This window comes from Podarcis gaigeae (genome assembly GCF_964106915.1).
Source record: "Podarcis gaigeae genome assembly, chromosome: 9".
Lineage (NCBI taxonomy): Eukaryota > Metazoa > Chordata > Lepidosauria > Squamata > Lacertidae > Podarcis > Podarcis gaigeae.
Window position 1 is genome coordinate 60287629 of NC_139685.1, and position 72089 is coordinate 60359717.

At 42.6% G+C, this 72089-nt stretch overlaps 1 long non-coding RNA gene across 1 annotated transcript; it reads right to left on the reverse strand.

Annotated features, from left to right (window-relative positions):
- Positions 1–20704: 20704 nt before the first annotated feature.
- On the reverse strand, positions 20705–26509 carry LOC310852956. The gene is made up of 3 exons (XR_014568481.1): positions 26314–26509; positions 22391–22592; positions 20705–20883 (listed from the first exon to the last, which is right to left on the reverse strand). It is a non-coding gene; the product is annotated as an uncharacterized lncRNA (long non-coding RNA).
- Positions 26510–72089: the final 45580 nt, after the last annotated feature.

A 72089-nucleotide genomic window follows, 5' to 3' on the forward strand; every position in this document is an offset into this window, starting at 1 on the left:
TACATACTATGAGTTTCTGTTCTGCCTACAATGTTATTTCTGTTTAACTTCTTATACATTCCATGAGCTACACCTGACTAGATTGAGAACTGTACACGTATATTTTTCCAAGTTCACATCTTAGGAGGTAATATTGTTCTCAAAAGGTTGCCTTCACCAAGTGTGTGAGAGTGTATGACAAGTCTTTGAATCTGTCTTGGCTAAAGTTGATTTGCTAGGCAGGAGAATATAGTCCCCAAGGCCCTGTTGGGAAGTAGATTGGTACCCCAGAATTTGACAGTGGATATATCTTTGTAGATCCAGGTTTGATATGTCAAGAAGCAGAGAAGAGTAATTGCCTGAGAAATAACATCCTCATCCCCATCTTCTATCCCTTGATAAAACAGGTGAAAGTGTTGTAAACACAAGAAAATCTGTGCTTAATGAAAAAGCTGCGTATTTGCAATTTACAAAATGTCGCAGGTCTTTTATTTTAAATCAGTGCTTATGACATATTTTCATTTAATTTTGTTCTGTATTGCTAAGGGACCAAGATGAGGTAAAGTTCTGCAGCTTTCATAGGTACAAGTTTCACCTGACAAAAGACGCAGTCCTAATTTATTTTAATTTGTAAACTTTTGGTAGCGAGGTATCACTATGTCTGGTAGGCAGGTGTACATACATTTTGTCCTTTTGAACTATTAATTTTCCAGGAATCCCTCCCCCATAAAGTTATCATACTGGAGCCCTTGGGACACTCAAGGTGTGAGGTCATATATTTATTTCTCCCTTGTCTGAATTGGAGCCAACGTCAGTTCAGGTGTAGGGAGCAGTGGGAGGGGTGTTCTAGGAGTCTGAGGCTGGCAAGGGACCATAGCCCAGCTCCCTCGCTGGCCTGGCGGGCCTTGCTAGCTCTGGGAGAAGGTGTGTGATTCCTGAGCTGGAGGAGCCTTGGAACAGGTGAAGGTCACATGCCTTGCCAAGCCCAGATGCTGCAATCAACATGCAAAGTATAAAAGGGAAGCAGAGCTGAGGTGCTGTGTCAATCTCCAGGGCCCCCCAACATAAAGAAAACTAAGATCATGGTCACTGGTCCCATCACCTCCTGACAAATAGAAGGGGAAGAAATGGAGGCAGTGAGAGATTTTACTTTCTTGGGCTCCATGAGCACTGCAGATGGTGACAGCAGTCACGAAATTAAAAGACACCTGCTTCTTGAGAGAAAAGTGATGACAAATGCAGACAGCACCTTAAAAAGCAGAGACAACACCTTGCCGACAAAAGTCCGTATGGTTAAAGCTATGGTCTTCCCAGTAGTGATGTATGGAAGTGAGAGCTGGACCATAAAGAAAGCTGATCATTGAAGAATTGATGCTTTTGAATTATGGTACTGGAGGAGACTCTTGAGAGTTCCATGGACCGCAAGAAAATCAAACCGATCCATTCTGAAGGAAATCAGCCCTGAGTGCTCACTGGAAGGACAGATACTGAAGCTGAGGCTCCAATACTTTGGCCACCTCATGAGAAGAGAAGACTCCCTTGAAAAGACCCTGATGTTGGGAAAGATGGAGGGCACAAGGAGAAGGGGATGACAGAGGACAAGATGATTGGATAGTGTTCTCGAAGCTACCAGCATGAGTTTGACCAAACTGCGGGAGGCAGTGGAAGACAGAAGTGCCTGGTGTGCTCTGGTTCATGGGGTCATGAAGAGTTGGACACGACTAAACGACTAAACAACAACTGGTGCAGATGTCGCCAGAGTTGCTCTGATGTGAGTGTGAGGGAGGAACTCGGACTTATGGAGGGAAGTCCCATCACACTTATTATGATGCAGAGGAGGAATTGAATGCTATTTTCCATACTTTCCCTCCCTATTTTCCCTACTGCCCTGGAATGTGTTCAGGACAAGCATTAGCTCGGTTTGGGAATCCAGTTAAATATATATGAAATATGTTGTCAAAGCACCCAAGACCAGATTTTAGTCTCCAAAGTATGTGCCTGTATATGTGCATAATATCTAAGTTCTTGGAACTTTCAGCTTTCCGTTTCACCACAAATTAACAATAGCAGCAGTAACTGCCTGGCATCATATTCTACAGCCAGCTTCTATCTCCAGAAAATGATTTATTAACCAGAGTTCAGCTGCTTTGTGCTTTTGTTGCGCTTGACAAAAGGCATGTTTAAGCATGTTAAATTGGCTTAATGCGGTAGACAGAAATGATGGCCAAGAGGGGCAGAACTTGCTGCCAACACAGACTACTTCTTTGTGCTGTGTGTAAGGAATAGTTAATCTGACCTAAAAGAAAAGAAACATATGCTCCAGAAGATAAGGTGCTCCAGATGAATGAATCTGTCTGCTGTGTAGTATTTGTTGGGGTGAGAAGGAAGGAAGAAAGAAAGAAAGAGGGGTGTTTTGTTTTTACAAAAAGTACTAGAATGGGGCTGCGTAGAAGAAAAACTTACAACCCATGTGGTTCCCAAAGGAAAAGAGAAGCAGACTTCAGAAACTGCACAATGAGAAACAAGTGAATGGGAGAATGATGGGCGGGGTGGGGTGGGGTGGGAAGTGGAAGGGAGGAAGGGAAGCCATCACTTGACATTTTCTCCAAAATAGCATTTGTCATTTGCTCTTTAGGGCAATGCTGACACCAGGAGATGTCATTTCAAAAGTGCCAATGCACTGGACTGAAAAATTAGCAAGCCCAGACTTTTATACTGGGGTGGGTCACCTGTGGTGCTGCAGGGGTTCTTGGGCTCCAGCCTCCATCAGTCCCAGCCTGCTTGGCCAATAGTCAAGAATGATGGGAGTTGAAATTCAGCAGTATCTAGAAGTCTAAAGGCTGAATTGAGTGGGCAGGGACTAGTGCTGCCAAACTGACAGACGGTCTTTGCAAGTTTAGTGAACACATGTGTGTGTGTGGGGGGGGAGTTAATGTGTGCAGCATCAGAACACCTGTATATGTTAGAACTTCTATAGAGTTAGAACTTCTTTAAAAACTCTTATTTCACAATCCAGAAACAGGACCCAAGTGCATGTTTCACAATCCAGAAACAGGACCTAAGTGCATGAAAAGCATCCTCCATATATATGGGAACTCCCTAGAGATGTTCTATGGCAGTTAGGGATGTATGAGTCTGTCAGTTTCAGTTACACTCTGTTTCTCATTTTTCCATTCTTACATTCAGTGCCCCACATTTACCTGCAATAGTTGCAATAATAATAACAAAGTCCTCATGTAAATTTCTCAGCATTTTAGTGGGCATTTCTCTGGACAGGCACATTTTTGCTAGCGACCTTTCCCAATATAGTGCATTTTGGTATGTTATTTTCAATAATATAGGCATTTTAATGCATCTTTCACTCAATTTACACATTTTGTGCACTGATGGGAGAACTGCATTTCAAAATTCAAAGAGGTGCAAACTATGATGGATTTTGCTGTCTTTTGGTTTGCATCCTGTTTTGGGAAGAGCGAATTAGGTAGTTCATGCATTAACCAAAATAATTTTCTCCTCCATTCCCAATGAAAATCCTATGCAGGCTTACTTAGAAGTAAATCCCACTGTGTTCAAGTGATGCTTATTGCCAGGTACAGTGGTACCTCGGGTTAAGAACTTAATTCGTTCTGGAGGTCTGTTCTTAACCTGAAACTGTTCTTAACCTAGGTACCACTTTAGCTAATGGAGCCTCCCGCTGCTGCTGCTGCACCACCGCCGCACAATTTCTGTTCTCATCCTGAAGCAAAGTTGTTAATCCGAGGTACTATTTCTGGGTTAGTGGAGTCTGTAACCTGAAGCGTCTGTAACCTGAGGTACCATTGTAAATATGCACAGAACTGCAGTCTCAGTTCTCTAGCAACTTACAACTTTGATCTTCCAATTTTAAAAAGCACTGCTCACAACTTTCCAGAGCTTTCAGAGCTCTTGCGCTAAGCATGTAAATACTCCTGTGCACATCCACCCACATCTGATATACGTGCTTAATTTAAAACACACAAAAACTAAACAGAATAAGACCCTAAAATTATTGTTTAAATAAACAAATTTATTTTTAAAAATCTATATTGTTTAGAACGAGAGCTGGCTATAGGGGATTGCTAAGAAGAGCCGAGCCCTGATTTTTCAAAATCCTGCTGTAAATCCATTAGACAAGGCATTTGTGAATGCAGACAACAAAATGTGTATTGTCAAAAACTATTTGTATTTTGGTTCTCCATACCCCTCCCACCCCATGGCTACAGGTCACCAACAATTTACAGACTGATGTTAATGGGAACGACAACATCCATCAAAACAAAAAGAGAGCAGCCAGCCTCCCTCTACCCTGTGATCAACAGAATGAAATCTGTTGATATCAGCACCGAACCATCAGCTTGCCTCCATCCCTGAGCAGAAGGTAGCCCAAGGCAAAGTTAGCATGTAACAATAATTTGGATTTTTAAATTTGGATTTTCCCCCATTCATTTATGCTCTGTGGGAAATTCCACCTTGGCACAAACTTGGCAGCTGCAAAACAAAATAGCATATTGATTTTTTTATATATATAGGGAAAAAACATGCCTTGGAGATAGACACATGTGGATAGATACACTGACAGGCAGATGTCACCCAAAACACCTCTCATTTGCAGCCTGGCATCACCAGCTAAAATTGCCCAGAGCCAATTGAAAAGTGGAAGGCTGGAGGAGAATTCCTGCTTATCAGTACAAAGCTGTACAGTATGGGTAGTTCAGGGCTGACTGTTCAGGAATAGAAGCGTTTACTGCATCATATTATTAACTCCCTGTACTAGCATAAATAAAGTATAGCAAGGGGAAGTCAGCTGGTGACTTGCAACAGTGGCAAGGCAAAAAGAAAAAGAAATGAATATCCTGGCATTTATGTTATGGAATAAGAGTCTGCAAGCTACTAAATCATGAATTCCTATATATTAGCAGGATTAAAGGAAACCAAACCAAGAGTATATTATTTCTGGATATTCTTATCTTCTGTACGGGGCGCTCTCATTCTGCATTTGTAGCTGCTTCCAGTTGCATGACTAATCTTGATTTAGTAACCACTTGGGACTTGGTTTTAAGCTGCTTTTGTCTCATAGAAGTCAATACTGTGCTGTTGCAACGCTGCTGCCCTTTATCATTTTTATAGCGTGCAAAGCTTTGCGTAGGACTAAGAATGTTTGCTAAATGGAAAGCTTGCAACCCAAAGCCTCATATACAAGAGCTAGCGGTTGTAATGCTGATAAAAATAATACCATTCATGTTGCGCATTCTACTTGAGGTGCTCCATGGTTACTTGGGCACAGACTGAAGGGGCTGCAGGGGGGATGACTTGCGTCTACCTGCAGGAGTCGGAGATGGGATGGGTAAGGATATGAGCCAATGATGCCAGAATGGTGCAGAATCAGGAGCTGCCAGCTGTGTGCTAAGGGAAGCAGTGGGTGAGCGTGATTGCAACAGGATCACTGCACAAAGTGATCCTTCCCCCTTGCATGTGGTGAGCTTTTGGTCTGATACGTTTCTGGCCTGTGACATTAGTGGAATGCCACAGGCCACATTAACACAATACATTTAAAGATCTGTGTTACCACTTTGAACACTCATGTATTTCCCCAAAGAATTACGAGAGCTGTCTTTTTATAAAGGTGTTGAGAGTTATTAGGAGACCCCGATATTCCCCTTGCAGAGCTACTTTCCCCAGAGTTCCCTGTGAATAGGGATTGCTTGTTAAACCACACTGTGAATTGTAGCTCTAGGATTTTCCTAACAACTTTCAGCACCTGAAACAAACTACAGCTCCCAGAATTCTTTGGGAGGAAGCCATGACCATTGAAAGTGGTATCATAGAACTTTAAATGTAAGGTCTGAATGTGGTCACAAGATATGTCCAGCCTCACACCATCTCAAGTGTCAATAATTTGATACCTGAGTGCATAATTTACCCAGAACAGGGAAAGAAAAAGGGTTTTTCCAAGGCCTGTTGACACCCACGGTTTTCATTTCATGAGTGGGAGAGTAGGAACTGGCCCATTGGTCTCAACTGCTCTGTTGCATCACCATGCCCAATTCCACAGCCTTTTGCTTGTTTCCAGGTAGATTTCTGCAGCAGGAAGCCTTCTCTTCCAGTAGATTTAGAACCCTGATTATGGATAGCCAAGCTAGGCAGCAACTGACCTAGCTGTTGAACATTCAGAAGGTGGTGAAAGGTCACTTGGGCCTCCAGTGGCAAAGATGAATCTATTTAGATGGATCCTTTAGAGGCAATGCAAGCATATGCAGAATATGTACCAGGCTTTATCTCCCAGATATGGGGACCACTCACCCACAGAGCCAGAATTCAAGTTTAGCTGTCTATTCCAAGCTACCAGTGGCTGAGCAAATGCACTGTCTATATGCTTCCTCCTGTTGAATGACTTTTCAGCCAAGCCTGCAAAATTAAACCACTCTATCAGATGTATGTCTGGTGTTTCCTAAGCAGAATTAGCTTTTAAATGAAGCATCATTAACTGAAGTGTATTTAATTTAGGAAGCCTACACAGAAACATACATAGAGGTGCAGTGGTGGGCCCCATCCAAAGACACAGTGGAGCATGTTTCTTCAATGGGAACGGGCATACTTCAGGATGCCCAGAAGCCATTTCTGCAGGAGAAAAGGGTCCAGAGCATCATTTTCCTCCCACAGAGCCTTGGACTTGTAGCCTCAGTCCCTTTTATGAAAATATCCCAGACCCAGAGAACCCATGTTTCCTCTGCCTCCAATGTCCTCTGAGCCAGCTTGGTGTAGTGGTTAAGAGCGGTGGACTCGTAATCTGGTGAACCGCGTTCGCATCTCCGCTCCTTCACATGCAGCTGCTGGGTGACCTTGGGCTAGTCACACTTCTCTGAAGTCTCTCAGCCTCACTCACCTCACAGAGTATTTGTTGTGGGGAAGGAAGGGAAAGGAGATTGTTACCCGCTTTGAGACTCCTTCGGGTAGTGATGGTTGGGATTTTTGACTACGTGCTATTTGATACAGCTTCCCATAGAAGCAATCAAGGAGTTGGCTGAAGGCCAAGAAGACTGAGCAGAGGGAGTTATTCTGCCTAGAGATATGGGACCTTGGGATACAACTCTGCTATGGTCGAGGTCACCACATAGGCACGATGACTCATGACCTTCCTGGTTGGTTGGTTGGTTGGTTGGTTGGTTGGTTAGTTGGTTGTCTGAGAGTTTGGTTGGAGTTTGTTCTGTGAGAGAGTTAAGATCCGTGTCCATATCCTGTATATAGTAACTTGTGATTCTGCTGTAAATAATAAACCTATAAGTAAACAAGTTACTGGTAGCAGCGTCTTGTTCCTGCTTCATCCTGCCTGCAACTGACTCCTTCTGGACAGTCTGCGTATGCTGTGCTATATTCAACAGGTTCTGGCTAAAATCCTTCGACAGTGATAAAGTGGAATATCAAATCCAAACTCCTCCTCCTCCTCCTCCTCCTCCTCCTCCTCCTCTTCTCTGCTCTGCTCTGCTCCAAGGCAGGTTTCTGGGTGCTGAGCAGAGAAGGGTGCCCAGTAAGCACTTGCCAGGCTACGGGAAGGAGATATAAGGGCTATGACAAGGTTCTAGTCCTCCCTTCTCCTTCCCAAAGCCTAGTTAGCTCTTGCCCAGTATTGGGAAGGAGGTTGGAGGGTTCTAGGACCCTTCTGGAACCCTTGCACCTCCTACCCAGCACTACACTAGGGCTGGTGAGGGAAGCCAAATTCTGGCCTAGTTAAGGGTGCCATAGTAACAAAGTTTCTGGGCTTAGGTCAGGGGTGGGGAGCATCAGGTGCAGTGCCCAGTTGTGGCCCTCTGGGCATCCCTATCTGGTACTTGGGAAGAGGGATGTCAGAGAATTCTAATAAAACTGAAAAAGGGGAATGAAAATGCCCATATTCATGTATTTGTCCCCTGTCCAGAGCAGAAATCAATCCAGCAAATATGATTGGAATTGTTTAATGCTCTGTACAGTTTTGTTTTTATTTATGCCACTTAGAAATGCTGATGATTAACCTCAATAGAAATGCCTCAAACCAAAATAATATATAAATGTTTGCAGACTGAGCTGCTGTTAAAAACAGAAGAGCGGCGTCTGCTGAAAAAGTTGGCAATCTCCATTGCAACCCTTCCAAGGATCTCCATCTGTCTCTTTGCTCCCCCTGGGAACAAAGATACTTCTTGGGTAGGGGGGAGCAGGCCCTGGGAAAATAGTGATGTCACATTCTGTTGTGTCCTGACACTTACTGTAAATCTAAAAATGTTAATCAGAACTGGGGTCTTGGTAATCCTATAAGAGGAACATATGGTTATCTGAACGTCTTCATTAATCCTATACCCTTTCAATAAATGATCTTGTGGTGTTATTTAGATTTCCAGAGGCTTGAAAGGGAAAAGGTACTGGCTGCTTTTATTTTGGAAAGGACTGGCGCGGGCTTAAGGGGTCAATGCTTTGGTGTTCCTCCCTTTGTCTTGACACAGAAGAGTCCGCACGAATTGCCAATAACACAGAAGACCGCATATTTGCTCTTTGTCCAGAGCTTTTGTGCATCTCTCTCTCTCTGTGTTGTTGTTTTGGCCCTTTCCTTGCTTGCTTGTTTACATTTGTGAACAGCAGAGGGGTCTTTTTCTTGGCGGGTGGGGGTGGGGAAAGGAGTGGGCACAAGAATAAACATTTTCCCTCATCAAAACTGCCCTTTTCTTTGGCTTGTCCCCCCCCCCCCAGCTTCCCAGCTGGCGCGCCTGGCACTGTGACATGCTATGTCACATTGCATCAGTCACATTGTTCTACATGACATCACAGATCAGGAGGGGATGTGACTGATGAAAGGTGATCATGTCACCTCACAATACAAGGCCTCAGCTGGGGAATTCGGAACAAATTCTCAGAGCCATTGCTAAAGAGGACACAGATTGGGGCAGGGAGGGGGGAGGGGGCGCTCTCTGCCCCCCCTCTGCCCATGAGCCTTCCTCCCTTGTTTTTACATTTTTCAGAGTTTTGTCAGCTCTTCCTGCCCAGATTAGATCTGGTTCAAATGTTTTCAATCTTCTGCCGAAGGATTGGATAACTTGTAAGCGCTGCCCTCCACCACGGCATGGATTTTGTCCTGTGGGCAAATGGAGTCATTCTGATCTGATGCGCCTCAGCGTTGTGTTTCCAGCTCTGTCCTGGCTCATTATAGCTACTGGATCGTGTACTTTCCCCTCATATAGCCGGGCAAAAAAGTGAAACAAAGCAAGCTGGTACCCAACAATTACCTGGAGCCCAGCGAGACCTTCCACTGCTGCTGAAGTATCAACACGATTGCATGAATTCCAGAAATAAAATTGTTCATTGTAGCACAGCCCTGCCCTACTGCAGCCTGTCACTTTAAGATTTACCCAGTTTCTCTGGTCCTCCATCATGCATAAGCAGCTGGAGGAGGACAGAGGCAGAGAGGAAAGAACTGAGTGGAGGGTTGCCCTGTTTGCCATCCTTTGGATCCTATGGAAAGCTCACCAAACCAAACTTGCTGTAGCTTGGAACTGTGTGTGTGTGTGTGTGTGTGTGTGTGTGTAGGAGAGCAGCTGAGTAGGACATAGCAGCGGGCAGCTCCATCCTGCCCATAAAATTAAGCCTAGAAGAAGAGACTGGGGTGCTGTTAGCAAGTTCTAGGAATCCTTTGAGGTGATATTTTGAGGGTCGATCTGTGTGTTTGTTTCGGCACAGGGTGAGAGCCATGGTTGGTGGATGGAGCCCTGGGTGGTGCTTCTGGTCCTTTTCATCCCCATCACAGCCCCATGCAGTAGGTTAGGCAGCAGGTTCAAGGTTGGAGAGGATCTGAGCCCATGCCTCCTTGGGCCAAGTTCGAACTCTAGCCCATTATATTACATGGGCTTTCAGTGTTGCTGTAGAGCGGTTGTTCTGAAACTCCCCACCCGCTCTACCACTTGAAAATTGCTGAGTGATTTGGTGGACTGTAGAATAATAGAATCACAGACTTGAAGAGTTGGAAGGAAGACTCAGAGAGCCAGTGTGGTGTAGTGGTTAAGAGCAGTGGACTCATAATCTGGTGAACTGGGTTCACGTCTCCGCTCCTCCACATGCAGCTGCTGGGTGACCTTGGGCCAGTCACACTTTTTTGAAGTTTCTTAGCCCCACTCACCCCACAGAGTGTTTGTTGTGGGGGAGGAAGGGAAAGAAAGCTGCTTTGAGACTACTTAGGGTAGTGATAAAGCGGGATATCAAATCCAAATCCAATCCAAAGTCAAGGGTCATCTTGTCCAATCCCCTGCAATGGCAGGGCCACTTCATGATTTTTCTGCTGGTTGCTTAGCAATTGTGAAGTGCCATGCTGTTTGAAAAGGAAAAGGAAAGAAGAAATCAAGTTCTTAATACAATAAAACACAGTAAGAAAGAAAAAGAAACAACAAAATGCAATTAAAATCAATATGAACATTTTAATATGAGGGATATGCCGGTTGTGTTTGATGCTTGGTGTAATATTTGTCAGCAGGAGTCTTAGGTCAGATTAAGCATTCATCTTGCTTCTACATTTTGATTGTGTATCAAGCAGAATCAAGGACAACTCCCACTTTGAGCAACTCTCTTTGTTTTGTATATATTCCTTCTTAGCTTGTCAGCTTCCTCTAGCTCGCAACCTTCCTCCATCTTGCCACCAGCTTCAGCTTTGTTCCTCTTAGGAAGGCAGAGTGTCCTCCCCCTTGTCATTTCATGTCGGTCCAACTCATCTTCTGGGTGGACTGTCCAGTTCTATGAATGACTGAGCAACCATTGTGCCTGCTGTTCCTCACACATGCAGAAACACGCTGTTACACAGCCACCCACCCTGATGCTGCTCTGCAGTTGCTGCTGTGGACCACCTGAATGGAGCTCACAGACCATTGGTGGGCTACAGACCACACTTGGGAACCCCTGCCATAAATCAGAGGTAGCCAATACGGTGCCATCCAGATGTTCTGGATGCCAATTCCTCTCACCTCTGACCACATTGGCTCTCCCTGCCCTACTTATAGATAAACAGAACTCAGATAAAAGTCCTGCTGCCAAAGTTCTGGCATAGCATTCAGCATAGTTGCTTAACAGTCTTTTACAGCGCACAAGGAAAACCCCTTAGAACGTGTTTCCCGGTCACATCATTTCCGATCCATTATCTGCTTCCCTCTGTTGCGATGTCAGACTCTGCCTCTCAGCTGTACGCTTGCCAGGAATCTGCTAAACGCTTTTCCTTTTACCAAATCCCGGACTTAATGGAATGAGCCAGCAAACCATCTCTTTCCATCCTTTGCATTTCCTCCCGCCTCTGCCCTGCTGCTGTAATGATGTTTTATTATCACCGTGCCTGAGCCTGTGTGATGGAGAGTGACAATCTATGATCACTTTCTCCTTGCAGCATCTTCCGCCGAGGATTCCCCGGAGAGCTGTAGCAAAAGCTGGGATTGCACTCCCGTCCTGCGCTTTCACTCCACTTGCGATTTGCTAAGGGTCAGCCGACATGTCAGGGAAGATTCTTTAACCCCTTCCGATGTCCTTCCTGTGGACTGGAGGGCGAGAACGTGGGCGGGTTTCGAGGCTTTGCCCTCCAGCTTCCCTCCCCTCCATCTCTTTCCTCCGCGGCTTCTGTTTTTCTGCTCGACTGCCTTTGCCGCCTTCCTACTGCCCCTGGGGGAATTGCCCTCTTATTACCACAATTACAATCTGTACACATTTCATTAAACTAATATTGCTTCGCACAGGCTTTCTCTGCTGAAGCACACAGCTGGAGGCCCATTCCTTTTCCTCAGCTTAAACACTTTGACAGGTTAAGAAAGCTATTATGGCTGAATAACAGGTGTTGCAAAACAATGTGCATTTGATGTTTAAATGAGAGAGCTTCTTTATTGACTGCCTTTATTGCAGCTAAGACTCTCCTTTTTCAAGATGACTGGATTTTTATTGGTTTTACTGCTTTTTAAAGTGTATTCTGTTGTTTCAGAATGGGTCCGGAGTGACTCTCCACTGTTATTTGTTATTCTGATGGCTCTTCTTTATTTTTTATTTTTTGCTGTGCTAGCCAGGTGAGGTTTACCAGCATAGAGAGGAGGTTTTAGTTAGCCTCGGACTCGTGTTGGCTCAAAGCACTACCTGTTCAAGCACTGTTCCCCAATGGGTAATGAACGATGCCGGCCCCATTAGTTTTCTGCTGCTTATTATTTTTAACCAGATCTGATTCACTTCCAACCTCCCTAGAGTGACTTATGTCTATATATGTAGATTTATAGGCATGCCGTGCTAAAGATGTCGTGGGGCACGTGATCTACGCCACCACAGAGCAAGGAGGAGGCTGATGACTCGGAAAGATCCAGGGGATAGCTATGCCACTGATAAATAGATGGCGTAGCAAAGAAGTAAGTTTAGAAAGGGTGGTTTCTTTCTGTGAAAAGAAGACGGAGGTGGAATATGTTGAGTATTTTTTTAAATATTCAGCTGCAATATTCAATTCAGGATTTGAGCAGCATAGATAAAGAAGAACACTGGGGAAAATGTTGATTTTCTTTTAAGTATGGTAATATTGCTAATGAAAGACCTACCATCATTACAGTGGAACAACATGTTTTCTGTTGCACCAGCATGGTACAGTATTGGTAATTTTTCCTTCTTTGTCAATATTGGCATATCATCAGTCATAACCAAGGGCAGAACTACCTTTCCTGTTTGGCAAAAAACCACCCATACTTATGCCAAGATTTTCTCATTCAGAGTTGAAGTGAACTTAAGGGAGGTGAATTTGTGGTGGATAAGGCTGACAATGGGTATGTTCTATCTCCATTGGTATGTTGACCCTTGTGCTCCCAACTCTACATTTCTATGATTCTACCAGTTGTTGGGAATTGCAGATTATGCTTATAGGCTTCCTGTGGGCGTCTGGTTGGCCACTGTGAGTGTTCAGCTAGGTGGGCCCTTGGCCTGATCCAGAAGGGCTCTTCTTATATTCATAGTGAAGGAATAGATGGAACATGTGTGCTTTGCATGCTGAGATATTACCCACATTTGGCTGAGCAGTTCCTTTTGGCGAACGTATTTATTAAGTTTCAACTGCTCTTCATCTGAGGCTCACTGGGTGGTTTACAATATACAAACACAAAAATACATAACATAGTAACAAACAAAAACAATAACCCACCAACTCACTCAATTTAAAAGACCACAGATTGTGGTCTGGGAGGAGGCCTGGGAGAAGAGGAATGTATTTGCCTGGCACTTAAAGATATGGAATGAAGGTGCCAGGCAAACTTCCCTGGGGCAAGTATTCTACAAATGGGGAGCCACCACAGAAAATGCCCGTTCTTGTGTTGCCACCCTCCAGACCTCTTGCAAAGGAAGAACACAAAGAAGGACCTCAGGTGATGATCGCAGGGTCTTGGGCAGTTCATATGGGCAGAGGCAGTCTTTGTGTTACAGCAGTCCTGAGCCATTTAAGGCTTTATAGGTCAAAACCAGCACTTTGAAATGGGTCTGGAAACTAACTGGCAGGCAGTGTAGTCAGGCCAGGATCGGTGTAATATGCTCAAAACATCTTGCCTTGGTGAGCAAACTGGCCACTGAATTCTGCACCAGCTGAAGTTTCTGAACCATCTTCAGGGGCAACCCCATGTAACCCCATGCATTGCAGTAATCTAACCCAGAGGTTAACTGAACACAGACCACAGAAGTTGGGCTATCCCTGCCCAGATAGGAGTGTAGCTGGGCCACCAGCCAAAACTGATGGAAGGCACTCTGTGCCACTGAGGCCACCTGAGCCTCGAGCAGCAGCAAAGGGAGCCACATGTGGAGGCCACATGCCTGTGGTGGGTGGGGCCAGAGGGGAAAGCAGGCAGGGCAATGAATGTGGATTTTACCTTTGTATAGCAGGATAGCTTCTACACACTCACAAACTCTTCTGGGGGAAGGGTGTGAGGACGTGTAGCCTGGAGAGTGTGCTGAGGGTCAGACAGAAAGACCAGGAGGGAAATATTCAGCCTCTGAGCTTGAGATCCCTGACCTAGGGTGAGGGTGTGGTCTAGGAAGCACATTGATAGATGGGCCTGGTGAGTTGGATTTGAATCACCGTCTGGAGGTTCCCCATCCCCAGAGTAGACAAAACCAGACAATACAGCCAAATATTCTGACCCAGGAAAATGCACTTTGTGTGCTGTTTCTGTCTCTCCCCCCCCCACCCTTGCTATTTGAAAATTCAATTTCTTTTTCTTTTCTCAATGGGCTTTTCCTTCTGTCACCTTTCCCTCAGTCACTGTCTTCCTTGAGATCTGGAAATCTATCTTCTTGAAGGCACTCATGCTTTGCAGTGTAGCAAGGCCTGGTAATGGTGGTCATTACCGCTTCTTCGTTTACTTTTTTCCATCCATTTTCTGCCTGTCATTTCCTTTCTTGGCTCCTTGCCCCCCTCCTGCCACCGTGGCACATCTCATCAGAACCTGTCACACCCTAGCAGGAGGTCTTCTTCACTAAGATGATGGATAGGGCATAAGGCGAATGATACATTTCTCTATGCTTGCTGCCTTTGTGGGCTTTTGTTTCCAGGAAGTCAGAAGAAGTAGTCGTGGATGACCCTAATATAATTCCTTGGTCAGGAGGGATGACTTCTATAATGTCACTTGCAGAAGAAAATCAAGCAGCGATCTTTGCATGGGAGGATTTGTAGTGGAGGGAAGAGGGATTGTCTAAATTGTGCCATTTCAGCAAAGTGGATGCCATAAATTGGAAGAAGCAAGCTGGTTTCCCAGATGGTGAATGCCCATAAAGTGGTCAGGGTATGAGGGCTGAATTCATTGTGTCCAAGACAACAGAAAGGATGGCAATCTAGAAAAGCCTGAGGTCAGTATTCCATATTATTGTATATTCTGCATAAAGGCAAAGGTAAAGGACCCCTGACAGTTAAGTCCAGTCACAAATGTCTCTGGGGTTGCAGTGCTCATCTTGCTTTACAGGGCAAGGGAGCCGACGTTCGTCCACAGACAGGTTTTTTTGGGTCATGTGGCCAGCATGACTAAGCCGCTTCTGGCAAAACCAGAGCAGCACACGGAAACACCGTTTACCTTCCTGCCGGAGCAGTACCTATTTATCTACTTGCACTTTGAAATGCTTTCGAACTGCTAGGTTGGCAGGAGGTGGGAGCGAGCAACGGGAGCTCACCCTGTCATGGGGATTCGAACCGCTGACCTTCTGATCGGCAAGTCCTAGGCTCTGTGGTTTAGACCACAGCGCCACCTGCCATTCCATATTATTGAATATAATGCATACACCTTCCAATTCCACTTATTAGTTGAGGTCCAGGAGCTGGTATTGTGTTCAGCAGTGGAGGTGATTGTCAGTCTGGCAGCAGACAATTTTGGGGAAGAGTGATGATTGCTGGATCCAGAATTCCAAAATACAGGAAACTTTCATATAATTGTTATGTTTTCTGCAATGTATGAAATGCTTCCACTGTGGCATTTATTTGTTCAAGTGTCCTTGCTCTCTAATGAGTTTTCATATATCTAATCCCAATATGAGAAAAGACACAAGTTTGAAGAAGTTGAACATTTTGATACAATGCAGAATAGTTGTTGGCCATTTTCAAATTAGATGAAAGGGCAGAGTTTAAAATTGAAATCTCATATTGACAGTGTTGGCACTACAGCTAGGTCACTGTCCATATGTATTTAAAATTACAAATTGAATAGGGAAACAAAGTTGTAACTCTTATTTTCCCCCCTGGAACAATGAAGAAAGGGATTTTATGTTTGTGTTAGTGAGAGCGGAAGGGGGGGGGGGGATAAAGGGCCTGTTTTACAGGAACCTTGACAGACACAAAATAACATAAATAAAGGTTAGGTTACTACTTCAGGTATGCTTTCTCAGTCAATTATTAGCCAGACCAATCAGCATAAGCCAATTAAGTCTCCTTCCTAGAAATTAATAGATTGATCTTGGTAGGCTTTCTACAAGGTAGAGTTCCATAATGAGGTGGCAACAACTGAAAAGGTCGTAACTTCTCATCTCACTTCAGAAAATGAAAAGGATCACATTGAGTAAGATGTCCTTGGAATACCTTGGTGGAGAAACTGGCTCTTCAGATGTTGCTGGACTCCAACTCCTGTCAGCCCCAGCCAGCCAGGTTCCCCATCCCTGACTTAAAACATGTGGCATATAGTGTATTCCTTAGGACAACCTGGTTCAAGTAAATTTGGCTTTCAAAACCTGATTCTTTGAATTGTGTCATGTTCTCTAACCTTGATCCCCTTTCAAATTCAGAGACAAACATGGAACGGGGCTCAGTGATACAGCATCTGCTTTGCAGGCAGATGTTGCCAGTTTCAATCCTAGGATTATCCAAATATGGCTGGGAGAGGTCTCTGTCTGAAATCAAGGAGAGACAGTACAAGTCTTCCTAGAGGCAGGAGAATACCAATTGCTGTAGGGTGGATGGAAGGAGACAACAGCAGGAGAGGACTATATCCTCCCTGCTATACTATTTAGGGAAATTTTAAATGTTTAATGTTTTATTGTATTTTGTTGGAAGCCGCACAGAGTGGCTGGGGAAACCCAACCAGATGGGTGGAGTATGAATGAATGAATGAATGAATGAATGAATGAATATTATTGGCTACCTAAAATAATCTGTCTGAAGGTTGGACTAGCTAGACTAATCCAGCAAGGCTCCTTTTATTCTCTGAAAAAGTGAGATTGTTGCTAACGGTCATTCTTGAGCCTGGGCACACAGCAAACCATATGGCTAACCAGCATTAAAAATGTTGCCCTGATAGAAAAGAAAACCCACTAAGCAAGATTGCATGTACCATTATGAAGAGTGGTGGGGAATGTCAAAGGAAGCCCCTGCAGATAAGACCTAGTGATACAGAAGTACGTTTGTGAAAAACCATCTCTGTGTCAAAGTGCAAGAGAAAAGCCCCAGGCCCTGTGCTTTTTTACAGTCGCTGTGAGACAGATTGCCCCAGTGACAAATTACATATGATAGATTTGTCAGGAAATTAAAATGCCAAGTAGTGGACATCAAAGTTGCTATCAAAGGGATCTCCCGTCCGGCGGGAATATTACCGCGAGTGAAGGGGGGAAAGAGAAAACTTGCAATGATATATAATTTTAATTGGGCTCTGTCATGACAGGTTGACCAGATGCCAATAATCATCCAGGGGGGAGAAATAATATGAAGAGAAAGTGAGATAATGACTGTATATCTTGCCGTTTCTCTTAGACTGACTGTGACAGGTTTTAATCTTTTTTAGAATGTCTTTTTTGCCCTCAACTTTCATTTATTTTTTGAAAGGAGATGGCAGCACCGTGGCCTTGTATAGAAACGTCTCTGGTGCTGTAATGAGGACAGGCTATCATGAGGTCAGAGGGGAAGGCATTCCTCTTGTTCACCTGAAAGAAATATGCCCCACTCTGCTCAAAGCCTTCACTACAGTAAGCAGATGGAGAAAATGTTGAGGACTGGAGGAGAAGCTATGTCCTTTAAAAACCAAAGTGTTACGCAGCTTGCTGGGTTATTTATATACTGGTTTGTGGCCCAATCTTTTTGATATTCTGGTTCTAAGCTGTATCTCTCCTCTCGTCCTCTTTCCTCTACTGAGGAGGTGGAGCAAACCCATGCTAGGTACAAGCTCAAGGAGTTCCCTTCCCAATACTTGACCTTATTGACTTCCCACATCTCTAGTTGTGTCCCAATGTGTTATTGATGTGCTCTAGTTATGTGCTAATGCGTATGGATTATAGAAACTGTTATGTGGAAGCACTTTCTCCTGTGATCACTTGTAAATACTGTACAGACCTTTCTTCTTCAGTGTTGCCCTTTTTCAAGCCCTTGGCTATGATCCTTTTCTTTCAGAAGAGAGTGCTAAATGTCAGTGTCTCACAAGACAATAACTGTCAGAACACACATGTGACTGACGTCCTGCTTTCTCATGCATAATTACACAGACTTTAATTGGGGTTTGTTAAGCTCCTTGTTCAGCTATGAGATTCCCCAAGAACAATTAAGAGCCGGATCCTCAGCTGATGAAAAAGTTGGCTGGAACAGAGAAATGTGCAGGCTCTGTGATACTTGACACCTAGCTGCCCCATCTCTGCCCACTTGCATTTGACTTAAATTACCTTCAAATTATTTCTGTTTAGATAATTTCTGCAGGCTTCCCTCCTCATTTTTAACTGAGCTTGTTTCCATAAGGTGCAAAGTACACACACGGAATGGAAAGGAGTCACAATAATTGCTTGGTGCTATTGAAATGATAGGTTTGCAAAAATAAATATAAAACCTCTGTCTTTAGCATGGTGCGTTTTTGTGTCAGAAGAGAAGCAGAATAAAGAAACCGAATATAAGCAATTACCATAAGCATGTTCTCTCTTCCACTCAGTAGTAAATGTGTGTAGGTTATCCTCAATAGCTGCCAGCCCTCTTGTCAGCCCAATTATTTTAAAACAATTGTTTCATTTGGAATAGATGCCGCTGCGCAAATGATTGTCCCTTGTCAGTGACACATTCAATTAAAGCAACACAGAATAGGAGTTCTGGGGCCTACTGTGCCTTGTCCAATCATATCAGTCAACAAAGAACAACCTTGGAGCCTCAAGTATGTCTTGGAACGACTGTCAGGTGGTTTGAACATGTTGCGCCTTCCCAGGGTTCCGCTGCGTCTTCATTTCCTGTGTCTTTTCCAGCCAATGACAGGCAGCGTCTCCACAGTGCTCAAGTTTGTTCTTGCCAAGAAGGCTTATGGCTGTGGAATAAGATGGCAGCTGTCACAGAGTACTGACAGTTGGTTGGAGCTCAGGGTGGCAAGCTGAACTGGACTTGCAGCAGTTGGGTTAGTGGTGAGGTATGGCCGCCATTACTGGCCTGCAGATGTCACTTTCCACGCTGGCAGTTCCTGCATTTGACAGACATCTAGTACTGCTGCATAGCCAGCTGGATCTTTAAACATACTCTTTGCATCCCCTCTAAAAGGCTTATGTGCCCTGTGCCCTCACGAAGGGAATAGGTAGCAGCTAGTTCAGCTGAAATAAGAGAGAAGAAATAGAGGGAAGGGGGGAATCCCTGGACGAATGTTACTTCTTATTGCCCTTATTTTCTGTTGGTTTTATAAGAAATGGTAGTAGATGCAGGAAGCTCTTGAAAGTAAAAGTTTACTAACATGAAAAAGGAGGGAGGGAGGGAGGGAGGGAGGGAGGGAGAGATGGAACATTGGCCCCTGTTCAGCTTTATGGAGAACCAAAGGATGGGTGAGAGATTTGTTCACTTTGGATCTTATATATACCACTTAATTATTTGCATCTCTACACGGTGCACATAGAAAACAATCTACAGAGAATGGGACAATAAAACAATAAACAGTGATCATAAAACAAAATACTACCTTAAAATGCCTGCTGGAGCAAAAAGGACTTAGTCATGTGCTTGATGTTCAGCTAGGAAGATGCCTGTCTAATCTCAGCTGGTTTGCTTTCTGCTTGAGGACTTCTCATTTTAACATTCCCTCCCCTTAAAGATTTCACACCATTCCAATCTGGAAGTCATGGCAATCAAGCTGATAGGTATGATCAATGCTGACTTTTTTTGGACTCGCCCAAAGATTTTAGGATAGAAACAACAACAACAACAACAGCAACAACATTATTTATACCCCACCCATCTGGCCGAATTTCCCCAGCCATTCTGGGCAGCTTACAACATTTTTAGGTAACATAATAAAAACATCAATCCTTAAAAGCTTCCCTAAACAGGGCTGCCTTCAGAAATTACATGATAGATTGTTTTGCGAGAGAGGAGTTGAAAAAGTAGTCAGTGCCCAACTGAGACTATTCATTTACTACTTCTTCTTTTACATGTTTCAATTAATAAACAAAAATAAACCAAAAACAAAGAGCATATAGAAATACTGTTACAGCAGGTTGAAAACAGCAAAAGGTTGGACATTCTCGTTAAACTTGCTCCAAAACATTACAAAGAACATCAATTTTTCCAGCAACCCGTTGAGTTTTCTCAATCCATTCAGATATAGTGCTTCTTCCCCCCACCCCTAATTTTTAGCTATTGTAACATTAGCAGCAGTTATAAAGCTAAACTTTGTTTCTAGACCATTTTCCAGAATCACACACACACACTTTAATACTATTTCGTCTTGACTAGAGAGGAAAAAAGGGGTGGAGGCCTATAAACCCCAATGAAGTTCTTGCTCCTCCACCTCTCCTGAAAGATTTCTGATCCAGCTTCCTTGAAATATGCATTGGCACCCCTGTTAATATGTCAAAAACAAGTCAACTATTATCCCACCAGGCCCAAAGTGTTGCCATGATGAACGTACTTGCAGCCATTCTGTTGTTTTCCATTTCCTCCTCTGAGCAGTCACTTTCATGTCTGGACTCTGGGTTCACATTTTTTTAAATGTGAACTGCCCTGAGACCTTTGGGTATAGGGCGGTATAGAAATAAAATAAATAATAAATAATAATAAAATAAATTCTTCAGTCCCTGCCAGTGTGGCTGCTACTTCACAGGTGCCTGTAAAGTAGCAGCCACACTGGCAGGGACTGAAGAATAATTCTCCTAATATTGGACAAAGCATCATTTTGAATCGAAAGCCAAAAAACTCTTCAGGTGTTTGCTGTTTCACCATACATGTATATGTTTTTTTTCCTTTTGGCACTGCAAGGAACAAATTGCAATGGGGAAATGCTTGATATTATTTAATGGCATTAAAGGACATTGGGGCAAGCATCTGTTGTGTACCAAGGGTTGTCCAAGTCCACTTTTATCTCCCTCTTTTCTTCCATCTGCTCTTCTCTTTGTCTCTATGCATCCTATTGTCATGTCTCTGTCTACAATAGTATGCCCCTTTCTGCCTCTGCCGTGTAAATAGGACTTTGAAGTAAATGATAGATATTCAGAATGTGACACTTTGGGGAATAATTTTCACACTCATTTCCTATGGTCTTGGTTTGCTGAATGAGTGCTGCATAGGTCATAATGGAAAGATAATGATAAATGCACTTATCTGGAAAGGTGCTAGAAGACCCTTAGCCATTTTTGCTGCAGCAGACTAACGTGTTGACGCCTTTCAGAAAAGCAAACCCAAGCATTTTAAGGGAATCCCCATGTCAGAGCGAGGATTTGCACTAACAGTGCTGTTTCCTCCATCCCTACAGGGAGTAGAAGTGAGACAACAGCTGCATTATGGCTGCATTCATAAGGCAGTTTATTCCATTTCCCCAATGTTCTCCTAACTGTGAGTTTCCATATTATATCTGAGCTATCGCTTGATGTAGAAGCCACTTCTGGAAATCTAGCAGAATCTAATAGAAGTTTAACACTCCTTTCCATGTTAATTGGTTCAAGAAATAATCTGCTTGCAATCATATCAATTCAGAAAACTGCAGCAGTAAAGTATGAAATTTAGGGTGGTATACCGACATACAGTGGTACCTCGGGTTACAGATGCTTCAGGTTACAGACGCTTCAGGTTACAGACTCCGCTAACCCAGAAATAGTATCTCAGGTTAAGATCTTTGCTTCAGGATGAGAACAGAAATCACACTGCAGCGGCAGCAGGAGGCCCCATTATCTAAAGTGGTACCTCAGGTTAAGAACAGTTTCAGGTTAAGAATGGACCTCCAGAACGAATTAAGTTCTTAACCTGAGGTACCACTGTACAGTTCTTTCTTGCCACTTTCCTGGGGGGAATCATGGGGGAGCACAGATGTGTAGATAGGGTGAGTAGGTTGGTGACATTCATTGCTGTGTCACACTATGTCCACTGGTATGAATGAAATTTAGTGTGCCATGCCAATGTCACACTAAACCCACAGGTCCATCCTGCAACTGGTATTGCAGTGGGAAAGTAGAAAATGGGAGAAAAGTGCTAGCTTTATAATCAGGAAAACTAATGCAATATTCCCCACATCTGAATGTACCCCATGTAAAGTGTGTGTATCAATATTTTGTTGTTGCTGTTGTTGCCTGAAGCAGCACCCAGTGGAAAGACCAACATTTAAGGTCATACTGCATCATCAGATGCTAGTTTCTGCTTTCATCTATTCATGCCCCCTCCATAGTACTGCCTGAAGGATATCACTTCAGCCTACTGCAGGGATGGGGAAACAGTGGTCCTCCAGTTGTTGCTGGGCTACAACTCTCATCATCCCTGACCATTGGCCATGTTGGATAGCACTGATGGAAGTTGGAGTCCAACAACATCTGGAGGACCACAGGTTTCCCATCCTTGTTGTCAACTGAGTCCTGATCATATTAGAAAGTAATATAACTAAAGCTGTGGTATCTATGGATTTCAATGGATCTACTCTGAGTAGGGCTAGCATTGGATTCAGTTTGTGCATGTGTTACAGGGCTTGGATGCATTGAATTAACTTACCTACTCCCTTATCCAAATGCACCATTAACAAATTCCATGGAGGCATAATTGTCTTTGGAAAGAGAATTGTTTCAAAGTTTGGATGTTCCCCTATCACAGTTCTCGATTCTGCCTGGCTTGAGAGGTTCTGGTGGAGTGGCAGTATTTCATGGAATTTGGTTCGAAAGTAGAACATACCCTCTTGAGAACAAGATGATGGAGGCTGTGAAAGAAGATGGTGGCTAGATTAAGTAGGTTCCCTGCTATAATTGAGTGCAAGGTAAAAGAATCATCAAGTACTATTACTTTTCAAGATTTATGATGTGCCAGAAGCATATTAGGTGCTCTACAGACCCAGGAGTAACACATTCCATGCAGAGAGGGCTTACGGTCTAGGTGATTCATGGCTGTCCATTATCATTTGTTGTGCTTGCATGTCAGAGCCAGGCTGTGGGCAGTCAAAGCAGAGACAAGCTTGCTTATTTGCAGATTTAGGGAGCTGATGGGATTCTGCATTGCTAGTGAGCTCCTGTAGCCCCTAACCCAAGATTCAAGACATTACTCAGAAAGCAGCTGTCCCAAAACCTAACTAAGCACTAGCTCATTGCAAAGGGAGCCAACAGAAAGGGAGGAGAACAAGCGGGCAGTGTGCAAGAAAGTAGCAAGCCGGTTATAGGTAAGGCCTAATCCAGACTGCTGCTCAAGCAGAAAGCTGTGAACAATATGAAAGCATTTCTAAGCAAGGACGTTCTGAGGCCCAAGTTTTGGCTGATCCTCATAACAAGCTAGACTCCTTTGCCATCACATCCCCGCTGCCCTTCCCTGTTTGGGGAAGGTCTAAAGCAGGGAGCCAGCTGTAGACACATGTAAACTCCCCATGTGATTCAGAACCCTGATCACGAAGGGTTCCAGATCAAGCGTGGGAGCCAATAGGACTATAGCACGCTCTCTGCTCCAGACTTTCTTCCCATATGTTTGGGAACAGGACTAGCAAGTATGGCCCCTCTCTCTTCCAGATGTGCTTCTTAATTGCATGAGCAAAATGAATGAATTGAGAGAGAAGCAACACTTCAGTCTTAATGGGACTTGACTGAAGGTCAAATTGCATGTTGTACTTCAGAAAACCCACAGTGGAGAAATGGTGCTTAGAGCAATTTGGACTGGGAAAATGGCAGGCAGGGGAAGTCTATGGCTACTTGCTATAATGACTATGCTTTGCTTCCATGACTTGAGGCTGTAATGTTTCTGAATACCAGTTGCTGGAAGAGTGCTCTTGTGCTCAAATCCTGTTTGTGGGTTTCCCACAGGCATCTGGTTGGCCACTGTGAGAACATCATACTGGACTATATGGGCCATTGGCTTGACCCAGCAGGCTCTTCTTATGTCCATATGCTTGAACATCCTTGTTCCTTTCTTCCTGTGTCCTCTGACAGCCCTGTAAATAAAGGGCTTTCCACTGTAAATTCACCCTATGAGAAACTAATAAACAGAAATAGAACAAAAAGCTTTTGAAAAAACAGGAAAAACTGGGTGGGTGCTGAAATAGAGACCGAGAAAAAAGAAAGCATCTATAATGTGTGCAGCATACATTTATTTATTTAAAAATGTCTCCCCGCTTCTGCTTGGAGAAGTCAGCTGAGAGCTAATGTCTTATTCCCAAGGTGTCCCCTGGGATGAATTGGGAGGGTTAAAGCTGCTGGTGAAGTTTTAGAAGATGAAAGGGAAATACAAGAAGGGAGGCAAGGAAATGATCAAGAAAACCAAGATTGAAAATGAAAGGGAAATGTACGCAAGCAATGAAGATGAATAACAAATGCTTTTACAAAGGTAATGCATAAGGAGCAAGGAGCTGATGAAAAAGATGGCAGGCCCTTTGGGAAAACAGTGATTGGGAAGGAAATTGATGACAGAAGAGTTGAACGGCTGCTGCAAAAGGGAACGGTTTCTTTACAGATGACTTCAACCGGTTCAAGCGGGCAGGTCAAATTGGTGGAATTGAAAAATGAGGAAGAGGGTCCCAAACTCTAGGGGCTTGGTGGGCACCAGGGCTGTGGGGAACACTTTGTGATTTATTAATTTGTTTCAGAAATGTCTAAAATAATGGAGATCAAACAAGTTCCCAGAGTGGAATCAAAATACAACTAAAAAAACCTCCCAAAATATAAAATAAAAATGGAGTCTTAGGTGCTTCCTGAGAGGTGGGGCTTATCAGGAAGGCCATCTCTGGATACAGAAGAGAGCAGCAACAACAGCATCAGCAGTAGAGACATTTGCTCCTGTGTGGAAGTACTGCCATTTAGCTCCCTTATCAGCGTAAACACCACTGAGACACAGACAGAAGAAGCATCAGCAGCAGAGGTCTGGAGGATCTGCCCTGTCCTGTAAGTAAACCACCTCTTTTTTGTTGAGTCATGGATACTTCTCTCAGAGAGATGGAATCATAAGAATAATTTATTACTTATAACCCACCCACCCCGCATCTGGCCGGACCTCCCTAGCTACTCTGGGCAGCTTCCAACAGAATATTAAAAACCTTATCTGCAATGCCATTGTTGATGGCAAGTCACCATAGAAGGGGTGACACCAAAGTTTTACCCTTTGGGAGAGTCACTCTGGGATGATACAAGGAACAGCATTGCCAGGAACAGCCATTCCAGCAGACTGCCGAGCCATTGAAGCAAAGAAGGGCTATTTCTATTGGCTCTTTTGAGAGGCCAGCTACCCTTGGCTCTTCCGCAACTCTCTCCCAGTTGGGGTACCTGAAGTGCTTTCATCCCAGCTGGTCATTATAAGAACTGCAACTTTAAGAGCAGGTTCCTGTGTTTCCTTTCCCCCACTCTCTCCCTGTCTCATTTTCCTTTTGTGCCATACCTTTGAGATTGTACCTGATCTGCAGTCTTCTCTGGGAGCCTTTAACAAGTGTGATAAAAATGCTTTAAATTTTAAAACAACAACACTTATTTATGTGTTTTATACATATCTCCCATCCAGGAACCTTCCAGCCCCAAACCTGCTTAGCTTCCACAAAGTGGCTGCGACTTAGACCTTCCTGAGACCTTGCCCTCATCTTCCTGAAGTATCAGCAATGCAGTGCCAGATAAACCACTTTAACAACAAACATTAGGAACACAAGAACTGTGCTTACCTATAGTTCAGTTTCCTTGAAGACTGTGGAGTCTTTGGGATGTAAACAGTTTCATTTACACATATATACAACCTGATCATAGTATGGAGGGGCTGACAGAATTAACACCACTTGCTTCCCAATTAGGTTCTCAGGGAGATGACCAAACCATAACTTTGGGTCCAGCACAGAGCAAGTCCAACTTTGGGTTTCCTGCTCCAGTATCAGCCAAAACTCTCACACATCCATCCTGGGATGATGCTGCATGCAGCCAGGTGAGGTGGGAAAAGTCCCACCCATTTGTCTCTATGGCAATAGAGCTCACTCTTTAAGATGCTGATGATGGGTACTTGGCTGAGCAGCTAAGGCCATTACCTCAACAAAGAAGTTTGTTTACTGGTTTAGCAGGTTTCCCCTGATAGAGTCTAACCTTACAGATACAAGATCACTGGCCTGGAATGAACTCATGGGTATCATCTAGATGGAACCCCCAAACCTATAAACTTTTATCTCATTCTAATTTCCATAAACATCTCTGGACTTAGAGAAGGGAGACTTCCCTGCTTCCCTGAACCTCTCTATCTCCTGGCCACCTTTACTCGCATGTAAGGAGTTGCTGGTGCTGCCACTGCTCCATCCAAAAGCTTATGGCTCCAGGGTGAGGCAGGCAAGTGATGAGGCACTGGGCAGGCTGTGGCACTGAGGCTCACAGCCTGCCCTCTGCCCACCTATGAGTCCAAAGCCCCTTTTTTGAGAAACACTGCAACAATGGTAGGAATTGGTGAATACATGGAGCACAGAGCACATGTAGGTAACATACCATTTTAGAACTGTTTGGTCTTTATGGACCTTCTTCATCATTGATGGAACCTTCTTGCAGCATCACTGAGTCAGCTGTGTGGACTAGCCCTTTGAGTGCCTCTTATGATGGACATTTTTACATTTAACAGCCCAAGCCATGCACTGAGCAGGTGTCAATCAGGATAACCTCTTTGTTTGATCAGCTGAGTGCTGGGGTCTTCAGCTAACTTTGCACTGTGAGAGAGCAGTTAGAACAGTGTTTCCCAACCGGTGTTCCGCGGCACACTAGTGTGCCGCGAGACGTTGCCTGGTGTGCCGCGGGAAAAATTTAAAAAAATCGAAAGATATCCGGAGAGGCGGCCTTCGGGCGAGTTTTAATTTTAATTTTCCTTCTCCCACTTAATGCCCCACGCTCGCCCGAGCGGCTTGCAGTCCTCGGTAACCACGGCGACCCGAGGGAGGGGAGGGAACAGGGAAGTCGAGGGCGGCGGCGAGCCGCGATGACGTCAGTGGGCCGCGCCGCCTCGCCCTGGCACGGTGTGAGAGCCCCGGCTAGTGCCGCGAGCTTCGGAATAAGTGGGATCCACGTGCGCGAGACCGAGATCGCGGGTAAGGAGCTCAGCCCTGGGCAGGAGGAAGCGGGGCCGCGCGTGCGGGCCACATCCCCACAGAGAGCGAGCCTCCCCCGGCCCACCACTCCGGGCAGGTCCACTCGCATGAGGGGGCGGCGATGGCGACGGCCGGCAGCTTGCCTGCAATGCCATCCCTCGAGCAGGCGAGGAGCCCGGAGGCTACCAGATGCGAGTCCTCTTTCCCACCCTGCTCGGGAGTCCAGAGCACTTGGTCTCATTCAGGATCTAGAGTGGGGAAGCGGGGCTTGTGTCTGGACTGGACACATTGGGCTGCCTGTGCCGCTCGACCTGCGGGGAGAAATCAGGGTGGGAGTCACGACCGTGAGGCAGGGCTGCCAAGTGTGGCAGAAGAGGACACGGCCGTCGCACCTGTCCTTAGGTAGGAGCTTCTTCCGTGTCGACCTGCTGCCCTAAAGTCTTGGCTTTTTTCTTGGCTTTTTGGCGGTTGGCACAGAAGGAAGGCAAGGGGGAGGGAAAAAAATTGAAACTTACACTTTCATGCGTCCCTCCCGGCGTGACGCTGCGCGCTGACGTCACGGGGCTGTAATGGTGGTGTGCCTCGAGATTTTTTTCATGAAACAAGTGTGCCTTTGCCCAAAAAAGGTTGGGAAACACTGAGTTAGAAGATATCCCGGAGAGAAAGAAAGAAAGAAAGAAAGAAAGAAAGAAAGAAAGAAAGAAAGAGAACCTGCATAATGGCAAATTGGATGCTGGATTTCAAGCAGCAGCAAAGAACTTATTACTGATGGATGTCTCACACTGTCAGAAAAGCAAACACTGAAGCATTTTAATTGAATCCTACAGAGACCAGAATGCCTTTGTTTCTCAGTTCACTGAAGACATCTTGCTCCAGAAGAGAGATTTCCCTTTCTGCATTCAAGTCATTATTAGGCTGACTTCTTCTCTCTAACTGTTACCAAGTGGCCTAGTTTCCTTGTTCAGATCAGCATCTGCCAGTTGGTGTAGTGATGATGACTGTTCCATACCAGGCCTGAATGCCTTCTGGCTTTGCTCTCCTTGTTTCATACTGTGTTGGCAATTTCTCCCATCTGTGCCCTCTCTCCACGATGAGCCTATTGTCTACAGAGCACTAAAATGTTACACGTTTTAAGGAAATAAAAAAGACATAATATTTTCCCCCTGAAGGGCCTTTCCATTTCTGGTACAATTTTTGAACCATAAGCGATTGTGGCCTAGTTCTCACCAAGATGGTAAATCTGTGTCTGGAGGGGATCAAGTCCGCTCACCTTCAGTTCAGTTCAGTTCAATTCAATTCAGTTCAGTTTGTGATGTCTTAGCAAACAGCCATTACACATCTTCATGGTGTGGTAGAATTGCGACCTAGTGACACCATCTCACATCACAATCTGGAAGGGCCCTGGAGCTTCTTGCCTGGTGGGGTTACTTAGGTGCTTGCCTTGCTGGCTGGGGCTTTAAATCCAGGCCTGCCTGCAAATTGACCACTGGATAAGATATTTTTTTAAAAATCTAAAATATACAGCATTTTATTGGAATGGGAAACAAAGGATGAGTTTGTGAAGGTGGCAACTATTCACTGGGTGTCAGATTTTGGATACAATATACAGTGGTACCTCGGGTTACAGACGCTTCAGTTTCCAGATGCTTCGGGTTACAGACTCCACTAACCCAGAAGTAGTACCTCGGGTTAAGAACTTTGCTTCAGGATGAGAACTGAAATCAGGGCACGGCGGCAGCAGGAGGCCCCATTAGCTAAAGTGGTACCTCAGGTTAAGAACAGTTTTTCAGGTTAAGAACGGACCTCCAGAACGAATTAAGTTCTTAACCTGAGACACCACTGTAGAGCTTTAAGCATCGGAAAAACTGTGGAATAACACACTAAGCTTTTTGGCATGTTATACAATCAGGGTAAACATTAAAAAAATGATGTACAGGTGGTATCTGACACCCAGCAAACTCGCCAAAATATACAAAAGAGGATCGAATTTATGCTGGAAGTATTCAGATAAAGAGGGCATTCTAATCCACATGTGGTGGCAATGCAAATTTGTGATAAAATTCTGGGAAATGATATACAAGGAATTAAAAAAGATGCTTAAGTGTACTTGCCCCCAAGAAACCACAAGTGTTCCTGTTAGTGATAATGGGACAAGAAATACCAGGCAAAGTAAAAAACCTTTTTCTATACACAACAACAGCCACAACAATACTGTACACTAAAATGTGGAAAGAGAATGCCATCCCGATAAAGGACCAATGGCTGCTTGAAGTAAAAGAATATATAGAACTAGAAAGCATGACTGCCAAGATAATAAATATAGATGGAAAGATAGTAACAAGCGAGTGGGAACAATTTGGAGAGTATTTAAAATGATGTGATATTAAGGTAAATCTACAAGCAGGGATTAATCTGTGAGCAGCAGCAAACAAAAGTAAGGGTCATTAACAGAAGGAGAAAAGAGTAGATAATAAATGGAGATGTAGCAAACTTAAGAATGTGTAATAGGACATTGAGGACAGATAGGATGGGAAGTCCATATAAGACTTGATAGGATCTAAATATGAATGTATAAAGTACATTGGAAATGAATGAATGAATAACAAATTGACCACTGGCGGGCGAACAAAGAGGCAGGCACTTATCTGGGGGCGGGCCCATGGAGGCTTCCCTTGGGTCTATTCCCAGATAATGAAACCCGCCTGCCCCTGCCCCAGTTCTTTGGCAGATCTCCCTCTCTCCCTCTTGTTGTACTATGACCTGACCTTGCAGTGGACATAGTTGGCTGCTGTATTTGGGACCAGGCAGGGATTTCTCCACCATGCCAATTGCCGTGGTGGTTTTTCCTACCTCATAGCAATCGTCACAACTTTGGCTGTTTAGACATTGAGTAAGCCTTAGTCTTGGCTGGAGGGGAGGATACAGCTTCTGCCTGCCCCTCTGAATAAATGGTATCCTGCTAAAGGGAACTTGGCGGAGTTGCTTCTGTCCAAATGCCCAGGTAGGGATTAGGGCCACAATACTCCTCAAAACATCAATCCTGCAGGGGGACCCCTATCCGATGTATGTCATAGGAATGCCCCCAGCCACGCTGTGGGGTTGACCCACGGTATACTTTCTGCAGGTGGGCTGGAATTTGATAGCTATACACAATGCCTATGCCAAACCTCTGACATCAGTAATCAATAAAGGTGTGACCTTATTTGATCCCTAAACATTGTGTTATGTCTGGCACACAAGAAGAAACCTACTTTCTGCCAGAGGCTGGTGCCTCCTTCCCCAAGCCTGGGAAGCTTCTGCCTGGCTTAGGGAGGGAGGCACGATATACATACATGCAATGCCAGGGTGTTGTGACATCACATGTGCAACGTCCCCCTCCCCTCACATTGGCCTTGCAAGCTGATAACTCTGACCATAATTGCTCCCTAGGAAGAATTTCACTGCATGCCACTGATGATGGATCAGGTCAATGGCCCATCTAGTCCAGCATCTTGTTCTCATAGAGGGCAACCTGTGGTGTAGTGGTTAAGAGCTGCAGTCTTGTAATCTGGTGAACCGGGTTCGCTTCCCCGCTCCTCCACATGCAGCTGCTGGGTGACCTTGGGCTAGTCACACTTCTCTGAAGTCTCTCAGCCTCACTCACCTCGCAGAGTGTATGTTGTGGGGGAGGAAGGGAAAGGAGAATGTTAGCCGCTTTGAGACTCCTTCGGGTAGTGATAAAGCGGGATATCAAATCCAAACTCTTCTTCTTCTTCTTCTGTTGGAAGCATGAAAGCAGGACCCAGGGGTACCAGCACTCTGCCCACTTGTGATTGCCAGCAACTTGGATATTCAGGGATTCAAAGTGAATGCTGTCTTAAGATGTTTTCATACAAATGTAAACATATTGCTATCTACTCCCTTGCTTTAGAAATAGGATCATGAACATGGGGGAAATGGTCCAGATAATACCTTCAACTTTTTTTTTACCAGTGACCATGCCAATTAAATCCCCACATTTTACCCTGAATTTAATGAGTTAATCATCTGAATTGTAGCAATTAATCAATTAAGGATTTCAGTCTTGGTGTTGTATGACCACATTAATTTTCTTGTGCAGCATGCCTTTAGATCTCCCATCAGAAGTTGTGCTCAAAAAGGCAGTCATTATAATTACTTTTGTATCTCGCCAATATTTATTCTGCAATTCTTAAGGGCATTCTGCTAATTCCCAGAGTCTCCTGGATGAACTGAAGACAGAAAAAAGAGAGCTGGGAAGAAAGTACAGCTGATAGCATGATGCCACTTTTTCATTTTAAGTTAATTATTAGAATTAATGAGCACATGAAAATAATTAAGATTTTCCAGTTTTGCTGACTGCTCTGTGTGTCATGAGGGATTTGGGTGGCCTCGGCAATGGAAACTGCCAATTATAACTTTATTTATTTTCACAAGTTATAGATCGGGTTTTCCCATTATTGCAAGTGTGCCTGCCCTGTGCGGCCTGATCCGGTCCATGTTTACTCAGAAGGATCAATGGGACCAAGGAACCTGATAGAAGTCCTCCCGACCCTGATAATACTAGAACCAGAGTTTATCCAATGAATCTGAATGCTGGGAGATTCAGAACAGGCAACATAAAGTTATTCTTGACATAGTGCGTCATTAAACTATGTCATTTGCTACCACCAAAAGCAGTGAAAGCCTGCAACTTAGATTATACAAATTAAAGAAGGATAAGGCTATGAATGGCTACTATCTTTCCCCTCCAGTACCAGAAGCCGTCTAATTTTGAATTTAGTGCCAGAGATCATCAGCAGGGGAGTGCTATTGTATCCTATTTGCATCTTGTTGGTCACTATGAGGATAGACTGTCGGTCTAGATCAGGGTTCCCCAGTCTTGGGTCTCCAGCTGTTTTCGGACTACAACTCCCACCATCCCTAGCTAACAGGACCACTGGTCAGGGATGATGGGAATTGTAGTCCAAAAAAAAAAAAAAACAGCTGGAGACCCAAGTTTGGGAAACCCTGGTCTTGATGGACTTTTGGTATGATCCAGCAGGGCTCTGCTTATGTTATTGTCTGATGGAAAACATTACCCTGCTCTCTCCAGAATACCCACAAACATGGCTTGAAGGCAATAATTCCATGGTGGCTCCCCAGCAGCTAATATAAGTATTGAACACTTCTTATATTACATTGGGTAAAATCAATTTGCAAAATTGCATTCAGTAGTGCATCCTATATAAAGCTCAACCCTACATAATGTTATTCCCAACTAAGGCGCACAGAGGTTTCTTTCTCCTATGCAGCAGGATTGAGGGATGGAAGCTGGTAGCTCTCCAGCAAACCGGTATTGCAGATATTAATATTGAGCAGCATGCAGCAATAGAGTTCTCTTATAATAAAAATTGTCCAGACCCATAAATATGATTCAAAAGCTTTACTAATCAGAACTTTCTTCGTTACAGGTACAAAAACAAATAATGATACACCCAAATGGTTCCGTAAGAATGCTTGTCAAAGCATAGGTTCATCAACTTCTTAGTAATATTAGGTTACTCCAAACAGACCTGAAATCAAAGGTCTTTCCCTCATTACAGCCTCCATTAGCATGAAGCTGTTTTCTCTCCTGGAGAGACTCATTTGCACATCTTTCTCCCACCGTAGCTGGGAACAACAACAAAAATAACCCCAAATGAAACTCCCTTCAAAATAGCAATTTACAGTTAAAATATCTTACTCACATGATCTAAAGTTAAACACCATGTGAAAAAGCAGAGACCATCAACAGCTAATCACCAAACCATTTAGAAGCTCATAGAGCTCTACTTTGTTTTAGTATAGCCAATGGAATTTTCCAGTGTTAAACCCCTAGCAATACACAGACATGTATTTTCCATTTCTAATTCAATTAAACCATTATAACTAGCAACTGGCACACAAGCTGCCACAACTGTCTGGATGTGCCCTCATTCTGTAGAATAGGGTGATGATGTAAAATGTAAAATATGTGGTTCTTATGTTATTAAATGTAGCTATAGTCTGCCACACTTTGTTGTATAAAACCTTTGCCTGATGGGAATCAACATCTTGCCCATGGTTCCCACAAACCAGATTCTGGCTTTGTGGGGTGCTTACCTACAGGTAGCAAGAAAGGCAACAGAAAGGTCCCACATTTCTGGATTTTGAGTGGTGCAAAGAGATGGCATTCAACATTATTTCACAGGAAATCTAGACCTTTTCTTTGATTGCTATTGGCAACTATTCAAAGTCTCTTAAAAAATCACACAGTGCTTTTGAAAAGTTGCCTGTGCTTGATTGCAAAGGAAATAAATGCCCACACCTTCTGCTGATGTCTAACATCACATCCACTCTTGGCAAAAAATACAAAAAAACCACCCTGTATTATTCTAGCCCACATTATTGGCTTCCTTTTTTGCCTACAGTAATCTTCTGCTCTGAAACACAAGATGACAGAGTGGCTAGTAAGACCACTGTGATGTATAATAAATAAAGACTTAAATGATCAGCCTCAGAAGCCTGACAGAGTCAGCTGATGAAATGCATTAATAGAGAGAGTGAATGTGAAACTGCTACGATCCATAAATATCTGCTCCTCTGATCAAAAGGCATAGTCTTCATATGGGAGCTTCTGCAGCAAGAGCCATGCAAGCTGATATCTCCAATAAGGGGAAATATTCAACTTTTTCTCAAGACACTGGACAATTGCAAGTTGTCTATGAAAAGAATTTTCTGAAATGAATTGCCCCAATTTGTTTCCTTTTACAGAATTAAAAAAGAAAAACAGTTAAACAATAACATTTAAAAACAATAACATCCAGTATTTTCATATCTTTATCTTTCATTTACTTATTTCCATGACTTCCTCATGCCTCCTTTTTTGTATTCTTAATTCATAATTGTTTCAGCAAGTCCTTTCCCTCTTTCTCAGATTTTGTTCCATAATTTATCTTAACACAATTTAACCTTAAATTTTACACTTTAACCCATTAACAATCCATTTTAACTTAATTCTTTATAACCTTTCTGCTAAGACCATGTAAGTTCATTCCAGCATCTTTCTAACATTCATTGATTTTACAATGTTTTTTTAAATATACTTTAATTTTTTTCCAATCTTCTTCCATCGACTCTTCTCCCTGGTCTCGGATTCTGCCAGTCATTTCCGCCATTTCCATGTAGTCCATCAGTTTCATCTGCCATTCTTCCCTGGTGGGTAGATCTTGCGTCTTCCAATACTTTGCAATAAGTATTTTTGCTGCTGTTGTGGCATACATAAAAAACGTTCTATCTTTCTTTGACACCAATTGGCCAACCATGCCCAGAAGCAAGGCCTCTGGTTTCTTCAGAAAGGTATATTTAAATACCTTTTTCATTTCATTATAAATCATCTCCCAGAATGCCTTAATCTTTGGGCATGTCCACCAAAGGTGAAAGAAAGTACCTTCTGTCTCCTTACATTTCCAGCATTTATTATCAGGCAAATGATAATTTTTTGCAAGCTTGACTGGTGTTATGTACCACCTATAGATAATTTTCATTAAATTCTCTTTTAAGGCATTGCATGCTGTAAATTTCATACCAGTGGTCCATAACTGTTCCCAGTCAGCCATCATAATATTATGTCCAACATCTTGTGCCCATTTAATCATAGCAGATTTCACCGTTTCATCTTGAGTATTCCATTTCAACAGCAAGTTATACACTCTTGACAAGTTCTTAACTTTAGAGTCTAGCAGTTCTGTCTCCAATTTTGATTTTTCCACCTGGAAATCATTTTTTTTGTGTCCAAATTATATGCCTCCATTATTTGGTAATAATGGAGCCAGTCTCGCACTCTGTTTTTTAATTTTTCAAAACTCTGCAATTTTAGTCTGTCTCCCTCTTGTTCCAAAATTTTCCAATACTTCGGCCATTTAGCCTCCATATTGAGTTTTTTTCTGAGCCTTTGCTTCCATTGGTGACAGCCATCTTGGGGTTTTATTTTCTAGCAAATCTTTATATCTTATCCAAACATTAAACAATGCTTTTCTAACAATATGGCTTTTGAACGCTTTATGTGCTTTAACCTTATCATACCACAGATATGCATGCCAACTGAATACATTATTGAAACCTTCCAAATCCAACACATCAGTGTTTTCAAGAAGCACCCATTCTCTCAGCCAGCAAAATGTGGCTGATTCATAATAAAGTTTAAGGTCTGGCAGGGCAAATCCACCTCTTTCTTTAGCATCTGTTAGTATCGTAAATTTTGGGGTTTTCTCTTTTCTCTTTTTCTTTCCCCCCTCTTTCTTCTTCTTCTTCTTCTTTTTAGTATTGTATTTTCCTTTATTTTTGAAGTATTGTAATCTTTTTTATTATTATTGTCTGTTCTTCTTTTTTTGTAATTGTTAAACTTTAATATATATCTTTTAAAAAGGAAGGGGGGAAAAAGAAAAAAAGAATTAAAAAAGAAAAACCAGCTTCTGTTCAGTGGTCAGTTGCAGTGACTATGAAATTGCCTATATCATTCCTGTTTGTTCTCTTCATTTTCTTTCCTTTGATTTTATCAAGCTCCCAAACAAGGGCAAAACTGCTTTCTCTCCGCACCTCTCACACAGAGATCCCAAGGCCAAGTAGCTCAAGTGATGGGGGATACAGGGTTGAGGAACCTGTAGCCCTCCAGATGTGGTTGGACTTTAACTCCCATCAGCTTTTGCCAGCAAAATGGTCAGCAATGAAGGGAGATGGAGTCCTACAGCATCAGGGGGAGCACAGGTTCTCCACGATTAGCTTTATGCTACTGACAATTTAATTTGTTTTTACTCCGTTCCTAATAATCTCTAGAATGGAATTTGCATTTTTCACATTAGAATCATAGAATTCTGGAGCTGGAAGGTCCATCTCCTGCAATGCAGAAATCTTAGCCAACATTGAGAATGTTTTGATGGGAAAAAGGTTCTGGCATTTGACCTCCACAATGTCTAATTTCAACTCAAGAGGACCTCATCACATGAGTGCTTTCATATGGCTCGTCAGCTCTCAGCTGACTATATACACACCATAGGTAAAGGTAAAGGGACCCCTGAGCATTAGGCCCAGTCGTGGCCGACTCTGGGGTTGTGGCGCTCAGCTCACTTTATTGGCCGAGGGAGCTGGCATACAGCTTCCAGGTCTTACCTCCACTCTTGGCTCTGATGGCAGTTCCCTGACAGCACGGAAACACCGTTTACCTTCCCGCCGGAGCAGTACCTATTTATCTACTTGCACTTTGACGTGCTTTCGAACTGCTAGGTTGGCAGGAGCAGGGATCGAGCAATGGGAGCTCACCCCATTTCGGGGATTCGAACCACCGACCTTCTGATCAGCAAGTCCTAGGCTCTGTGGTTTAACCCACTGCGCCACCCGCGTCCCTTACCTATAACCAAGCTAACACTTCCATTTGTCTGTGGACTTTCTGTGTGGTGGCCCAGGAGCTTCAGCAGCAATACCCAGCACATACATCTGGGGGCATTTTCAGCTGACTTTAATGTCTATTTTGCCAACGATGGCTTTGGGGTGATATTTGTGGTTGATGTCCAAGTGTGTTTGCAGCAGGCCTTAGGTATAAAATGTTGGAATCTGTGTAACTGCTGAAGGGAATACACTGGGAAAGAAAAGGAGTCATGTGATTGTGTCGCATGTTCTGAAGGAAACAAACAGCCCTGTTTGGGGGAGGGGGTGGCTATAGCTTAGTCTTAAAGTAATTGCTTTACATGCAGAATGGTCCAGCCTCCAGAATCTCCATGTAGGGCTGGCAAAGACTTATTGCCTGGATAGCTGTTGCCAGTCAGTGTATACAGTATTGGGCTAGATGGACCAATGGTCTGACTCAGTGTAAGGCAACTTCTTGTGTGCTTTTCCTATTTTTATACTCACACACATTAGGTATGTGTCCCCTCAGTAGTATTCTCAGGAAAGTGGTGATGAGAGCACTTACATATAATTTTGTGGGAGGTTGGGTTTTTTCTTTTCTTCATGTGGACATTTTACATTAATAACATTTCCTCACTTTTAATTATGTCAGCTAACCACACAAAGGAATTTCCATTATTTCAAAATACTTAACACTTTTTTATTATTATCGGCTGTCTTAATACAAAACGCTCTTTAAAAGTTGTTAGGAAATGTGTTGGTGAAAGCTGTTCGGCAGGGAGACCGAGTAGAACAAAGCGTCATATTGCTTTTATAAAATGATAATGCACTGGCTTCCTTTTCTCCATTAATTCTATGAAGTGTGTTCACTGCATGAAAAGAAAAGGACAATTTAGCCAGCTTCTTTGCAGTTCCTTTTGAAGTGGTGCTTTACCTTTGCACAAGTGGAGTGGAAGGTCCCCACACATAAACAATGACAAATCTGCCCAGATTTCTCATTCAAACAAGAATAGAAGAGGGACCAGGAAGATTTTATTGTGTGTGTTGGATAGGTAAAGGTAAAGGTAAAGGGACCCCTGACCATTAGGTCCAGTTGTGACCGACTCTGGGGTTGCGACGCTCATCTCGCTTTATTGGCCGAGGGAGCCGGAGTACAGCTTCCGGGTCATGTGGCCAGCATGACTAAGCTGCTTCTGGCAAACCAGAGCAGCGCACGGAAACACCGTTTACCTTCCCTTTTTTTAATAGAATATTTATTAAGATTTTTTAAAGTATTACAATAAAAATGGAAAAAAGAAGAAGAAAAAAACAAAAATACAAAAATAAAAATACTTAAAAACACACAGATTTTCCATTTACTACTTTTCCTTTAACTTATTTCCCAGACCTCCTCATACCCCCTTTTTTGTATTCCACTTCAAATTGTTGGTTCAGCAAATCCTTACCCTTAGATTTTTACCTGTTTATAACCTTTTTTTTTTCATATTCTCTTAAAGCATTACAGCTTACCTTCCCGCCGGAGCAGTACCTATTTATCTACTTGCACTTTGACATGCTTTCGAACTGCTAGGTTGGCAGGAGGAGGGACCGAGCAACGGGAGCTCACCCCATCGGGGGGATTCGAACCGCCGACCTTCTGATCGGCAAGTGCTAGGCTCTGTGGTTTAACCCACAGTGCCACCCGCGTCCCGTTGGATAGGTAGATCAAGAAAATGCTACAATGGAACAGGTTCATCACTCATCCTTAGTAATGATAACCTGATCTGACTCCCCACCCATGTTTTGAACAAAACATGTGAAATCTTACCATGACTTGTCCTCTAGCTTGTCCCTAGAAGTTTGGAAAAGTTCTAGATGATAATTTAAAGCAGCCTTCTCCAACCTGGAGCCCTCCAGGTGTTGTTATGCCAGTTAGGGCCAAGTTCAACTATACCTGGAGGGTACCAGGCTGAGGAAGACTGTTTCAAAACATTACACTGCTTTTATTTTCTACTGGAATAAATCATTTTTTTTGCCCTGAAATATCAGCAAGCAGTTAAATAATACAAATCCATTTGTATGTTTGTTTTTCATTAGGAGGTTGAGAAAATGCAGTTTGGGACTTCCGGGTTAGCGCCATCGCCGAATGGCGGACTCCCTCCGAGCTCCGGAGGGAGCCTGCTTGGCAGGGGCTGGGTTCTACCGCGTCGGCGTCGCGGGGACCCTCAAAAACCATGGGCGCTGAAACCCATGGGCATGGTGACTCGGTGGGCACCATTTGCGCCCCCCGACCCACGAAGGAGCCTTTTTAAAGGCTACGGAGTGGGTGCTGGGGGGTGGTGGTGCTATGAGTCCTCCGCTTCCCCTACCGAGCGAAGCCGCATGCCATTTGGCGGAGAGCGCTGACTTCTTCCATTGAAAATTCGGATTAAAAGAACAACCCGTGAGTAATTGGAAACTGGACTTAAAAAGGGAAAAAAAATTAAATTTTAAATTCGGAGCGAGCGGGGGAGGTGCAAAAAGGAAGTCAGTCTCCCCCCTGTCGTAGAGGATTTAAAGCAAAGGATTTAACAACTAAGATTGAGTGCTACCTAAGTTTGATAAAGTTACTAATTTCACGATGGAAAATTATAAGACTGGGCTGGAGGAGAAAAGTAGAACGTGAGCTAAAATGCAACCCCCCCCCCCGGGAACCGGGAGTGATCCGCGAGAGCGCCGGGAGAGGAGAAACAGAGGCTTTGACAGCTGTCAAAGCTGAAGAATAAAAAGAGAACTTTGTTATGAGGACTTTGCCGGTTACATTTGTTACAAATTAGATATAAATTGTTTAAAACAAGGAATAACAAGTTACTTTGATTGTTGGGTGCGATCTGGAAGGAAACTGAGTTACTATAATCCCTCTAGAGGGGCTGTGGGACACTACAAGTATTGCTGGCATGGAATTTGAATTGGACTTTTTATCTCCTGGGAAACTGCAGAAATGGAACACTATTTTGTCTACAGAGGTCTCTACACTAAAGGAGACGATAGACTTATCTATTGAAGAATGGAAGGGACTTGACGTAAAGTTTTGTTCCTGAATAAGAAAGCCTCTGTAGGGGATTTAGAAGCTTTTGGAATTGGAACATTTTTGCAGGAGAGCAGGAAAAGAAACTAGAGGAAAGTGAGGAGAGAGAATAATAAGAACAACATGAACAACAAGAATTGGACAAAGTTGGAAGTGGGAACATTTGGGACATCCAGATTTGAAAGGTCTAAGGAAACAAAATTGGAGTTTTTACTCTTAAATACAGAGATCTGGATGGAAAAAATGGACCTTTTTGAGATAGAGTTTTTCTAAGATTGGACGCTCGAAACTAAAGATGATCAAAAAGACTATTAAAAAGATGGCAAAGTGGACTTGTGAAGGATTTCGGCCTAGATGTGGGATCTCCAGGATGACAACAGGCATTGATGGACATTGGGGAACGCAACCGGGAAAGGGGGGAGGGAAATTTGGAATCCAAAGGGTGTTAAATTATACTTTATTCATTTTTCTATTTTCTTTTATTTTAATCTGTCCTGCATATTAAAGAGGGGAACTCGTGGAAGGGAGCGGGGTCGATTTTAGGGGATGGGAAAACACTTTTAACATTGGGTTAATTATAATAAGTTTAAAATTTGGGGTAAGAACTTGCTGAATCTATTTGAAGGAATTGGAATACAAGAGGGGGTGGGGTGGGGAAGTCCTGGAAAGACGCTAATGAAAACAAGGTTATAAAATGGATGTTTTATTTCTTTCCTTTTTTCTGTTATATTTGAAAATGTTCAATAAATATTATTAAAAAAAAAGAGAGAAAATGCATTTTGGGTATTCTAGTAGGAGGCTCAAACTCTATCAAGATTGAAATGGACCATTAACATTGACACTCAAGTCTATGACACTTGCTGTTACTAGATCAGAACAGGCCATTAGTCCTCTTAATCAATCCACCTCTTTTTTTTCCTCCTGAAGAACTCTCAACTTCAGCCTGGATACAGTCGTTTATATAGCATAGAGAGAAACTGAAAAACTGGTCTAACAGTCATTTCATCTTCCCAGGGAACCTTTCAAATTCTAGGTCTGTAAAGGTCTGTACAGTTCTCTAACAGAGAAGTCATAGCACCCTTATCTAATTCCATGTGCCATGGTTCTTAAGGAAGGTTGTGGCGGTTCTGAATTGCTATAAAACCAATAGAAGTTAATGAGGTAGATAATGTCCATGGTTTCAGTCATGCTTTAATGATGGTCTTGGCAGCCACAACTTCTTCTATTAAATGGAATTAAAACAATGGTTAAGTGATGATGTTTAAACTAGTCTGTACTGGTTTAAAATCTACTCAGTAATGGCCAGAATTTGAGCACTGGGAGGCAGGGACTGTATCTTGTCCAAGGGGTCTTTCCCAGGTAATATTGGTACACGCACAACGATGGCATTTCAAGCAGACAGTTTAGTACAGGGGTCAGCAAACTTTTTTAGCAGGGGGCGGGTCCACTGTCCCTCAGATGTAGGCCAGACTATATTTTTTGGGGAAAAGAGAATGAATTCCTATGCCCCACAAATAACCAGAGATGCATTTTAAATAAAAGTACACATTCTACTCACGTAAAAACACGCTGGTTCTTGGACTGCCCATGGGCTGGATTTAGAAGGCGATTGGGCCGGATCCAGCCCCTGGGCCTTAGTTTGCCTACCCATGGTTTAGTGGATTGATAAATGGAAATGGTAGGTTTCAGCACCAGCTTGGAAATTCAACCACCTTCCCAAAACACACACATTTGGCAAGAATAGGTTTTAAATCTGGATGGAGAAGAACAATCATATAACTTGTTTTCAAGAAAAAAAAAATAAGGGAAATGGACTGAATCAGGGAAAATATACACCAGATAAAAGATTGCGTGGATGGGCAGTCTGTTCATGGAGTCATGGTCATAGTCGGTTTATTTATATGCTGTGTTTTACACAGATGCATAATCAAAGAGATTTGCAAAAAAGCCCAGCATTAATATATTTATAGACCACATTTGCATAAAAATAAGGCAAGGCAGCATTCAACATACAAAATTACAATGATGTCAATAAAACAACAACAGAAACTGGTTGGGGAAAACTAAAAGATGCTTCAAAAGCCTGTCTGAATAACACAGTTTTTGTTAAATGCAATATTTTTGCCCTTGGGAGGCATCAGAACTACTGCTCCAAGATCTGACCTTGGGGAGGGAGATCTAATGTTGGATGCTCCTCCCAGTCAGTGCAGAAACTTCAATGGCTTTGCCCAACTTCTGTGGGATTTCTGATGTTGGTAGGGGTCAAGAAGTGTACCAGAGTGGATCAAGGGTGTGCTGAGGAAGGAGTCTTGGGTCTGAAGAGCACAGACCCATCCCCTAGCTCGGGAGGTAATTCCAGCTGGTGTGGTTTGCTTCCCAATCAAGAAAAAAGAGAGAAAGAAAAGGAAAGAGGAGTTCAAGAGCATTGTTTTGCCTTTATTTCCACTCTACCTGCTGCAAGGCCCAGCAGGGAAACAGATGAGGTAGTTCATGATCATGCTCAGAGCATCCCTCAGATGAACTTAGGGACATTTTCATCCGAGGAATGCTGGAGGGTATGCTGCCCCTTCAGCACCTGTGTTTCTGCCTCCCCCTGGAATTCTCCCTCCTCCAACTGATTCTTATTGACCCCCTTTTTTGCACCCTTAGCCTACATGCAGAGCATTCCTACCAGAGTGCCATCATCACTACGCCGACAGGACCCAACACACATGCCCTCCACAGTCCTGAGAAGACTCCTTAATCCCAACTTTATTTTATTCTTTGGTAGATTTACAAAAAGAAAAACCACACACCAATAAATACATAAATTTTAGAATGAAGCAAGATTAGACATGGACGCACAAAGCATTTTTGTGGATCATCACGCCTTGAGCTCTGCTCGGCTCCCACTTTCTACCCATCCAAAGCAGCCCTGCCCTGTGCCTGCCCCTCAGAGCCAGTGTTTCATGTGTGGCTAGGCCTTTTCTCCTCACTGCTATGAGCTGCCCAAGGGAAGAGGCCAGCAGTGGTGGCCACAGAGAGGAAATGGGATGCTCCCTCACTGCTGTTGCCCCCATTGTTGTCACCATTTGGGAGAAGCGTCAGTTCATTGTCCTCCCTGAGATTCGCAGCAGTGAAGCTGGCAGAGAAAATTGTAACCTTCTGGGATCAAATCAGAAGCTGGGATGGCCTTCATAGTTCCAGGGCTGTCCCTGGAAAATAGGTACAGTTGGAGGGTATGTCAGAGTTCAAGGCCAAATTCTGGCCAGGCAAGAACATTAGTGGTGAAGCAGGGCCACTGAGAGGTGTGGCCTAAAAAGAGAATTTGGTTTCTGGGTCTCAGGTTCCCTACCCTGAGAGTCCTCAGCTTAGACTATTGTGCTCTCTTTACAAAGATGATTGAGATGAAAACTACATAATAACAACGACAACAAATGCAGCGAAATGACAAATAATTCCTGCTGAAAAGTGATATGAATCTGATTTAGGGATATGTCTTCACCTCCCATTGCTTAACTCACTGGGTAAAGATTTACCGATTCAAGACCAACTTGAAGTTGCAATTCAATCCACCATCGCTATTGATTGAATCTAAAGTTCCTTCTCACAAATAGGAGCATGTCTTTCGTTCCCAACAATTTACAACACTTTATGATCTATTTCATTGCATCGTAAATGTCGTAATGACCGAATGTTCCATGAAGCGTCATAAAATGGCATGAATTAAAGCGTGAGTTCTTTCGGTCTTTGACTGACAAACTGGCTTCAGCTCAAGTAGCGGCAATGCAATGCCTGCCAACTGCTCAGTGTTTCAGGAGCTGTGAGGAAACGCATGCCACTCTCCCCTCTGCTTCAAATAACTCATAGCTCTTGCTTGGGAATGGATGCTTGGAAACGGATGCTTGTCCAGCCTTTACTGTACGACTCATAAACGTACATTTTCATGCACAGGCTGCCGATACCCCGAGCTTTTTGAACACATCGCCTGTTCTAACTAAGAATTAAAGTGCTTTTGTGACACACAGCAATGCTTTACTGCTGGGACTTTTCGCATATAAATTATAATAATCCATATCATTGCAGGAGAGTTAGAACTTGATGTAGTTTCATTGTAATGTGGTTAAATGAATCCCATAATGAGCGTAAGGTTCTGGTAGTCATTTTTTTGTTTCATGATCTGGAAGTCAAACAGACCTCTTCTGAAGAAGGAAAAGAATGCTGGAGAAATGGGAATATGGCATGAATGCAAACATTTGCCATATCAACTCTGTTCAGCCAACCAAATCTGTTGTCAGTTAATGCATGCCAATTGGAGAGTTGTTAGCAGTGTTGTATTTGCTGCCCCAACTACTGAGTAGGGATGCTTGAGGAATTTGATCTTTGCAAATATCACTATGAACTGATCTGATGCACATCTCCCTCTCAGGAGCTGCTGGCTCTCTGTGTATGGTGCAAACCACTGGCCATGACCTTATACCCCTTGATTAATCTGTAGATCAGAACATAGGGCACCATTCAAACCCCTGATCCACCAAGCTAAGAGGGGTATCCCTCTGTCCAGCCCAGAATAGCTCAGTCAGCCTCCACACATAGACTGACATTAACATCACTCTGTCAATATGAAGAGCTTTGTTCCATCCATAGGTTTCCCACTGTCAACAGCCTGTGGAAATCCCTGGATACCAGGCATATCTCAAGAAAATTTGCCTTCCCCAAGAGGCATGAGCAATAGGGCTATGCGCACAGTTGTGGCTCCATTGGTCCATCACACTTTGCTGCTACTCGGCCATGACTTGCTCTTCTGAACAAGTTTACAGTCCTCCCACGCTGCATAGAGCCCCTTGCATGAACTGCCGTGAACATGCCTCACATGAACTTGATTATGCCTGTGTAAGCAGGCTCCGCTCTTCAGTGCGCTACTTTCCACGCTCAGTGGAAGAAAAGTATGAAATGGTCCTCTTTCTCTGTGGTTCAAAGAACTGCATCTCATGCAGTGCATCTCTGCCCCACTTGTCTTTAATTTATGTGCACAGTGCACAGAGAAGCGCAACACTGGTATTTTAACCACCTCTTGCTGCTCTGATACCCATTAGTTTGAGGCACTGGTACTTGGAGGCTTTGAAGCTCAGTGCCTGACCCTGCTCTCTGCTGCTGCTTCTGCTGCTGCTGCATAGCAGGGCTTTGAGGCAAATTTAAGATGACTCAGTTGGGAGCTTTTGCTGTCATCCAGGGCACAGTTCTGTGGTATACACTTGTCCACCCAAATCAATATCATGAACTGCCAAATAATATAGAAAACTATTATACAGGATTCTGTATTCTAAAGATATGAAATGGCAGTTCATGATATTGATTTGGGTGGACATGTGTATACCACTTCATTTTGGAGTCCATCCTTCCCTCTGTTTTTTGATTTTCAGGCTAGGGCATGCAGGTCCACAGACTCTGAGTTCCAGAGCAGTAAAATGAAGTTGGGCTCTCAAAGCTATTGGTAAAACCTATTTGGTGTTTCACACCTTTCTGACTAGTTGCAGGACCTTAGCCTGACCTAGCAGAGTACACACAGAATCCACGGAAGCAATTGGCAACTTGGCTGCAGACAGGATAGACGAAGCAGGAACCAGGAACTTATAGTTAGGTGTTTATTGTATACAGTGGACTATTTACAGGAACAGAACACGGATCTTATGCTAGCTTTCTCTGACACGACTAACAACTCCTACACTGACACAGAACTCTGAACTTCATGAACTAACAGTTAGTAGGTCATTAATTATCACTCCCTTGAGAGAGCTTGACCAATCAGGGAGCGTTCTCCATGCCTCTGTTATCACCAGGCAGACTTACTCCTTCAGATTGCCTTCTGGCTGTCTGCCAAACCTTAATTGACTCTGTGTGAGTAGCTGTACATACACAGATTCCCAACAAAAGCTACCTTGTTTGATATCCTCTAATAGTTTGGCCATCACGTTTTTTAGAAACCTCTCATGGCATTCTGACCACATCCATTTTCTCACTTCCCTTACTCATAAGCAGGCCGCTTACTATCAAGGGAAGAAGTGGCTGTGAGCTATCTGCACAGCAAGCCTTCCCCTTCCCCTGTGATTCCTTGTCCCTTGGCATGGATCCTTTCCCAGCATTTGGAAGCAGCTCTGCAACTGTGAACTTCCACAACTTGTATTCACAAAGCACTGATTCTAGTTGGGACAGCAGCCTGTTAACTGTGGCAACTTTTTTTAAAAAAAATAAAAGCAACAACATTTTGCTCAGCTGCTATTTAAACAGCAGATAAAAATTATGCTTTCTTCTAAAGTTAAAATCCACCATGCTTCACCACTCAACAAAGCACATTTGTTCCATGCCTAGTTCCATTTCCTTGGGCACATCTTTTCATCTTCAAGGGATAATGCCATTTCTGATGTCACAGTTCCAACATGATGGAAGGATGAAAAGGAATGGTGATTTGGGCATGTGTGTCTTTTTGCAGCCCTGCTCCTGGGAAGTGTGTTCAGAACACAATTGCTGCTGTTTCCCCCTCAGTGCAGAGAAAATTGGGCATGGGGTGCATTTACTCTAGTTTCTGAATACTGCACCTGGAAAAAGAAACAGTGATTTTGTGGTATGAGAATGAGTGTCACTATGTATGTTAGTGTGTTTGGTGGGGCCAGCTCTACCGTTTGGCAGAGTGAGGTGGCGATATGTTGGAAGACCAAGCTGTGAGCATCACACACAACATACTCTGCTTCTCCTAAGCTAGCCTGCTGCCACCAGATGTGGTAGAGGACACTGTCCTGTTGTCAGCATTGAACTAAGATTCCATTTCCAGCCCAGCTGGCTTCTGTCGTAGAATTAGGAGCAGGCACCATATTGTGATGAATCACCTAGGTAGCAACATTCATTGGCCTGGCTCTGCTGCCTGCTCAGCAATGGCAGCTCATTTGTCAGTCCCATCAAAATCAAGATCTTCATTGGGTTGACCCCAGGAAAAGGGATATGGCAACCCCTAGGCTACTGATCTCCTTGCTTAGGGAGGCATTCTTTTCCCTTCTCTGGCGGCCTTCTGTCATGTAAAGACTAAGGCTGTACTAAATTGACACACACCAATTCTCAGACATTTCACCCACCTTGAAATTGGCTGTTTTGTGTTGTTCATATTTTAGTGGTAAGGGGAAATTCTTTTGAGGTGGAGGAGAATAGGAGCAGTCACCATTTTGTTTTCCTGAGAAAGCTTTGTTTTAAGCTCTCTGAAGGCATCCCATCACTGGGCAAAGACCTTTTTTTTTGGAAAGGATTTTTGTTCTATAGTTATATAATCTTGTTCTATACTTATTTTAATTGGTCTTTTGAATGACTTTCCTGATATTTTTGGCACTAAAGCTTCTCTCCACCTTTTCAAGTGTCTTGTCTCTTGCTACACTTTTTTTCTTAAGCTGTTTGTTATTGAAGAAGAGAAGAAGAGTTTGGATTTGATATCCCGCCTTTCACTCCCCTTCAGGATTCTCAAAGCGGCTAACATTCGCCTTTCCCTTCCTCCCCCACAACAAACACTCTGTGAGGTGAGTGGGGCTGAGAGACTTGTGACTGGCCCAAGGTCACCCAGCAGCTGCATGTGGAGGAGCGGAGACGCGAACCCGGTTCCCCAGATTACGAGACTACCGCTCTTAACCACTACACCACCACTGAACTGTTATCTGCTGTATTTTCTTTTAGTATTGTTGTGAACAGTATCAGCACCAGGTTTTGGGGAGGCCCTTGGACAAGATGCTTTTGGTGCCCCCCTCCCCGCGGGGACAGAAAATAATTTTGTGGTAACCAACATGGTACCCTCTTTGTGTTGGGCACTTCAATTCTCATCATCCCTGATCATTGGCTGTATTGGCTTGGGCTGATGGGACTTGTAGGCTAAAATATCTGGATAGCACCCGGTTGGCTGCCCATGACCTAATGGGTGCACATAAGATTGGCGTAAGCTGAAGTTCACATAAATTAGGAGTGGATTATGTATGGTTCATGTGCAATTTGCATGCCATTATATACAGTTTGAATGCTGATACTGGTGTTTGATTAGATTTTGGTGGTGAATCCTGGTGGAAAACATCCTAAAATATTGATAGGGCAGTTCACAAACTAAGGAAGGTTAGACAAAATGGTGATTAAGCAGTTAAACAAAATAATTCCAGCTAAATACATTTTCATATTACAGAAATATTGCCTACCGTAAATCAGTGTGAATAAAATGTGTGTGTGTGCTTGCTTGCGGGGGGCTATGTATGCTACCTTGAGCACCTTGAATAAAAAGTAGCATGTCAGTATTATTTACTTATAGTTTGCCTTTACTCTAAGGAACTAAAGTTGGCATACATACAGTAGCTGGTCTCTATGACGTGGGCTAAACTTTGAATGGAATATGGAGTCCTGCATGTACCTGAGAGTAATACCCATTGACTTCTGAGTAGACTTGAATAGGATTGTTTTGTTAGTTACTATATGGTTCAGAATATTCCATGTTTGCTTGGGAGGTATAGAGCTTCTTCTGGTCGACGTTTTTGCAGGTTACATTCATTTCAGCTTGTCAAATTTCCCCTGCTCTATATGTAACTTGAAACATATTGGTAGCATCTGCCATTTCCCAAAATGTCAGACTCAACATTCTCACGTTACAGCCAAATCACAAGCATTTATGAGGAAATTACATGGAAATCAAATCTGAGACACGCGCGGCAGACTGCACAATATGAGCCCCAAAGTGTAACATTGCTACTAATGGGGTCCATTATGAAGTGTTTATTGTTAAATCTGGGGCATGAAATAAGATATTATGGTCTCCCTACATTCTTCATTCCTTTCCCAGTAGGTCAGAAGTTCCATTTACTGTGCTGTTGTGGTGCAAGGATTAAGTGAGGCCTGCTGTGAGGTGTCAGTTGGCCTAGTTATGTAGTTGATATAAATATGGATTATTACTTTTTTGCTTATTAAATTACAGTTTGTGCATGAGATTTGTTGCTAGGACAGAGGATGACTGTAATACGTTTTCATAAGTAAGTCATGATGTCAGCATGAAAGGCAACGTGGAAATTCCCGTAGTGCCTTATTCTCCATTTTTATCTGAACATCCTGAGATTGGGGCCTCAGGGAAGGTGAATCCTGTTGAGAGGTTGGGTCCTGGCAGCTACCTGAAGATGCTGGGAGCTGAAGGGGCACTGGACAACATGGAAGCAATGTATCCGTGAATTTTGGGATGACCATTAAAAAAGAGCAAAGTGAGCCAGAAAACAATTCTCAGCTTTTGGCACAATGCTTTAGCCTCGTACCTTGATGAAACAGCTGAAGTTCACATAGCTGATCTCAGTGCATCTTCTGTTCACCTTTGCCTCAGTGTTATATAATAATATAATAATAATTTTTTATTTATACCACGCCCATCTGGCTGAGTTTCCCCAGCCACTCTGGGCGGCTCCCAATCGAGTGTTAAAAACAATACAGCATTAAATATTAAAAACTTCTCTAAACAGGGCTGCCTTCAGATGTCTTTTAAAAATAGCATAGCCGATTATTTCCTTGACATCTGATGGGAGGGTGTTCCACAGGGCGGGAGCCACTACCGAGAAGGCCCTCTGTCTGGACTCAAGGGCATCCTGATCAAATTTGCAGGTGACACCAAACTGGGAGGGGTGGCTAACACCCCAGAGGACAGGATCACACTTCAAAACGACCTTGACAGATTAGAGAACTGGGCCAAAACAAACAAGATGAATTTTAACAGGGAGAAATGTAAAGTATTGCACTTGGGCAAAAAAAATGAGAGGCACAAATACAAGATGGGTGACACCTGGCTTGAGAGCAGTACATGTGAAAAGGATCTAGGAGTCTTGGTTGACCACAAACTTGACATGAGCCAACAGTGTGACGTGGCAGCTAAAAAAGCCAATGCAATTCTGGGCTACATCAATAGGGGTATAGCATCTAGATCAAGGGAAGTAATAGTGCCACTGTATTCTGCTCTGGTCAGACCTCACCTGGAGTACTGTGTCCAGTTCTGGGCACCACAGTTCAAGAAGAACACTGACAAACTGGAACATGTCCAGAGGAGGGCAACCAAAATGGTCAAAGGCCTGGAAACGATGCCTTATGAGGAATGGCTAAGGGAGCTGGGCATGTTTAGCCTGGAGAAGAGGAGGTTAAGGGGTAATATGATAGCCATGTTCAAATATATAAAAGGATGTCACATAGAGAAGGGAGAAAGGTTGTTTTCTGCTGCTCCAGAGAAGCGGACACAGAGCAATGGTTCCAAACTACAAGAAAGAAGATTCCACCTAAACATTAGGAAGAACTTCCTGACAGTAAGAGCTGTTCGACAGTGGAATTTGCTGCCAAGGAGTGTGGTGGAGTCTCCTTCTTTGGAGGTCTTTAAGCAGAGGCTTGACAACCATATGTCAGGAGTGCTCTGATGGTGTTTCCTGCTTGGCAGGGGGTTGGACTCGATGGCCCTTGTGGTCTCTTCCAACTCTATGATTCTATGATTCTATGGTTCCCTGTAACCTCACTTCTTGCAATGAGGGAACCGCCAGAAGGCCCTCAGCGCTGGACGATAGGGGTGGAGATGCTCCTTCAGGTATACCGGCCATTTAGGGCTTTAAAGGTCAGCACCAACACTTTGAATTGTGCTCGGAAACATACTGGGAGCCAATGCAGATCTCTCAGGACCAACGGCCACTGCCATCTAGTGCTTTGTAAAATCTTGTTGCTTTATAACATGAAGGATACATGAGGTCATCACGTGGCTGAAGCTAAGTAGGCCTGTGACCACTTGGTCTGCCTGGATGACCTTCTACATTCATGTCCTGGCTGGCTGGCTACAGTGAGAGCCTAGAAGGGCCACTAGCTTGATCCAACAGGCTCTTCTTATGATCTTATGGGTTCCATGATAGAAAAAAGGTAAGAAATCAATGTAAGGAAATAAAAATAAGGAAACCAAAACCAGCATCACCAAAAAAAAGAAGAAGGACTGAGCTCTTTACTGTATTGCTTTTTGGGTTACTATTTGAAGAGAGAACTATTTCTTTCACTCGCTTCAATACCAGCTCCTTTGGTGCCACTGTTGCAAAAGAATCTATATTTTTCATTTATTGACATTAGTGCTTTGGGTGCTATGATGTCTGCTCAAGAAATGCTGTTATGTATTTTGGGGGGAAACTTTCCGTTGTGAAACTTTCTGTAAGTTATTGGCCATACTTTCAGAGACTCAGCAAGCAGTCTACAGGATTATTCCCAGCACAGCTGGCGCATTCTTGGTTATGTATTTTTAATTGTACTTGTTTGTCTCACCGAGTAAAAAAACAATCACACCTATTCTCCTTTCAAGTGGGACAATGCATGAAACAGGAGCTGACAGTTCAAAATTAGGTTTCTTTCCATTAGCATTGCTTTAATCAGAAATACCAGCTAATATTAGAATCAAAGGTATTGTTTCTCCAGCACTTGAAAGGATAAAGTTCTCCTTCAGGATCCTAGATATTCAGCCCCACCTTTTAAAACTGTGAGTATTTGTAAGCTTGATGAAGAACAAACCTAGGTCTGGGAATATGAGTTACTGTTGAAGAGCTGCAAAGTAGTGAAGCTGCTTAAATAGGGATGGGCAGATTTCCGGGCTACAGTTTGTATCCAACAAAGCTGTCCCATGCATGCAATATTTTTTTTTGCAGTAGAATTCACCCTCCTTCTTTTCTCCCCAGACTCCCAAATGTTCTTCCAGAAGGTTGAGAGAAATCTCAGAACAGATTGGGGGTGGGAGTACGAGGTGGAATTAGGGATGGGAAATTCCATTCCATAAATGTAAGTCCTTGTGCAAGCAGCACAACTTTGTTGGATAGCACCAGTAGTTCCGGGTAAAACTGGAGAAAAATTTTCAACTGACCTGCTGTCAACCAATCTAAAGGGGGAGGGACAAAAAGAATCCCCTTTCAAATTGGGATGGGTGGAAGAAACCTCTGAGAATGTTAGGACATGGTGTTGGCTAAGTATTTTGCAGATGACATTTAGGTGGCCATGTGCCTTACTTTATAGAGGACAGTTCTCTGTTTGGAAGGGCTGTCAGTTTTCTTCTGTCTGAGGGTTCTCAGTGCAACTCTGGTTTAAATAAAAGGAACCATGACAATGGAGTTTAGGAATCTTGAAGTTGTCTGTCAACAGTTAGCAGCACCTGGTCAGCAGACTGAGCAGGGACACAAGACCTTGTATTGTATTTATATTTAAAGTATCATAATTGCCTCTAAATTTGAATCTATACATTTAAAAGTACCTTAGGCAAATGTTATGCAAACTGGTGTCACTTTTTATGCAAAATGTTATGCAAATTGGTGTCACCTTTTGACCTCTCCTCTTTTTTTGGTGTTGCAAATCATTTTTGGGGGGAGTACATAGCTGGTTACCCTAGATTAGGTCAAGGGAAGTTTGGGAAGTTTGGGGAAGAGTATGGATTCAGTGTAAGATTACTCTTGTCATCCTGGACTTTCCTAGACAATACACAGTGCAGCAAAAACTAGAGAACAAAACGAGAGGCAATTTCATCACACAACACTGCCTGCCTGGTTGTTTGTTTAAGAACATCTCTAAACCACTTAATATTTAAATATCTCTAAGTGGTAGACAAAAATCCTAAAACAATAAAATGATATCCTAAGGACCAGTGATAAAAAACAGGAAGAGAGTATCATAAAAACAGTAATTCGGCAATAATAGGATCCAATCATACGGGTCAGGGAAAGCCAGGGCAAAAAGATATGTCTTTATAAGACCTCTGAAGCAACTGATGGATGATTCTCCCTGTATAGCAGAAGGAAGGGCATCCCATAATACAGGAGCAATGGCAGAAAATGGCTGTTTTTGGGTCAGCAACCTACAATATTATTTTGCAGGGTGCAGTGCAATGAGTAGAACTTACAAGATGAAGTAAGAGGTCTTGCAGGTCTTAACAGCATTCTGACTTGTTCAAGGCTATCTATCTATCACCTATTTCTATCTATCTATCATCTATCTATCTATCTATCTATCTATCTATCTATCTATCTATCATCTATCTATCTATCATCTATCTATCTATCTATCTATCTATCTATCTATCTATCTATCTATCTATCTATCATCATCTATCTATCTATCTATCTATCTATCTATCTATCTATCTAATCTATCATCTATCTATCTATCTATCTATATCTATCTATCTATCTATCTATCTATCTATCTATCTATCTATCTATCTATCTCTATCTATCTATCTATCATCTATCTATCATCTATCTATCTATCTATCTATCTATCTATCTATCTATCTATCTATCTATCTATCTATCTATCTATCATCTATCATCATCTATCTACCTACCTATCTATCTATCTATCTATCTATCTATCTATCTATCATCTATCTATCTATCTATCTATCTATCTATCATCTATCTATATCTATCTATCATCTATCATCTATCTATCTATCTATCTATCTATCTATCTATCTATCTATCTATCATCTATCTATCTATCATCTATCTATCATCTATCTACCAATCTATCATCTATCTATCTATCTATCTATCTATCTATCTATCTATCTATCATCTATCTATCTATCTATCTATCTATCATCTATCTATCTATCTATCTATCTATCTATCTATCTATTTATCATCTATCTATCTATCTATCTATCTATCTATCTATCTATCATCTATCATCTATCTATCATCTATCATCTATCTATCATCTATCTATCTATGATTTTTTTTAGGGTGTGTATGCTAATGAATAGAGCCATCGAACATGGTCCAGTAGCTGATCATGGTTCAATATATCATGAACATGCAGAAGAAGTGGTCCACTGAAGCCACATTTATGAATGGTGTATGTGGTCAGTATTTAGACAGGGCAATGGTGAAACATTTGGTTAACATTGCTGATTAAGGATTTGCGGACTTTGCTGTACCATGTTTGATAAAATTACTCTTTGAGTCTTTATATCCTCAAATTAATTTCTTAATGTCTTCCTCCTCAGAGGAGGGGGGCTTCTTTTTATAGATCATTTATTTTAACGCCTCATTCTGTGTCATACCCTTTTCCTATTAACAAAGAGTTCATTTCTATTTTATATGGTTTTAAAACCCAGCAAGCTTCTCTGTTAATCAGTCTTATTTAAGGCTGAAGTGACATGTGACATGCAGTTGCAACTATAATTTGCTCCAGGTTGGTTTTTAAAAAAAATAATAATCATAAGAACGAACCTTGCTGGAAGAGAACAATGATCATTCTAGTCCGATATCCTGTTTCCTGCTGTGGCCAACCAGATGATTATGGGAAATCCCAGAACATAAGATGTTATTAATGGTAAAGATATGTGGAAATCATTTTGAAAATGTTGCGTGGGTGGGTAGATTTGGCTTTCCTCAAAATATTTCTCATGAGGACAAGTATCTTTCACAGAGAGCACATTGCAAGCAAAAAAGCCATTACTGTGGTACTTGCAAGATTGCAAATGGTCCACAGAGACTGGATTAGAAGGAACAAACTTTACTTAGAAGAGTGCTGTTGCCAAACTGAAACCAGTCAGATCTTCTTAGCTTTCTTTCTCTGCTGGTCTCACCCAGCACTGCACTCTTCACATACTAACGTTTCTAAATCACTTTAGTCCCTGCTCACATTACAGTTACTTCAAAATGCCGCAGAGAAAAAGAATTAAAAGGGGGAAATGAAGACTCTTAATGTGATGTTTTGACATGACATTTCACGTGACGTTGTCAAAATATACATGACATTTGTTTAATCTCAGAGATGGAACTCTGACAAGAATGTAAAGAAAGGGGGAAAGGATGTAATAAAGACCAGCAAGGTTTTCTTAAGCAGCTGTTGTTGTGAGAAGCAGTGTGGTGTAGTGGTTAGAGTGTTGAATTAGGGATGGCACTGTCAACACTGTAGCACCCATTTTTTTCTGATATATACATTTTTGCATGCAGTTATGTTGAATGTACACATTTCCCCACTGTTTCTCTTATTTGCATGCATTTCACATGCTGTTTTTCACTAATATATTCATTTCCACGAACACTTCCCTCGATTATATATATCTTTGTACATTTTTTTGTGGGGGGGGGGCTGCAGAAAATTGCATTGTAACATTCAGAGAAGTGTAAATTTTGAAGAATAGCTGTGCTTTGTTTCAGGAATTGCGAACTGAGTAGGCGTGTATTAAAATGCAAGCTGAGACCAGTTTCCTCCCCCACCTCTAGTCTAGGCAAGCATATGTGAAAGGAACCATAGCAGTCAACGTTTCCCTTTTTTAAAGGGAAATTCCCTTATTCCGAATAGGATTCCTTGCAAGAAAAGGGACAAGTTGACAGCTATGATTCTTTCATGTAACCAAACCCCAAGTCTTTTAGGACCTTAAGAATAACACCAGAATTTTGAATTGGGCCCTTAATCATTTGTTTAAATGGTTGAACGAATGAATTTAAAGGGGAAATGCTGAATAATGATGCAAACTTTCTCAACTCCATTTCCCCTACTGGATTGTTGTGTCTTCGCCGTCTTTTCTTGCTTTCTTTTTCTTTCACATTCAAGTGAAACACTGAGTTAAAAAGAGTATTGAACTTCAAGTGTAAACCATCGAGTGGGACTTCAAATGATGATGAATGAAAACTTTAATGACTTGCAGGAAAATGAATGTTTGGTCAAGCTGGAATCCCTACTGCCTTCACTGTAGCAAGCTATTAAAAATATTGCTTCATAAATGGAGCTCTTGGAAGCAGGAACGGATTCTTCGGATCAATGATAAATCACAAACAGCTGCGTTTTCAGGAATACTTTCTTTTTGTAAAAATGTAGACTTATAATCATTGTATATACAGGGTTGTGCTGATTTTTTTTTTTAAAGGAAACTTTTTTGGCAGGAGGTTGGAAGGAACGGAAGGCATGGAGGGAGGTTTACCAGAAGCCTAACCCCTGGCAAAAATATTTCAAGCCAGTTCACCTCACTAATTCAAAGCTGGGGAAGTGCTTCTTGACTAGACATAGCCCTTCCTCTGAACTTTCTTCATTGGTCCCCACATAGTCAAATTTGATGCATGCATTATGATGGTGTGGTTACTAGGATGGAGAAGGAACATTTGTCACACTAAATTGGATTAAAGCTAAGAATATAAGAGTCTGCTGAATCAGTCCAGTGGTCCATCTAGTCCAACATCTTGTATTTCCAGGGGCCAAACAAATGCTTATGGGAAGTCTAAAGCGCTGTGGTCTGAGCCTCTTGGGCTTGCTGATTGGAAGGTCGGCAATTTGAATCCCCGCAACGGAGTGAGCTCCCATTGCTCTGTCCCAGCCCCTGCCAACCTAGCAGTTTGAAAACACACCAAAAAGTGCAAGTAGACAAATAGATACTGCTGTGGCAGGAAGGTAAACGACATTTCCGTGTGCTCTGGCTTCCATCACAGTGTTCCCTTGTACCAGAAGCAATTTAGTCATGCTGTTGGTGGACAAACACTGGCTCCCTCGGCCTGAAAGCGAGACGAGTGCTGCAACCCCATAGTCACCTTTGACTGGACTCTACTGTCCAGGGGTTCTTTACCTTTACCTTATGGGAAGCCTGCAAGTGCAACAGTGCTTTCCCCTTGTATTAGATTTAGTAGCCATTGCTGTGAGGAAGGGAGAAAAACTTTTCTCTATCAATTTTCTCTATCAATTGCCATGCATTATTTTATACCCTTTTATTCACTGTTTCACTAATCCCAAAAGGAATAAAACAATTTCAGAAAGCTGAACAAATGCATAACAATAGCCTTCCCTCCCCCCCTTTTTATACAGATAGGCTGTTCTTATGGTTCCAAATACAGAGCATGACCTAAAATAAGGGTAGCCAATGTGGTGCTCTCCATGGTTGTTAGACTACAATTCCCATCAGCCCCAGCAAGTAAGTCCAATGGACAATGGCAATGTGGTCATCTCCCACCTGTGACTTAGGGAGAATATTGTTGATGGACTACAATTCTCATCAGCCCAAGCCAGCATAGTCTGTAAGGGTAATCAGAGTTGTAGTCCAGAAACACCTGGAGGGCAGCATATTGCCCACCCCTGATATAACCAAAGTCAAGTCTCATTTTTTTTTAATGGGAGGAAGCCCAGCACATATAAGCAATGTGACTTAAAAGTTCCTAATATTGTATGCAAGGTTTATAGCTCCATCTCCAGTAGCCTGAGGTCCGTTATGTGGCCTCATTGGTAAAAACCTCCTCCCAAGCAAAAGCTATCAAGCAAAATCATTGTGGTGTGCTTTTAAAGAAAGATAAAAAAAAAATATGAAAAATTGCAAGGACTTTGTGGGGTAGCAGTGATGTTATTCTCTGCTAGTGATCATTTTCATTATTGCTCTTTTATGGTGATTTTATCATTCATTTCTCATGTCTTCTGTTTATATTTTAGCAATTCCCCATTGGGAAGAGAAAGAGGATCTCCATTTTAAAACAAACAAAAAAGATTCTGGGCAAAATGGCAGGGTGCCCATCCGTCGTAATGACACTTAAAAATAACTGGTGGATACTGGGGATGACCCTGTGTTCTTTATACCTTGATCGTGAAAAGGTAATTAAGTCTGAAGCAATAGGGAAGCTGGAAAGTGCGATACTTGCAACAATGGCTAATTAACATAAAGCAAGAAGGATTGGTAGGGACATAAAAGAGGCTGCCTGGGATGAGCTTTTAGCTCTTACATTAGTGCCCCTTAAATCATGCAACCATTTACCTCCAGTGGCCCAGTTTAAACATCACCCTTCCCCTGAAGCATTAAAGCAGATGGATGTGCATTAGTAAGGGCTGCCGTGGAAGGGTGATGATGGTAAATTCTGGCTTGAGACTGGGAATCAAATGTGGGGTTCAGGCACAGGCTGTCTTTTGCTGAATTTGCTGTAAGTAGGTGCAGGCCAGTCTCCACATGCCATTTCACTTCCATAGCGTTGAAAAGATGGCTTGCTTCAGATGGTCTTCTTAGGTGATCTTTGTACACGATGGGGAAACCCATCTCATATTGGATATGTGTTGTCCCTGTATGATAGGATACAACTTCTAGAGGCCAAGGTCACTTTGCCCCTACAATAGAATATTTGAGGGGGCCAGACCACTCCATAGTTGATGGCCATTGCCAGTCAAATGCTGTTTGTGTACCGCGTCTTGTGTTCGATTATGCAGAGCAGGGTTTGCCTGGCTCCCCCAATATTTATTTTTCAAGTTGGCACCTCTGCCCTGTATGATGTTCACTGATAATTAACATTTCACAGCACCAGTCAAAGCTGGCAATATTTCAGTGAATGCATGGTTGTAGGCAAGATTTAGGCCTTAATTTTCAAATACCATATTCAGAGTAAATAATGGAAGATGTGCGGATTTTGGTAACACTGCTGCAGAATGGGGACTTTGACCCAACATGATTCTAGCTATGCTTATAAATGATATTTAAGGCTGCAGTCGTATGTACCCTTACCCAGGAGTAAGTCCCATTAAATTCAAAGCTGAACCAGAGGTAGACATAGGTCACATCTGCACCAGGCACTTAAATCACTCTTATAGCACTTTAACAGCCATGGCTTCCCCCAAATAATGCTGGGTGTGGGTGTGAACATGGGATGGTGCAATGTGCTTTCCAATGCGCACCCAATTTGTTCCTGATCCAGCAAGTGACGTGGATGCATAAACCAGCTTTGATATGTGGATGTGAATTGCATTAGTAGGATGATGATATATATGATTTGTTTATCATTTATAGATCACATTTCAGTGCTCAAAGTGCTTTTAAACTTTTAATTTAAAAAAAGCATGTTAATAGGGCACATCTCCTGGAACACCCCACCACATTTCTATGCTGGGTACAGAGGAGGTAGCCTACATGCTGGGAGATGAAGACTGTCTTTTTTTCGCTGAAGAAAAAGAAACACTTCATTTGGAAGGCCAGCCCAACTATTAGGCAGAGTGAGATGGTTGCCCAGGTGATAGATGCTGGGGACAGGGTGCCGCAGGACAATCTTGTGTATGCCCTGCCCAGCACCCAGTAAGCTAATCTGCTGCCCTTCAGTGCAATGGAGGTGGTGTCCTGTCACCAATGTTGAAGTAACATACAACTGCCAGGCCAGTTGGCTTTTGTACACAATATGGGAAGGAGACCAACTTGTCCTTCACCTCAGGCGGCAAAATGACTTGAGCCGGCACTATTCCTTGCCAGCCTGCTCACTCACCTGCATGAAATTCATCACCACCTCAGGTTACCAAGCTAGTACTTAAATGCAAGGCTGCAACAGACACATTATGCATCTGTCCTCTGTTCTGAAAAATGAAATGGGGAGGCAGATAAAACCCTGAAGAACTGACAGCTCAAGCAACTCACACTTCAACACAGCATTCCTAAAAAGGCAGAATTTGGCATTAAATAGTGACAATGATTTACCAGGGACAGGTACTCTGCAAAAAATGCAGTGCCCCTGGAAAACAGGGACTGTTGTAAATGATTAAGAACTGTTCATTAATCCACAACACACACACACACACACACACACACACACACACAAATGTATGCATGCACACACACACACACACACACACACACACGGATTTGACAACCTGAGTACTAAAAATCATACAGCAAGAATTCAGCTGTCTTTCTCCCTCTTCCCCCGGGTTGAAAATATTTAAAATAACAATGAGAACTTAAAAAATCCAAGGTGGCAGAAAGTTGAGATCCAGCAGTAGGGATTTTAAAACGAGACAATGAGCTGCACTTTAAAAGTGATTGGTGTTTAATTGGTAGTCTCTGTCAGTCTGTCCTATTGTGAAGTGAAGATAATTATGATATCTTGCAGGAGATTTCATCCATTGCAATGCCTTGTCAGGCGAGTGCAGGCTGGTAAGAACCGAGAAAACAGCTGTAATTTGGATCAGGATTAAATGAGGCGCTCTGGGCTTCTGCTTTAGGACAAAAAACAACAACAACAGCCTGCAAAAAAATCCCCTAAAATAAACAAGCAAAACTCAAAGATTAACTCTATGTAGTGTGTTAATTGTAGCATGGCCAGAAGCAAAGGAAAACTGGGCTGTTGTACCTTTAAGAAAGAATCTTGAAACGTGCACCATTGCCCTACATTTTGAGGGGGGAGTTTTAACCAGGATGTGATGAAATCCTTGCTTCTGCACAGCCTTCAGAGATTCAGATTTACTGAACGTATGAATCACCTTCCACAACAACACAGTCTTGAAACAATTGACAGCAAGAGCAAAATTCAGTAATAGAAATGCATAAACATTTTCAGAGGAAAACATCCAGTGTTTCTCAAATGCCTGGGAAAAGGACACCATCTTTGCCTGGTGCCAACAAAGTGGGTGCCAGGTGGGCCTCCCTAGGAAGAAGACTCCATAGATGGGAAGGTACTACAGAAAAGGCCCACTCTCTCATCTCTTGGAGGTGGCACACAGAGAAGGGCCTCAGATGATGATTGCAGGGTCTGGGCAGGTTCATGGTAAGCGCCATAGCTCAGTGGTAGAGCATCTGCTTTGTGTGCTGAAGGTCCCAGGTTCCATCCCTGGCAATCCCAAGTCTGAAAGCTGGTTCTTTGGGTATAGGTGCAGTTGTTCAGTTTGAAAAATAAACCCACAACAGATATTAACCTACAAGTTTTTATTTGTTTAACTAGCCTGCTAATGTCTTACGTTTCTAGGGAGAATGAGCCAACATAGGAGCACAGGGACATAGGAATATGCCTTACACTGAGTCAGACCATTGGATAACTAGCATAGTATTGTCTGCTGCAACTGGCAGTGGCTGCCTAGGGCTTCAAGCAGGGGACGTTCTCAGCCCTACTGGTAAATGATGGGGATTGAAGCTTGGACCTTTTGCATGCATACCAGGATCTTTGTGAGCAGCTACTATGGAAGCCCAGATGCTGCAAAGCTGACGAAGTGACAAAGATGGTTCCAGGAGTAGCCCAGAACTACCTACATGCGCCTTCAGGAGGGAGGGAAACCCCATCCAGGCCAGGCAACTGATGTACAGTGGTTCCTCTGGTTACGTACTTAATTCATTCTGGAGGTCCGTTCTTAACCTGAAACTGTTCTTAACCTGAAGCACCACTTTAGTTAATGGGGCCTCCTGCTGCTGCTGCGCTGTCGCGTGATTTCTGTTCTCATCCTGAAGCAAAGTTCTTAACCCAAGGTACTATTTCTGGGTTAGTGGAGTCTGTAACCTGAAGCGTATGTAACCCGAGGTACCACTGTATCTCCAAGGCTGCAGTAGCCCCGTCCTCCATTCAACACAAAAGGCCTTAGCATCTCTCCACTGATAAAGGACTTGATTTTGCTCTGCAGAATTGTTGACGATATATAGCTTTGCAAATGACATTCTTCACTGGAGAGAAGGGCAAGGAACTAAAGAAATGGACCCAGAAGTGCAGTATTTTAAACAAGTGTTATATATTCATTAAACTGATGTAAGAGCAAGAAAGGCTAGTTAAGAGCACAAAAAATAAATAAAATAAAGCTGGCATTTAAGAATTATTCCAAATATGATGCTGAATGAAGCTGTAGAATCCTGGATTGGGTCTTTTTGTATTGTAGGTGGGGACATTATTTTGATGCCTTGCACGAAAAAAATCCCTGAATATAATAAACTAGTGCCTTGTATGTCTCCTTCCAGTAATTCCTGCAGCCAAGCTGGTGACAAACGTATTGCTCTGTTTTCCCTTGGACCACATCACTGAGACTGAGAGGTGGGGGGGGCAAGGTCTTGTCATCTGGCCACCCCAGGACCTCCATACACACTGCCCTTGGGGAGGTCACTTCTGTGCCATTTGACTTTACCCCTGGAGGCATACTCCATTGTCTCTCAAGGCAGATGGATTCCAAAAATTAACATGGGCAAATGAGTGCTCTAACATGAGTCCTCTAATATCTTATTTCCAAGTGCCTTGAGTTGTGTTTTCCATGAAGTTCCATTGTATGTAACCAAGCTTACTCTTGGAACCTGAAGTACCTTGTGTTTTCAATGTCCCTAAATGCTTAGCTCTGGAGCATACAGTGGCTAAAAAGCTCTCCTTCCATGTTGATTAGATGGCTTTAGGACATTGGAAGCAGCGACCCGGAAGGGACTCTGCTGCACTAATGGTTCTACAACCCCCTGAGACCCCAGGCCATCACACCACTGGTGCTGAGACTTGTTGGCAGATCCCTATTCCCTTCACAGAGTTACAGTTCTCAGAGTGGTTTAATGGTCAGTCCATCTTCCCAGTGAACTCTTTATTAGCTTTGACTAGCAAGGTAGCTGTGGCCATCCTTGGACTGTGGCAGTGTAACCACTTTGGCCCAGGCATTGGCAACCTCAGTACTGGATTTCTGCCAGGGCTGGATTAGCCATTAAGCAAAATAAACACATGCTTAGGGCATCAACAGAAGGGTAGCATCAAAGAAATTAACCATTGGGCCATATGGTGCAGGTTCCACCAAAAAAAGATTCCCACAATAAATGAAAACAACACCACATATATAAATATATATGGCTTAATACTGTTTATGGTTTATTGTTGTTTCTATTTTGAATAAGATATATATGGGGGAACCAAAATCTTTTAAGTGCTTAGGGTCTCTAAAAGTCTTAATCCAGCCCTGATTTCTTCTGTAGGTTCTATGCCAACTGTCTCTCCCAGAAACAGGAGCAATAATGAGAAAGAGTTGTGCAGTGCACCCTTCCTATATGATCTCAGACTTCTGATGTAGCGAGAGAAACTGCAGCAGATTAGCCCTCTCACAAAGGCAATTTCAGCTCACCCAAACAATTAAGTTGCATCTTTCTCACTGGCACCAGTAAATAAAGTGCTTGTTTCAAAAACAGCAACAGGAATCACAGATAACAAATAAGCCTACTTGCCTACATTCTTCCAAGGAGAGATGAATTAATTATAGGAGCCTGAAACAACAGTAGTTAAGTATGAACTTGTATGCAAATATACATTTGCAACAATGCAGTTTTGCAGAGAAACAAAGTAATGGCAGAAGTGAAAATGTAAGATTGCGGATTATATTTGCGATATTAGCCTTTCAAGGTGAGAGCGTTGCATGAAGGCAACCTTTGTGTCGAGATGATGACAAATGACTAGAGGACAATGGACAGAGCTGCTTAGAGGCAGCCAACCAACCACCTCAGTAGTTCATCTTCATGAAGACAGAGTGCCAGCAATACAGCATGGCCTGAGGGAATACAGTCTGGAAATAAATTAATTAACCTCTTCCATACGGATCCTCAGCTTTCCTCCTCAAAGTTCAGTGGGACCTCTGGAAGATTCTAAAGATTGGTCAACCATAAGCCTTATCATTCCCAAACCCACAGACTGGCTAAGTCATGAGTGGTAAAATAAAATAATAAAAAAATCTATTTGTAACTGTACTTACACCTAAATTCTAAGAAAATATTCATGCCAAATTATACAACCTCTGGAACATCAGAATACCAAATGTTTCACTCTGTCCCATTAGAATCAGTACTACTATAAGTACTTAATTTGGGCTGGTTATACTGTGTTATTGATTTGTTTTCCATATTTGTATATCTCCCAGTGACAAAGATTCTCTGAGCAGATTGCATGTAACTGGTGACAGATGTGGGGAAGAAATTTGGTTTGGTTTACATTTTAACAAGAGCCTTCCTAATTTGAACTTCCTGACACAATGCACAAACTGGAAGACAGTTCTGCTTCAAGATAAACTCCCCCAATTTTGTGCTGCAGTTTCTCCAAGTAAAAACTGTACAGTGTGTGTGTGTGTGTGTGTGTGTGTGTGTGTGTGTTTATGTAGGATATACAGCATTTTATGATGGTGGTACCTAAATGATGATCAGTTTGATTTTTGTTAATCACAAGCATTGGGAAATAACTTCAAAGCAGATATTTAAGTTAAGACTTCTGAAACTCTTGAATTGGATGTGCTAACAGTAGAGCCTTTATGGAAGCATCATACTCATATTGTGTATTATCTATGGCACAATTATCACAATTATGCATTTTTCTTTCCCCAAATGTTTCTATGTGGAAATTGCAATAAAAAATACTCTCAGATAAGCAAAACAATAACGTGACTCATGGAGCCACTCAGGATGTACTGGTAGTCTGAGTTGTCAGATCAGCTTCTGTGTATGAATTAATGGAGACCATGATGAATATATTTTTCAAGCAGCTGTCTTAGAATGTTGTAGTAGAAAAAGGATGGTGAGGGCATCTTTGTAAGTTGATGGATATACTGGAAGTCAAGTTCCAGAATTCATGGCTTAGTAACAGAACACATTGCCAGAATCTTGGGTCAGTTGTTATTGATCAGGCTAACTTACCTTGTAGCGCTGATGGGGAGACAAAATAGGGGCGGGGAGGAAACTGTGTGCATGGCTCAGAGGTCCTTGGAAGAAGGGGAAAATATAAATTCAGTGACTAAAATAATTAAATAAAGCTCTTGGAAGACTTTCAAAACTTGCGCTCAGTCCTTACTGGCCAAGCGTTAAGGACCCTTTTGAATGTTTGGTTATAAGGTTGCAGAGAAATGGTTTCAGAGGGTGAAGTCATGTTGAAAACACAGTTATTGGGGACACAATTATTTATAGCTGAAAGACGTCAAAATTATGTTCAAGAGCAGCTTTACTAAATAGCAACAAAAAACATACAATTTAGAATGCAAAGAAAAAAAATATATCAGCAGGGTGATGCCTGAGTGAGAGAAATAAGACAGGATGGCAAATTTCTACAAAACTATGAAATTAAGATAGGCTGTAGCCCTAGTCCTCCTTACCTGGAAGTAAGCCCCATTGGATCTAGGGGAACTCGCTTATGAGTAAATATGGTTAGAATATTCTTGAATACAAAACAAAGCATGATTTTAGTAATGAATGCGGGAGGCTTTAAGGGGGCTTTTTTGCTTCCTTCCATGTATTCGGTTCAGCAGTGGTTCAAGGGCACAAGAGTTGCAAAGGCAAATATGATGTATTAATATGCATAGCAAGCATAAAGGTAAAGGTAAAGGGACCCCTGACCATTAGGTCCAGTCGTGACCGACTCTGGGGTTGTGGTGCTCATCTCGCTTTATTGGCCGAGGGAGCCAGTCTACAGCTTCCGGGTCATGTGGCCTGCATGACTAAGCCGCTTCTGGCAAACCAGAGCAGTGCACGGAAACTCCGTTTACCTTTCCGCCGGAGCGGTACCTATTTATCTACTTGCACTTTGACATGCTTTCAAACTGCTAGGTTGGCAGGAGCAGGGACTGAGCAACGGGAGCTTACGCAGTCGCGGGGATTCGAACCACCGACCTTCTGATCGTCAAGTCCTAGGCTCTGTGGTTTAACCCACAGCACCACCTGCGTCCCTACATAGGAAGCATAGGAAACAAAAAAATATTTATTAGCTATGCCTGTGGAAAATAAAAGGAAGTACTCCAGATCCCCCCCCCCCCAAGCTGTTGGAAAACAGGACTACGGTTCTTCTGTGCATTGGTTTGGCAATGACAAGGAAAGTAGCAACATGTGCCAGCTGGAAAACTTGACCCTGACTCGCAAGGAGGTTATTACACTTCCTTGGGGCTTAGAGATATTTCCCCTTCTGGAATCCAGTGAGCTGAGAAAAAGACAGATGAAAGAAATGAGTAGTCTCTGATGGTTCTGCAATTAATCTGGGGTGCATCAATTAATCTGGATGTGCCTGTGTTTGCAGAGATCACTTTTGCTTACTATCAGTTATCAAACTTTTATTTCCTCCTGCCTGTCTCATTGATTTCTCTGCTTTTCGTTTTGGGTCACACATATAGGAAGGAAATAGCTCAGGTGGTCAGCAGGAATTTCCCCTTTAAAGGATCTGAGTAACTGAGGGTGGCTGTTATGAACATAGAATACTGTCCACCTCACACCACCTTGTTAGGACACCTACATGCTGAAAGCTTCCCCAGTACCACATTGCAGGTTTTAGAAATCAGATGCTGGAGTAAGACCAAATGACATGAGTATTGCAGATATTAATATTGCATAGCTTGAAGCAATTGGATGCATAACCACTGACTCCTTTTGAAATAATAATTGTCCAGACCAATAAATATTATTCAAGCTTTACTAGCCAGTGCTTCTTCAAAACAAGTACAAAAACTAATCAAAGATACATCCAAATAGTTCCATGAGACATATGCTTACCAAAGCATAGGCTCAGCATCTTCTTAGAAATATTATATAATTCTTAACAGAACTATAATAAAAGGTCTCTCTCTTCCTATAGTCTTCATTGGCCTGGAGCTGTTTTCTCTCCTGGACAGACTCATTTGCACATCTTTCTCTTGCTGCAACTGGGAACAAAGGACCCAAAGGCAACTCCCTTTAAAATTGAGATTTGCAGTTGAATACTTTAATCACGTGATCTAAGGTTAAACACTCATATGAAAGAGCAGAAAACATCAACAGTTAATTATTAACCCAGTTGGAAGTTCAGAGAGCTCTCTCTAGCTTTAGTATACTCCAATGGAATTTTCCAACATTAAACCCTTCAGCAATATACATACAGGCATTCTCCATTTCAGTGTGCAATTAAAGAATTATACTTAATAGTGAGGCCAAGATAATCACAAAATGAAGTGTATTTAATTCTCTCCTATGGAAATGGGATAGCAGTTCTTAGTTTAGGCTGGATTGTGCCCCTGGTGTTTAATGCACATCCATGTACACTGTGAGAGCACTCATGAGATTGCCCCCATACTTGTTTAAAGCTCCTTTGCCTGCAAGATTCTGCATTCCTTTGAAGGAATGAAGAAAATGTGTATGTGCAAAGTGATGTGGACATGGATGTGTTTTGCCTATTGCAATAAATGGGGCAATCCTTCTGGATGTGACCAGTGTTTGTATACCGAAGCTTATGAATCTGACCTTCTGGCTTCTGTTATCTGAGTGCAGATGAGAAGAATTTCTGATCCAGCAACCAGACCTTTTTGTAACCCTTCCTATTAGCTCTCAAAATGAATTTCTCAAACCAAGGCCCACATCATTATAAAGTCGTCAGACAGATTGCCCATTAACTATATATTCCACTTAAAATGATAGAATCTCCATACCATGCCTGCGTGTGAATGGTGGGAGATAGGGATGGCACTGAATTCTGTAGCAGACAGGAAGAGCACAGGAGATTACTCTCCAGTTCACTTGATTTTTACCTGATGATTTACAAGGTATGTAAATTAAGAGACAACCACAGAAGGTACATTTAATGACATCTTAATGCATCACAGGATTTACGATGAGGCATGAATAGCTTGTGCACTCAACCGACGGTAGCAGATGCTGCAATAATTCTACTTAATACTTAGAAGCAAAGTAAAGCATATTGTTTTTCGTACAAATGTTTATGAAACATTAATAAGAATAATATGCACCATTCAGCGCTGAACATGCCATGTGAAATCTTCTCCTATAAATATTTATAAGGCAGACATTTTGTTCTTCTGTAGAAACTGATCTCCGGCTGCAGTTTCCAAGCTGTCCCCATCATTTCTCGGCCCTCCACCAACCCATTTTCTATGTATTACTTTTCCTTTAAAAAAAGAAGCACAGAAGTAGGGCAATTACAGCTTATATCATACACAAACATGTCTGGGGAAGAATTTCTCTCTTTTTGAACAGTAAAAGGAGCTGCTGCTTGCATAGCCAGCATTAGGGAATGATGTATGAGGAAGTTTTCTTTTTCTTCGTTTTCTTTTTGGGTACGGTTGTGTAAATTTGCTACTGTGGAGATAGACAGAATTAATGGGCTTCATTAAATTCAAGAGAGTATGTGGGCTTCCGACTTTTTACAGTACTCTTTGGTTTTCACAAAACAAACTACAGAAATTCTGCAGTTTCCCCCACAGATAATTGAAATGTTTGAATTAGCTGCTTGCTGCAGCCAACTGTAGACCTTTGGGGAAATGCTGGTGCGTTTGCAAAAAAAAAAATAAAAAAAAAATCTACGCTCTAATTTTACTGTACATTTGATCTACCACTCAGGAACACTTACAGTCTTATTTTACTTGCTAAACAGAGTAGCAATGCTTTTCCATCATGTGATTTTCATTAAGGAAGTTTCATTTCCATTGACGCTTGTATAGTGTTTCTCTTAACGATTCTTACCAGCCACTAAGTGATCTTTTCACAGGAGACTGGAGGTATATAGCCTTCTCCCTTGGCATTTTTTTTTTAACTATGCTTTTTCTTTCTCACTCTAATTGCTCTTTGTTATTAAAGTTTTGTCTCCAGCATTCTGAGTTATGTGGGAAGTGTCAAATTAATAATGCTGACATGTTTACATTAGACAAAGTACTAATTCCTTGGAGAAACCCGACTCTGATGTTCCCATGAATGACTCAATAGATTCAGCAAATGCAACCCAGTAGTAGATGTGACCTGTAAGTGCCTGCAATAACAAAAAATATCTTTTTATCTCCTGGGAGACCCTGAGTTTTATACTACCAACTTTTTTAAAAAAAATGCTAAAAGGAATTCCTAAATCTGATAGCTTGAGTGAATGAACGACTGGTGCATATAAGACTCCTGGCTTAAGGGAAGTGAATTCACTATCTACAAGACCTGTTCACAGAGAAACAAACACTCTTCTGTCCGCTATTCCTGTTCCTGCCACAGCTCCCACTGAAACTGAACCCAATCTATGGGGCACATGATATATAAATTATTAGAAGGAAGGCCAGAGCTTAGTGGCAGATCCCATGTTGTGCAGGTATGAATTCACAGGTTTAGTAATTTCCAGTGATTTTAGGCATTTTGTTTGTTTGATTGATTTCTTACTTGCCCTTCACCATAAAGTTCCAGGGTGTGTTACAACAATATAATCAATCACACAGTTATAAAAAACAAGTAAAAGAGTTACAAACAAACAAACAAACAACAACAACACAAGTAAGGACTCCTCCAGATTACCTGATTATTGAGCATTCATTCTGGTTTGTTAGCACAACGCTTATGTAGAAGTTAGGCTATATCTGGTCTAAGGTCACATTCACACTCTACATTTAAGGCATTATACCAGTTTAAACAGTCAAGGGCTTCCCCCAGAGAATTATGGGAGCTGCAGTTAAGGGTGCTGAGAGTTGTTAGTAGACACCTATTCCTCTTACAGAGCCAGTGTGGTGTAGTGGTTAAGAGCGGCAGTCACATAATCTGGGGAACCGGGTTCGCTTCCCTGCTCCTCCACATGCAGCTGCTGGGTGACCTTGGGCCAGTCATACTTCTGTGAAGTCTCTCAGCCCCACTCACCTCACAGAGTGTTTGTTGTGGGGGAGGAAGGGAAAGGAGGTTGTTAGCCGCTTTGAGACTCCTGAAGGGGAGTGAAAGGCGGGATATCAAATCCAAACTCCTCTTCTTCTTCTGCTTCAGAGCTACAATTCTCAGAGGTCCCTGGCAAGAGGGGTTGACTGTTATACTACTGTGGGATTGTAGCTCTGGGAATTGTGTTCTTTAAGAATGAAAATAAAAGGAGTTTCTGACTTACTGAATAATTAGTGGGAAGGGCCATAACTTAGATCAGGGGTCGCCAACCCTGAACCTGCAGCCACCCTGAACAGGTGCCCCAGACTTTGAACTTCCTTCCTTTCTGTCTACCAGCCTGACTAGGTACTGTATATATTGTTGGCCACACTCTATTTTTTGGCCATCCACACTGTTGGCCCACGTCCTCTTGAGGGGTTGTAATGGGACAATGGGGTCCTTGGGTCCAAAAATTTTAGTCACTCCTGCAGTAAAGATAAAATGGGAAAAGGCAGCTCTTTAAACAAACAATCATTTGTCTCTGGACCTGGTCCTTTCCCTCTTTTTATTCCCATGGATAGTCGACATATTGTTTCTCTCAATTCCATCGAACGGTTTATATACATTCCTGTGCCTCCCATACATAACCCCAAATCCTGTTTTCTGAAAGCTTTATCTGGCTCTCCTTCAGCCTACCTTATCCAGAAAATATGATATTTAAGATAATCATCCATTTTATAACTTGAAATAAACTTAAAGCTTCAGAAAATAGATTGGAAGTAGCTGAGTTGAAGGGTTAAGCAAGGTAAATTAATTGATATTTCCTCTCTCTGATTGGGACGATTTAGCCAGTGATTTCATTAACCCCAACGCTGATCTAAGCATGCCTCTTAAAAACCTTTGCCTCACACTGAATGAAGATCTCTATCCTCTGGTGGCAGTAGAAGGAGATGATCAGGTCAGGGAGACACAACAATCTGTGGTTATTTAGCTTCTCAGTAGCCATAGTAATGGAAGAGTGTAATTAAATTTAATTAAACAGGTTTAATGAACAAAATGTTAATATAGTACCAGTTTATTATTACGATCAGGCCTTAATGTGAATTTGGTCTAATTGATTCAAGGATGTTGTAAACCTTCATTCCTCCTGGATATGTAGTGTGTGGGCTGGATTCTGATGGCCCCTGCCTTGCCATTCCTGACTGCAAAATGTAGAGTAGCTCTCTTGATGCCCCTTGGGCTTGTTCCACATTTACACCAGTTCAACTCTCATCTCACTCTTAGATCCAGCTGCAGAAAGCCGGTTGAACTATTCATCCGGACAATAAAATGTAGCACCAGGGCCTGCATGCATAGCATGCTCTTTATGACATCTTGGAAAGTAATCAGCATAATTCAATTACTGAGCCGTAGCCTTTATTTTGCTATTCTAAAGTGTCTAAAACAAAGGAAGAACAAAATATCAAAGAGGAGCCCAAAGCAACTTTTGCTGAAATTATAATTGTCCTCATTTATTTTTACAGAGTTCTGCAAATCGCTGATGAGTCTAGTCTCATGCTAAAAGCCTGCATATTTTCTATTACCTGCTAATAAAGTGGTGGTGATGGGAATCTCTTCCAAGTGGAATTGCTTCTTAGCAGCTATTATTTCACAACACATACCTAAATGGTCTTTACTGTATAGTGTTTATTAGTAGCTTCACAATAAATTAGAAATGTTTTAAATGCGATGGATAATTTTGTGTTCCACTTAAACTGGAATGTGCTTGTGTAGCTAGTCTTAGTTCTATACAGTATACGTTAAGAGGGCCAGCCCTTTGATCTCCAATGCATTACGAAGAATATAATACCTGATGTCCACATGGATTTACTATTTAGTATTAGCATATAGACGTTTACTTATACCCATTCAGTATGGTTGTCTCGCATCCCTAACCACCTCAGTTCCAGTAACCAAGAGACCCCCTATTTTTTATATTTTCTGAATGGGAGAAATGCTTCTAAGCTTATGTCTTTCATGAGACATCTTTTTGCAGCAAGACAGGTAACATTCAGGAGTTTGTCTCTGCTGGTATTTACTTCAAGTTGTGCCAGACAAATCTGTTTATTTTAGTTTTTTCAAGTTTCTAATTTTTGCAGTATTAAGTTCAGTTTACCCCGTTTCCACGGTGGTTTGCTTTAAAAAGAAATTCAGCACAAAAATTCATACATATTCTTGTGTACATATTTCGCAAGATCTGTACCTGTGCAAGCAGGTTCCCCTAACATAATGCATTTTTGTAATATAGGCATGTTTGTACACACTTTCTTCCGATGCATATGTTTTAAAATCAGAGAACTGTGTTGCAAATTTCAGAGAAGCACACATTTTGAAGCGTAGCTGGGCTTTGCTCTGCTCATTGGTTTGAAAAATGGGAATGAATTCTACCCAACCCTCAATGCAGGAAACTAGGCTTGGATGCTGCATGTGACCAGTGAGATACGTCCTTCCTCTAGGCAGGGAGAGGACCACATTTGGAGCTAAGGAAGGCAGCATAATGAGTAAAGCCGGGCTCATGAGCGCTACCTGCTACATCAATAAAATACAACAATGCATCATAGGCTGGCTGTACTAATGAAGTCACATACAAAGATAGGCTAACACCAGCTTTGACTCAAAAGAGATTTTTTTACAACTCCCTTGCAGGCAAGTCTGTTTATGTATAATTCGCATTTGCACTAAAGTTCATCGCCCTTGGAAATGTTTGGATTAACTGAATGCTCCAGGCAGTTGGATTTGATTCTGAATAATTGAAAGGTGACATATTGGCTCTCAGTGCTTGATGCTGCAAATGAAAAATCAAGAAGTAGGGGGAGCCTTTTGACCGTCATTTTGTTTGTACCGACACCACCTGTTATAATTACTTAGATCCTGTCAGAACCCGGTCCTGCCAAACTGAATCCTGCTGGAAAAATGTAATGAATTGCTACGACTGAGTGCTAATAGGCTGGAGAAGATTGTGACCCAAAACACATAACAGCCTGCAGAAAATTAAAAGGGAAATTCATTTGCTTGAATTATTTGCCTTTGAAACCTTAGGATATGATGGCAAAAATGTTCAGCAGTCTAATCCTATGCATGTCTGCTCTGGACTCAATGAGTTCTGTGGGGATTACAGTGGTACCTCGAGTTACAAACGCCTCAGGTTACAAACACTTCAGGTTACAAACTCCGCTAACCTAGAGGAGTTACCTCGAGTTGAGAACTTTGCCACAGGATGAGAACGGAAATCATGTGCTGGCGCCGCAGTGGCAGCAAGAGGCCCCATTAGCGAAAGCACGTCTCTAGTTAAGAAGAGTTTCGGGATAAGAACGGACCTCCAGGATGAATTAAGTTCATAACTAGAGGTACCACTGTACTCCCAAGCAAACGAGTATAGGATTGCAGTCTTAGTTTTATTCTG